The sequence below is a fragment of the Haliaeetus leucocephalus genome, unplaced genomic scaffold (genome assembly GCF_000737465.1).
Source record: "Haliaeetus leucocephalus isolate CR32 unplaced genomic scaffold, Haliaeetus_leucocephalus-4.0 Scaffold417, whole genome shotgun sequence".
NCBI lineage: Eukaryota > Metazoa > Chordata > Aves > Accipitriformes > Accipitridae > Haliaeetus > Haliaeetus leucocephalus.
In genome coordinates, this window is record NW_010972853.1 from 7,578,501 (window position 1) to 7,650,589 (window position 72,089).

The window sequence follows — 72,089 nt, forward strand, 5'->3', positions numbered from 1 at the left end:
TCTCTCCCCCATCCCACTGTGAGGGAGGTGAGTGAGCAGCTGCCTGGTGCTTGGCTGCTGGCTGGGGTTAAACCACAACAGTTTTCTGCTCAGATCACAGCTGAACTGTGGAGGTGCCTGCATGCCACCATGAGCCACATGGAACTACTGTGTGTGAGATTAGCATCCAAAGCTTACACAGCATAAGGAATTTGATCCCTGGTGTCCAAAATGCTAACTGGTCTTCTAAAGTGAAGGATTGTCAGAGGTAGAGCTGTCCTTATTGCCTAAAAGAATATCAGTGTGCGAGAGAGAAAGAAAGACTAGCTCTGCTCTTCAAGGCACTTGTCAGGGATATGAAATACAGGGATTCATGGAGAGTCTAATCCCAGGAAATTTGGGATAGTTATGCAGAAGTGATACAGTTTTCAGTGGAGTCACTGGAAAAAACATAACTCAGGATGCCCCATGATATCTGGGTTTTGCACATACACAGGGAAAAGAAATTCAAGTTTTGGCTCCAAATCTCTTCCATGTGACAAGTAAATATTGTTCCTTGTGAGTGGTGCGGTTCGGGGTTGCTCTTATTTTTCATGGATAAAGGGAAACTATGAAAATGTCTTAATGTAAGAAAATTCAAACCTTAAGGGGAGGGATCCTTGTGGCAAGCAGGAAGGCACGTACCTCTGCTTAGAACAGAAGTTTAGGAACCTGAGTTGTACTCTTTTTCTTCTGTTTTATACCCAGAACATCTGTGAATCTTTTCACAGCCTCTCAGCTCTTACCATGAGATCTTCTTCTGTCTGAGAAGTTTGGTTTGCCAGATGTCCCCTTAAATTAGGATATGCAGTGCTGATTTTACCCTGCCTTAGTACTTTTTTTAAGAAATAATCCAAGGAAATATAGATATCGTGTCAGATTAACACAGCCTTAGGTACTGTATATCAGAAGGACCACTACTCCTCTAGTGCTCAGGAGGAGTGCAAATGTAATGTAGTAAAACATATAGCTAGGTTGGAAAGTAAAGAAGCATAAGCAGTGTTCTGCACCTGGTTTTGACCAAAAGGTACTCTTGGGAATTGTTACCATGGCTCAGCTGATACACAATAATTAAACTGTGAGAATGTCATTGCATGCAAATCCTTAAAATGCTTTCTAAATCTCTCAGAAAGATCGTAGAAGAACAGCATCTGTCAATACCTCCGTACTGCTTTCCTGCCTCCTCAATACTTTCACAATTATAACCAGATTTCTTCCTCAGTTCAGTACTGGCCTTATCACTTTTATTCTCCTCCACAGCTACAAGACATGATCTGGATTCTCCTCCTATTGTGAAACACATCAGAGTATGTGCCTGTCTGATTAACAATATCAGACTCATGTCTTATCTTTCTGCAATTGGACATACTCGGTTGTGAGGATGTAAGGGAATTGAGTTAGAGATGTCCTGTATAACCCTGTGAAGATTAATGTACTCTACTGAATCTCTGACTACAGGAGTTCCCACTGGACGACAGGATGGGAAGAGTAGGATATTTTGTTATCTATGGCCATGACATTATGTCCTGGTTTCACACCACGATACAAAGCAGTCGTTTTACTCTGAGAGAAGTTACTTACAGGGATGATGTAAATGGAATATCAGAAAGGTAAAAATGATTTGATCAGAATGAGGCATCCCAAGCTTCTTCCTAAGAAAGGCTGTAGTTTGGCAATTACATTATACAGCTTCATGGAGACTAGCACCTTGCAGATATGTGCTAACCTGCACAGTTCTGAATGTCAGGTGTTTTTAGTAGTTCTCACTTCCACCTAGTTTCCAGTCCTTCTATAAAATTCTCAACATGGTTATGCAATGTATTTCTGCTGTGATTCCTGACATTTTTCATGATCAGACATAGACACGGATTAAAAAGCAGTAAATACAATGCTTATTTTTATTCTTTCTCTTAGATGTCAGACTGTCTCCTTCACATCCTTTTAACTCCCCTGTTCTGCTCCTTTTCTTTCCGTGGTGAAAGACCTTCAGAGTGGCTCTACTTTGCTGTTGGTCTTTACTGCCATAGGGGTTTTTAACATGTGGTCTAAGGCTCTCACTTCTATATGTAGAGCTGGCAGAGGAGGTTTCAACCTGAAGTTACTTTAATGATAAAGCAATATCTTCTCAGCAAATGAAGGGCAGCTTGGGAAGGCAATGGAAATTAAAAAAAATGGCCTGTTGCACAGGCTGTGTTGGATTTTAGGTCCACTCCTGCTAGCTTTCACCCTGTCATATATTGGAGGAAGGGTGTTTTAATTTGGTTCTAAGTGGAATTTTAGTGTTATAGGATAAAAACATTTTCTGTGGTAAGAAAGATTTGTGAAACTAATGCATGAGAGAGAGCACGAGATTAATAAAGAGGATTTTGTTTCCACAAAAGCCCTAAAAAGACGATTTTTATGTGGTTGCACATTGAAAAAAAGCCTCAGATGCAGTGCAGGTAGCTCCAGAGTCTCTATCACACTACCTATACTGAGCTGTCAGAAAGCTGCTCTAATTTTGTTCCTTTTTTCTTTCTGTAACACTTTTTAGCCTCCTGCAAAAAGGGATTAAAGGGGAAGCAGCTCCGGCTAGCCTTGGAAAAGCTATTTACCTTGTGTATTGTGGAAATGTCTTCCCTAGCTAGTTACTGCCGTTTTATAACACTGCAGCATATTGGATCAAAGACTAGAACTGCCACCTCCTGTTTACAATGGGCTGGAGCAGTCACAGAAGTGTCAGGGCTGCTTTCTGCCTCGGTGTGATTGGGAATAAGACTGACAACGCTATGTTGCTACCGACAGGTTAATTTCTTTTTTTTTTTGTCTTTTACTTGCAATGTCAATGCAAGTATAGCTAAAATTTTGAACCCAGAAGAGAAAGTGTGTTTTTGCATCCTTTCAAATATCCTTGAAAATACCTTGAAATACCAGTCACAAAGATGCATGCAATACTATTGTTTCAGAGATAATTTCAAAAGCAAAAATATGGAGAGACAGGAAAAGAAAACGTAAAAATAATCCTTAAATAGTGTTCTAGATTTTTAATGTATGTTATGCTGAGACAAGAACTGCTGTTAGACTGCAGAAACACTATGTCCTGGGGCTTAACACTTGGAGAGGATACTTTTATAGCTCTGCCAGTACCGAATTTGTGTGAGAGCAGTCAGTGGTTTTCATTTTGCTGTGACAATACAGTGTTTAAAAATATCAATGGACTGATAAGAATACTTCCTTTTAAAGGTGAAGTTACATTCAAAGTATCCAAACAAAGGGTGTAATTTGGGGGTTCTGGTAGGATAATCGGCATTTGGCAGCCCAATTTCTAGTTTACACTTCTGATTTCCCTTTCCAGCTTTGAGAAAGTGTTTTTGTTGATTATATTAATCAAATAAAGAAGCAGAGCAGAGAGACAACACACTGCAATTTTCTCACTGGACTCAAATTCTAACTTTAAGATTGCCTTCACTGACTCTGTCTGTTAATGCAGGTACCTTATCAGGAAGATGTGCATGCACCTTTAAAGGTGGCTTTTCAAGAGAAGAAAGAAACACAAGAAAGAAACATGGGCACTCATTGTGTTCTGATAACAGCAGCTAAGGTGGGAGACCTGTGCCTTTCTTCTGTCTAACTTCCGTATATACCTGAAACAACTGATGTCATTTGTTTTCCTGTATGTGCCTTGTGCAAGAGCTAGGAATTACATCATTGCCCACATTTAGTGCTTCTAGTTGGTTATCCAAGGGATGCACACTGTGACATGTGAAAAGTAGTAGGATAAAGATGAAGCTGACCTGCTGCTTACTTTCTTGCAGTGGCCTTGGAGGTATGCCGAGATGAGAGACAAAGATGCAGGCTGCATCATAGGACCAAGGGTCTTGTGAGGATATTAGGCATCTATCTGCTTGTGGCTTAAAGCACTCTGAAAGGTCCAAACCTTTTGCTTACTTATTTTCTGATATTTTTTTTTTTTAAAGACTGACTTGTATGTGCAAGCATCAGTTTGTGGGCTCAGTGACAACTTAAGGATCTGCCTGGAGACGTCTAAGGTTTTTGCAGTCTGTACAAATGCCCTTTTTCCTTCATGGTCTTCTACCTCCAACTAGAACTGCTTATATTTTTAGTTCTGGAAGTTTCTGATTCAGTGATAATGGTGATTGTGCATGCATTTCCACCCTAGGGCCTGCATACTGGGCTTAAACTTTGATAAGACTGTTTCCTTAGGGGTCACAACACTGTATGTAAAATAAAGGAATGTGAGCTATTCGATACTTGTACAGTTTGGTACATTGAAAAAGAAATTATTTTCAATGCACTGATAAGTACAGGTTTTGGAGAAATTTTACAGAGTGCATAAGAAGAAGCTTTTCCTTCTTTAAAGTGAGGCCCTGGGCCATAAAAGCAGTACAACTTCTGCATTTTTTAGCAATTAGATATTAGCAACTAATTCATATGAAGGCAAAATTTAATGTATAAGCTTAAAAACTATGCTGGATCAAAAGTTGCATTTGACTTTCCCTTCTTTATTTTCTGTGCTTTTATGTAAGAAAACATGCCTTATATTTCTGTAAAATATTTGAGACTGAAAAGTATACATATTTTTTAACATTTTTCTCTTACTGATCTCTCAATGCAGAAAGTTACTGAAATCTTTTCAGTATTCTTTGTAAATTCTTCAAAGATGAAGAAACACAAGATTTTACATTTTAAGTCTCTTAATGCAATCAAGAAATGATGTCAGTAGAGAAATGCAATCAAGAAGTGATGTCAGTAGAGACTAACTCAAGAAAAAATCTGGTACTTGACAGCTCAAAACACGAATGGGACTTTGAAACGTAGCTCGCACTGAAGTCTTAGAGTTTCCAGCCTGGTTCAGTTAAACTATCATAACCAAATAGAGTGATTATAATAACTACTACGCAGTTGTAAGTGTATCTTCTAATTAATTACCTTTTCTCACAGACATCTGGGCTTACACATTTATGTATTAAAATTCAGGCAGTGTTTTTTAATCTTCTTCTTCAAACCTTGGTGTTCTTGTGAGTATTTGCTCAAAAGAGAAGCCAAGAGGAACCATTTACTTTCTCTATATTTACCAAAAGTTGTTATTAAGTCAGTGGTACAAAGAACAGTTGCTTCAAATCTTGCATATCAGACCTACTTCAAACAATATTCTAGTACCTTTCTTGCTGCTACTTCTTGGCTTGTATATTGATTTTAGATATCTTCATCTATTTCTTCTCTATGTGTAACTGTTTAAAAGGGTGCCATATAGAAAGCAAAATACTCTGATGGTTACAGGAGCCCTGCAGAACAGCTTTCTCTGCCTCAGGTCCCCATTTGGAAAAATTATTTATCTTGGTAGTGACTCATCTTTCATTAAATTTTGAGAGCATTTCACCATGGAACTGAAAAGAACTATTTTCCAAGGAAAGCAAGTGTGTGTGTGTTCTTGCCATGTAGTGCATAGGTGATTACACTCTGCCTTTTCTTTGCCCTTTTCTTCTAGCTGTAATCTGCAAGCCCTATTTTAATAATGCTATCACGGGGGGGGGGGGGAAATTCCACCAAAATGTTTGTTATATGAAAAGCACTCTTTTTTAAAAAACAATAATTAATTTAAATTCTGTTCCTTAGGCAACAGTCAGAGAGTCAACATAGGTTATCACTGAGTAAGAAGGAAAATGGCTCCAGGTACATGTAAATCTTGTTTATGTCCTTTCTTTACATTTTTGGAAAGTAACCAGTTAATCTCAAACCAGCTGGTCAGGCGTGCTCTTGGTTTTGCACCTAACTACTCAGTTTCACATCTGGTACAGGTGAAAAAAAAAAGAAAAAAAGAATTTCTAGCTGGGTTGCTTTCCCTCTTCATAAATATGAGTAGAAGAGTTAGGCATTCCTTAACTGTTTCACCTGTGATTTGGATTTCATTTTTCATCTCAGAGAACAGAGTTGTGGGGATGTTGACTTTAAAATCCCTTCCCTTTGTTGATATTTATAAGCCACAGAGGGTGGAGGTTAAGCTCTGACCCTGTTTTCAAAGGCTTTTCTCATCAACCAAGGGCAGGAGCTGAGCTCCTGAGGGACCTTGGGTTCATAGTTGTATTACCAATGAGCAATGCCTTGAAACTGCATCTAGTCCTGCTGCACTTCAAATGTTTATGTGGTGCTAGTTTTAGTATCTTGATTAAAACTTAGTAGTTAACATAAAGTAACTCCTTGTCACTATATATTTTCACTTTTTTACTATTTTCTCACCACTCCTCTTTATGATCAGAGTAATAAATGCACCTCTATAGGCTTTTCCCTGCCATTTTATGCTTCTGACTCCATCAATAAAATCTGCTGCAGCAATGCTAAAGCAATGTTTCAGGCAGTTAAATAAGCTGAATGACCTTATTAAATAGACATTTTGCAATATTTAAAAGTAAGAGATATATTTTAGACAAAACATGCAATTGACCAGTTTTGTGGTTTGCACTCTTTTTTTCTTTTTTTTTTTTTTTTTTTTTTTAATTCAGAAAAAGATGATCAAGAATTGCTCATTCCTTCACCTGCAGATAAATGTGGAATGAAGCAGCCTGGGCAAATTTACTCTCAACAGAACATAATTAGGATCATAATTACACATAGATTTATTTAAGATTACCCCTATTCATTCTTGGCATTTTCTTAAAGATTTGTAGACCTGTTAGTTTTTCCCCTTCCCTCTTTTTTTTCCCCATAGTGTAAAGTGATGATCAGGTTCAGTGTCTAATGAGGCAGCCATTCTGAACACGTAGAGACAAAGAAGAGGTTTCCCTGGCAACGAGGACCATGCCAAAGCTCTCAGAACAGTTTTTTCCCCTGTATTCGGGTTCCTTTTCTGTTTAGGATGCCTATTAGTGTGAGTTCACAGGCAATGCCTGGCAAGCTTTTCAGAGATTACAGCTCCTTAATATACATAATAAAATGCAGCCAAGGCTGTGTTTTATGAGTAAACTGAAAAGTGGTGAGCTGACATATATTTTTTCTGTTTTATATTTTTCTTTATGGAAGCTTAAAACAATGTTTACTACAAGATCATTACATATGTCTAAGGCTATTAAATATACTACCTATATCTCTTTAGAACTTAACTGGTCTCAGCAAAATTTGTGGGAGTTCACTGAATTCTGAGCCATATTTCTGCTGTCACTAGAATTAAGTACTGATCTAGGTTTTAGTCTTGAAAAACACATGAATTTAAGCACATATAGATGTGACTAAGGATTTAGAACCATATATAATATAACTTGGGTTTAAATCTCAGTTTAAATGCGGAGAAAGATTACAGCAATAAAGTATTGAAATATTAGACAATTTTTACTATTTGAAAATAAAAAGTAATTACAATAACATTAAGTGTTTTAATTTAAATCTTTTCTTGCTATGAACAAACTGAAATCTATGAACTTTCTATGATAAAGAGTTGTAAAGTCAGATGAAGAGATGAGCTCTTCCACATCCTTACAATTTCTTGAGAGAACTCAGCAGGTTAGTACATCACCCAGCCCTAAGCTTGGTCAGTATCCTGAAATTGTTCATGCAACTGTCCAACTCAGCTGAGAGATTTGATTTGGAAAGTGTTCTCAAAGTGCACCTGCTCACACACATTAAACATATAGGTGCAGTTTCCACTCCCTGTGGAACAGAAGCGTGAATCTCATGTCCAAGATATTCCCTGGAGATGTAGAATAGTTCCAGTTGGAAGGGACCTACAAAGATCACCTAGTCCAACTGCAAAAAAAAACCATGTTTAATTCCATCTTCTTCAAGAGAGAATTCAAATCAACTACCTGTCTCTCTTTCTTTCTCCCTTCCTCCCTCCCCCCTTCCTTCCTTCCTCCCTTCTGTCCTCCTGCCCTGAAAACACAACCCTGTGACTGCAGCATTGTATGAAGGGATGGACAGCAAGCGTATGAATATTTTGAGGCAGTAACAAGGATTGTTTCTAGACAAAAGTACTGTGACCAGTAGACTTTTACTGCAGTCATCATTTCATCTGTCAGTAGCTGAACTTTTAAATCATTAATCTGGCTCATTTTTTTGAAAGAAAGATCCTGAGCACTTTAAAGCTCTTCAAGTGAAAATTCATGCATTAGGATCCCAAGAGGACAAAACCTCCCTACAGCCTTGAGTAAAGAATCTAAAAGGCAGAATTTAATATCTCTCTCTTCATTATTCACTATTGATGATCTGTAGGAAGCTACATAAAGTGTGTCTATGCATACTGAGTAGAGTCCTGCATATTTAGAGAGGACCCTAGGCGGGTGATTCCACTGGGGTCTTAAACAGATGGCTACTAACTCCCGCTGTGTGTTCAGTAGGAAGCAAAGTTTTCTGATTGCCCTGGAATGATTAGAAACCTAAAAAACAGGCTCTGCAAAGTTCATTGGATCTGGTTGTTGTATACTAACTAAATCACTTGTCACAAGTTCATCCGGGATTGACAGGGCTGGGAAGATATTGCTTGGCTCTCCTTTATATCCTATCTCAAAACCAATTCCACTGCTATATGTAAAGTCAAGCTAGTTGCAAAAATAGTAAGAAACTAAGGAAGCAAAATAAAAATGAGAAATAGGAGTAAAAATAAATTAATAAGTGGAATCTTGCTTTGAACTAGTAAGGATGATATTCTCATTTTTTTCTCCTGTGAAGACTGCAAAGGAAACTCATTTCAACTTTGTAAGACCACAATGATTGCTTCAGACACAAAATGAATCAGGACTCTTGTTGGATTATGTGGGTGGTATTTCCACTCTTCCCTAGTGTGATAATTCACAGCCTGCAGCTGTGGCATGCAAACTCAAATATATTTCTCTTTCTGTTTGGCTTTAAAGGAAGGACCTGCATTCATTTGCTGTTTTTAAGAAAAAGGGGGGAAAAAAAAGTTGAAGGCCCATTAGAGATTAGTAGTTTGAAACAGAGCAGTCATAAAACAAAACAGAATAAACAAAGAGTGAATTAATTTATCTAGACAACAGCATTTTTTAGTGCAGTTATAGTCTAGTATTGGAAAATTAACAATAAGATATGTACTTGCTCAGGTGTATAAATAATAAGACAAATAAGATAATGGTGTAAAAAAACCCTTTTGCAATGTTAAGAGTTATAAAAATGACTTTTTATCTAATATTTACTTACCTGCTCTTAAAGAATTAAATTTTCTCTTTATACAGCAACATTTTTGATGTTATTAATACCTATTAAAACACATCTCTTGGATTCTGTGTGTAATTCGACCAAATCAGATAAAACATAAACTTGCTATTCTGTCATTAAAATAATTTTGCAGATTCCCAGCTGAACTTCACTTCCAAGTACACTTTTATTAGTCTAGGAATCTCTTCTCCCAGGGGGGTGGGGGGGGCGGGAAGTAAAACTTGAATTCAATGTTTCTTTGCTTGCTACTACAACATAAAGTTGATCTTCCATGGCATGTTTCTTAAAAGCTTCTCTAAAGTTTTTCCATACCCTGTAAATTATTTTCTTTCCCTAATGGCTTGTTGTATTGTTTGCCAGTACAATGACTAGGAAAGCACTATTAACACTTAAGCTAATTAAGGTTTTCAGAAAACATTGGTTACGTTGTTCTCATTAACCGACTTTAAAAAAAAATGCTATTCAGATGTATGAAAAAGAAGATTGCTTTTAAATCTCAAGAAATGAATGTAAGTGTTCATATTCTGGTACATTAACAGTTTGTTCCAGTACATTGATATTTTATGTGGAAATCCTACTCTGCAATTAATATGCCTGATGCAAATTGAAAAACCCATAATCCATCCTTCTCTGTTGGAATGTAAGAGCATATTATTATTGAGAAGCTACAGGATACCAGAACCATTTTTTAAAGTTGAATGCTCATTACCTTAAATCTGCATATAAAATGGTTTGCTTTCAGACTAGGTAATATATTACTGAATATATCATGATACACATGAAAATGTAACAAATAACAATAATAACAATAATAATAATAAATCCAGTATTTTTCACCTCCACAGAGATATTTATGTCTTCTAACATTAGAAATTAAAACTAGCTAAAAAATAAACACAAAACGGTAATGAAATACCTGACTGTTCTAGCTAACAAGAGATACCTGGGTGGTTACTTCTGTTAAACTTGGAAATCAGGTGGTCATTATTACCTTGCTAGGAATTTCCCAGATCTACTGAAGAGAAAAAAAAATATAATTTTGTACATATAATATCAATTAATAATTGTGTAAATGTAAATAAAATATGTCACTGCCACTTACTGCCTCCTGGAGACATTTTTAACTGAGGTGATTGCATGGGTGGGCATTGATAATGAGATTCCCTTTCCTGATGAGACATGCAATGTTTATTATGAAGGAGCAGGGGACTATGACTGTTCAGTACACAACTCTTCTATGAGTAACAGCAAGCAAGATTTGTACGTTTTAGTGGTTTGTCATTGTATTGATCTTCTGAGTTGAGTCCTCTCAGAGGCCTTATCTGAGCCAAAATAGATAGATATCATTGGAGATGTCATTTCCTGACCCAGTTTTCAGAAGACTTTGTCTTTCATGCTGACAAAGTGAAGAAAAATATTCTCAGGAGGCTTTTTAACATTGGACACAGATCTTAACGTAAAATTCCTCTGATTCAGGTAAAAAGAAAGTGTCACTAAAAAGTGCAGGTTCTATCTGAAATTGATGGTGGCAGGTTCTGGAAGACTACAGAAATCATTCCTTGTTTCCAAAACAAAAACCACCAAGTAGTCTTTTCTATTATTGGGCTTTTTTTCTTCCCTTCTCTTTTTTCTTCCTGTAGAAGAATGCATGCACCTGGTAGTCTATGACTTTTTTTCCTGAGGGTCTGGGGAACACTCCTCAACCAGAATATTTTCTACAGCCATGACATAATTTCACAATAGGATGAGACCCAGGTGTATACCCTCAATTTCTGGAGACATTTTGGTTTCTATGGAAAGAAAAGGATGGTATGTTGGCTAGAAGGGATGCAAAGTGTTCTACAGCAAGTCCTCAGTTTGGATGTCATGAGACCAGAACCATGAAATGTGCTAAAACTGCCCCACAGAAGAGTCATAGTCTATGTTAACCTTTATCTGAAGATCTCAAAGCACTTTGCAAACCGGAACAATCTTGGCTGGAAATGTGTTTGTGGGAATAACTTTTATAAATTTGAGTAATAATTCGGCTAGGAACAAGAATCTCTTAAAAATGTTCACAGATGCTTGTTTGGAAACATATCTGGGCTTGGGATATATTCAAGGCCTCCAAGTTCCTCATATTTACCAGAAAAACTCTAGCAAACTGTTGAAATGATGACCACCAATGGCTAAGTTTTTTCACAACCTCTGTCCCACATGGTAGGAACTCTCATTCACCTTTTAAGTGTACCATCTTTTTTCTTTTTTGTGTCACAGTTTCAGTATACACATAAGAAGGATATAATGCAAGAGTCAAACTGTCATATTTGGCCATAGCACCGAGTAGCATGATGTGCAGAGTCTCAATGTATTCTAATAAACTCTAGGGAGTTTAGAAAGGCACTTTGCCTTTATAACACACAATCTTTCCTTATGAGGTCTGCAAATTCCTTTGGAAAAGTGCATTTATGGGAGATGTATTAACTGCAGACTAATGGCATTCTGCTCTGACACCAACCTAGTCTTCCCACTCACAATTATTTGTTCTCTGAGCAAGGAATGGGTTGCTACTCTAGCAATTTTCTCATTAACAATGATGACAACATCTCATTGTAACTCTTTCAGAGTATTAGTACTTCATCTAGGTTATCACAAGCTAAACTCAGAATGAATAAACCCAGCAAACAGATTCTGCAAAGATTACAGCAAGATTGATTTCAAAAGAGTGATTAAAAACCTAGCTGTGTTCTTGCTTATGGATGTATTTTTTTCCTAACATTCAATGGGGGGTGGAATCAACCCCCAAAACCCCAAACCAAAAAGAAAAGTCCAAATGTGTGTCTTATGGCTTTATTGGTATGGTATTACAGTTTAAAATCTTGTTTTTAAACAGAAGGTCTCCAAAGCTTTCTTGGTTTCACAAAGCATGTTATCTTGATTCTTTGTCAGGAAATAAAAATGCCATTGAATTTTATACCCAAGAAGAAACAAATCCACAGCTAAGTATCCACTTTTCTCACGCAGCAATGCTAGTTCACAACTAGAGTCAACTTTTTTATTCAGGTTTTCATCTCTTTAGTATTTACTTTCTCTCTTATGAAACTGAATGTTGCTGATGAATTTGAATTAATCCCTAAACTTTCATCTTTCCTTTCTTTTATGGGTTCATTAAATATTCTCTTCTGTCAAGAAAAAAGTAAAGTTATATTAAAAGAAACACTTCCTCCTGTTAAAGTTAGGCAGGAGTTAATGGTTTGTAGTTTACTTGTAATACGTGCAAAAACAAGAAAAGGAAAAAAACCCATAGAACATCCCATTTACTTAATCCCATTAACTTTTATAGGAAAATATTCTAACAAGAAAACAGATTTTTTATTTTCCTAATTATTGTAGTGTCATCAAACTACCACTCCTTGACATCTTCTGCTCTCTGTAGCAGCAACAATAGCATAAATTACCTCTGCTGCTTTTCCCCTTGCACGTTTCCTCTTTCCTTGTTCAAGCTGCTAGAGTATTCACTGCTGAGGCAAAGGAAGGGAAAAAGCTTTATGGACATAGGGCATGGTCTAATGATTGACATCAGTGCTCATTGCATATGTATTTCTATGCAATACGCACTGCAGCAGAATGAGAGAATATACTCCTGCTGCTTTTTCCTTGATATTGCAACAGCAAGTTTACATGGTATATTAAATGAAAAATCTCCATCAGCCCACTGCACAGAAAACAGACCACATTTTGAAAATGTTTATCCTATCACCACTTCAAACTCAGTTTCAAGAGAATATCTCAAGTAATGCACCTTTCTAGAAAGATCCCGAAGACTATGACGTAATTTAAACTGTTATCAAGCAGATAGAGGATGTTACAAACTTTTGTGAATCCTCATAGTTCAGTCAATGTCTATGATACCCTGATGCATTCCTAAAAGCTTCTGGCTAGAAGCCCTCAATAGAAGATGCCACTGCAATAGTAACATTTTGTGTAACCAAAACCTAACCATATCATCTCAGTGGACAAACAGCACACCAACTTCCTGCAGCTGCTCAATTTTGTATTGGAGTGCTGGATACTGCACTGCTAGTACTGTGATTTTAGGTATTGCCACAGCTGTGGGAAATTAACACCTCATGTATCACATACAATGAAAATATCTTTAAAGCCAGATGAAAGTTTAGTACAAGAAAATAAATAACTTGTAGCAATGCATCTATTCAATTTAGAGGCACCATCTTTCTGCCTGTGCTTTAGATCTCCAAGAGATTTTGCTTTCTGATCCATGCAGCAAAAGCAGTTGGGATACTGCACAAGCTCATGAAATCAAAGCCCCCCTTCAGAGGATTGCTCTCTGAACAGTATTCCTTTTCACGGGATACATGCAGCTTTTGAAACGTTCCTGAGACCATGTTAAGACTTCACTCCATCCTTCTTCAGGAGGCAGCTTTTAATCTTCTTCTTTTTACAGAAGTGTGGAATGCCTGACTTAAAAGTACTACTGTCATTTGGATATTACAGAGCTATCTTGAGCCTGGTCTGCATACAGAATATGCAAACCATTGCTCCAGTGCTTACCTATAAACAAATAGTTCATCCTTCCATGCTTGATTTCTTCATACCCTGAAATCAACATTTCTTATAAACATATGCAATAATAATGTTATCTTACAGAGGCAATTGAAAATAATGAATCTTGTTGATGCCTAGCTCTCAGTGAAAATGAGACAAGAACAAAACAACTTTGAGGTGGTAATGACTGGGAGGTGAAGTTGAAGGCTTTGAAGGATACTGTTGCAGTAACCAAGTAGGAGGTTCTAACATTCTACATAAATTGTCAAATACCATAACTTTTTAAGAAAATACTTTAAAACTCACAATGTTGACTTCTATAGCAATTAGTTTCTTATTCTGTGAGAGGTGGAATCACATCCAGCTGTATGTATGTATGGAGATGGTCCATTATAACCTATTCTTGTATTTCAAGCTATGTAGCTGTATAAGCACTAATAGCTAATGCCAATCTAAACCCAAGTTTCCCTTTACTCTGACTGCCACTTCCTGCTGCTGTCCATCTAGAAATACTACTTTGTGATTCCTCCTGGCATATGTGTCCTTTTGGAAAGTATTTCCATCCTGAGCTTACAACAGAAAATTTCAACGCCAGTGTCCTCATGACTGAGCAATGTCTAACAGGCACAACTTTCCCCTTGATTTGGTTTAAATTTAGGAAGATATAAATCAAATTGGGAAGAAATTTTAGGTTTTAAGTTCTTTATTCCCATCCCCTGAATGAATTTATTGAATAGCACATTCTTGTAGTGCTCTATAATTTGATGTAGCATAGAGTACTATCTCTGCTTACTATCAAGCAACAACTGCAGTCCCCCGGAGAGATATCAGCCTGTCATGGACAGAGCAGCTGGAGAAACAAAGTGATCTGCACACTGTAAGGCAGACAGCCACATACTTATGGCTGAATATCCACTCTGGTGGCAACAGGCTGGTAATGTTCAGAGTGGCTGTGACAGCTGACAGAATGGCACCAATGAAATTTTCTTCACACTAAATAAATTCACAAAGAATGAGCCTGAAAACTAGCAGTACTCAAAGAAAAATGAGGACAAAATTTGTAAAACTGAGATATAATTTTAAATTAGATTTTTATATGTCGAGTAGTTTCCTTTGAAAATAACTGCCTTCTACTTGCAATTAGATATAGATATATATATATGGACTCTTCCTTTTAGCAACTTTTCTTCTCTCCTCTTCGCTTCCTACCAGCTGCTGATTCTCTCTCTCTCCCCCTCTCTCTCTCTCTGTCTGGTTTTTTTTTTTTAAGTCCTTCACTCTCTCACTGCACTTGTTCCACTTTGTTCCTCTTTCACGATCACACTTCAAAGACTTCCAGGAGTCAGACAAAGTTCTTTCAACAAGTTAGCACTTTCCTTCACAGAAGGGCAAAATTTTTCTCTATATAAGACAGGAGCAGTCTAGGTATTCTTACAATCTTTTTTTTTTTTTCTTTAATATATCCTATACCCATTACTGCTGGAAATGTCTGAGACAAATGCAGCGAACTACAGTTGTTAAGGGAGACCACATGATTTATTCTCCCCACATCACAAAGGGACTCTCAGTCCCAGACTGAAATAGAATTCAGATCTGTTTATCTATTATAGGTTTTTATATCAATGTTCCCAAGCAAAATCCTCTACTTTAATGCAAAGAAAATCCCTTGCTTGAGAAAGTAATTTTTCAGATGATTTATTTTAATAATTCATTATTTTTAAAACCCTGTATAACTCCAGACTATTTTTGGGGGGAGCGACTTGAAGTATTTTTATTTAACTGTGCAGAGAAAGCTGTCTTAGAGCCTCTGACTTCTGAATTTATATGGTATTTTTTTAATGATTGAATTTGAGTACTTAGTTACACTGAAGTTCTTTGTGGTTTTTTTCATATATCTAGGTTCTGAGATCTACAAAAATTAGTAAAAGACAGGACGTGATGCCACGTATTTCATTTCAGCTGTACAGTGCTTAACTGTCTGTGAGGATGTCATGATGCAAAAATGATCATGAAGACTGACTCAGAGCCAAACCATGGAAACCACTGATGTTTTCTGGTTTATCTTACAGCTTTCAAAAACTTACCAAGCTATTAACATGTAGTTACTGAGGAAACTTGGACCACCTACTGGGCTGAGTATCTTTTATTTGTAAAAAGACAATGTCATTAACAATCGGTTTTATATTTTTTTATTTCAGTACATGTTACATTTTTACAAACTTAGATAAAGCTAGTAAATTACATAATAAATAGTTCTGCACATACTCGCTTTGAAGAGTTAAAAAAAAATTACGTCACACTGTCAGTAGGAAATTGCAATTATGGCATATAGTAAAAAGATTTTACAGATACAGTGTTTTTTTCAATAAAGGAAATTAAATGTTTACATTATAGCTATCATTGGTAGGATGTTTTAAAGACTGGGAGGATAACTGTGAGTTTTAAAAAAATCTGATTCCAAGAGAAATATAAATACTGCTTGTCTAAAACAAGAACTACTGCACAGATACCCACAGACTTCCAATAGGTAAATGTTAGTTTCTCCAGTCTTTCTGACTGCACACATTTTCTCTTCCCTTCAAATTAATTTTACAGCAGACTACAATGCCTAAAAACTCCCCGAGGACTTGAGCTAACTGAAAAAGGAGAGCTGTTGAAGCACTGTATACAAGATGAATACTTTTCACTACTCAGCTACAAGCATCTCAGAGACACTTCCCAATCATTTCAGTTATTGCTATGTGTTCTCTATCTTGGAGAATAGTCTGAACTACACTTTAACCCAAACACTCTTTAAACTGGTGCTGTGCAAAATCTACTGCTAAACCAAACTCTGGTTTTTGATCATTAGCTTCACCTTTAACTTCTGTGTGTTTGCAAATGGATTATCTCTGTTGGCCAAAGTGTCCTTATATTTCTTATCTGAACAATTTAGACCATTGTAATGTAATCCCACTAATCTAAAATATTTTTTTATGCTGCTCCTTGTGGATTCTTTCTGAGTTTTTTAGCTAGCATGTTTAAGGAGTTTCTGTTAGTTTGCTTTACCTGTGAGACCATCACGATCCTCCTCACATTGCGCAGTCTTCCACAGGTGATACATAAAGGGATTACGATTGCGAAAACTTTACTGGACCAGAATAAGCATAGTCCTCTGACCAAACAAAGCTGAAGGGAGATAACTTCCCAGGCACTTGCTAGAATCTGGGATTCTTATAACAGTAAGTCCAGACGAACTTTGAGGTACAGACTCACTTAATGTATTGGAAGGCCAATTGGACAAGGTTATTCCTCCAGCTATTTTTTCATGCTACCATGCTCCTGACAACTAGCAGCCTTTCTATTTTATGTGGATTAAGTGTGTGCCAGCTGCTGGTTTTTCTCAGATCTCCATTACATAAACTCTGCTTTATTAACTAGATCGTATTACTCACAGTAGTTAAAAAAAAAGCAAAAAATATTCTGTTGTATAGTTAATTATGATTGTTTGCATATTGATGACATCAAATCTGTATTTACCCTGATTTTACACAATTCTGAATGTTTGTTTGCTAACAGCATGATAATTATCAATGAACAGGGAAAGATAAAGCAACATACATATACAGCCTCTTATTTCTGTTTGACTTATTTACATCAAACACACAGCAAGCACACTTCATAATTCACAGAAAGCTAAGCCAAAGTCATCAATATGGGTGAACGAATCCATGTTTTGAAGCTTATGCTCTGACTGATACTCTAAGGTGGATATGCAGAAGATCATTACGTATTCTTCACCACAGGTCAGTTGCTTAGCTACCAGAGAAGTAGAGAACTACTAATTGAAAGTATTCAGTATTGCTGGCAACATTTGCTGCAGGACACTGGTCTTGGAAACAGTCAGATATAAATGTTGCAGGAGGAAGGATGAAAGAAAAATCTGCAAAACATCATCTTGCTGAAAATAACAAATGTCTGTCTTCAGTACCATGATGTACAGATTCTCATCAGTTAAATGGTATTGATCCTGATAATCAGTCATCAAATGATCCTGTGATGAATTTAGTAGTTGTAGAGATTAGTTATTCCCAGCAAGTTAATATACTGTCGTTATATTTTAAATGTAATTATTGTTGCAACTACTGGAGTAATTTCCTATTTATATAGCTCCAACATATTTCCAAGTGTTTAATTACCTTCAGGGATCTCTAGTTAACAGGTACAGTTATTAAAAGAAAAGGAAAAAAAAATGGACAACTGACCATAATATTATCCTCTCATGAGATCCCTAATTGCTAAAACTCTTGCATTCGGTTCACATGTAAACCTGAAACTCTGTAGTGAAAACAAACACTCCTTTTTTTTTTTTTTTAGATCAGAGAAGAATTAGATGATACATTATCAGCTTTTCTTTTCACAGTATTCTCCAGCAGTCAATGTTGTCCTTTGCAGTCAATGTTTTATAACTTCATTTTCTACCAGTGTTAATGAATATAAAAATTAAGGCCATCTTGTTGGGATAAATGAGAGGCTGTCTTTAATTTATTGTCCTCCTATCAGACTTTTCAAATGAGACATTTTCAACCTTTACCTTTCATTTGCCAGGTTAAAAAAAATAAACTTGGTCTGGAATTCTATTCTACTGCAGTCTTTGCTTATAAAGCATTAAGAAAACATTCCTTGAAACAAAGTCTCAGAACTTTTATTGAGAAACTTCAGTTAATTTCTTTCACGGAGAAGTGTCTCCCAGATAACTTCACATACATTCAGTAAATCTATATTTCCATAGATACATAGTTTTTAAAGTTAGGATGGCTCATAATGATGACTTTGTTTATATACCAATTCGTAGATTTGGCAGAATATAAGTGAATGAAAGATACAAGTTTGCCATATTTATCTGATTTCCAGAGAATTTAAAATCAAAGACGAACTTTCAGAGTTTCTGGACCTATTTAAAATATATTATTTAGTTATTATAGAGCAGCTAATGCTTTTATAATAATAAAAAAAAAAAGCATAATGCACTGCCTCACATAGTCCCTTGTCCGAGGATTATCTGTTCACATACTGAGAATTCAAATTCACATACCAGGATTTCAAATACCCTTAACTGAGAAGAGAGTCCCAAATCTGAGTAAATAAAATAGATTTAACTGACAGAGTGCCCCTTGTTAATTTAGCACATTTTTACCTATCCATTCTTTCATATCCTAGCTGCATTAATCAATCAAGTGTGACATTGCAGAGCTCCAGCTATATAACTTGCAACTCAGTAAATCCTTTTTTCTAATTTCATCATTCATTCTGAATCTGAAAAGAACCCACCCTAATTTTGCTTATGTTTTACAGTTGTCCATTGCAGTACTGTCCCTTTGATGCCTTTGTAAAATGTCCCTAAACTGAGTTACCAGAGAAAGTAACAAGTGCAGCTTGTTGGAGACAACTTCGACTCACACAATTGCATGTTCTAAATAAGACATCCTGCTGAGCATCCATATATTTATGACTGCATCACCTTGCAGCCAGGAAAAAGTCAGCAAGGCCGCTTACATTGTCCTTCATAGAACTAGTACGTGATCCACAGGGAACACTGCACAACATACCACCTGAAGCACAGAGACATGTTTAATATACCAGAGGGTCCTTAATTCTAACCTATGAATTCAACCCAAATTTCAATCTCCTTAACCAAGTGAATTTTTTTCCTTTCGTAAAACAGTTACAGTTCTACAGTAGTCTCAGCTAACATCTGACATCCCAAAGCCTAGGGAACACTGGCAATGTCATTGCTTCCTTGCCATCCCTTGGGACTTTCACAGATAATTCTACTGTATTTAAGCTCTACACTGCTCTTGGTTTTCCTTTGTGCAACTTTCCCTTTCAACTCTAAATTTTCTGTTATGTGGAGAAAGTAGATTTAACTTCATAGATTTAACTGGAAATGTTAACACTGTGTCCTGGTTTCAGCTGGGATAGAGTTAAATGTCTTCGTAGTAGCTGGTACAGTGCTGGTTTTGAGTTAGATATGAGAAGAATGTTGATAACACTGATGTTTTCAGTTGTTGCTAAGTAGTGTTTAGCCTAAAGTCAAGGATTTTTCAGCTTCTCATGCCCAGCCAGCAAGAAGACTGGAGGGGCACAAGCAGCTGACCCCAACTGGCCAAAGGGTATTCCATACCATGTGACGTCATGCCCAGTATATAAACTGGGGGAGTTGTCCTGGGGGGTGTGGCATCCATAACAGGGGGATCACCGCTTGGGGACTGACTGGGTGTCAATCAGCAGGTGGTGAGCATCGCTTTGTACATCACTTTTTTTGTATATTCCAATCCTTTTATTATTACTGTTGTCATTTTATTAGTGTTATTGTTATCATTATTATTTTCTTCTGTTCTGTTCTATTAAACTATTCTTAACTCAACCGACGAGTTTTACTTCTTTTCCTGATTCTCTCCCCCATCCTGCTGGGTGTGGGGGGGAAGTGAGTAAGTGGCTGCATGGTGCTTAGCTGCTGGCTGGGGTTAAACCACGACACACTGTAATTCTTATTGTAGGAAAATGTTATTGCATGTTCCATCTAACTTACACTTAGTACATGTTCAGAAATCCTTGGCTGGCCTGTAGGACTCAGCTCCCTCTAGAACAGAAAGTGGATTAGAAAGTGTTGGTTTGTCCCTGTACTCTTGCCTGCCTCCTGCCACTTTCCTGCTAGCTACTGTACTGCAATGGCCACTGCAGCTTGGTAGCCTCCATCCCACAAAGGAGGGAGGAGAGGGAATTGTCATTGTCACTATCCACAGTCAAGAAACTGCCTTGAAGACTAGAATAATTTGCTACACCAGACAGAAAATGAAGAGAAGGCAGCAGTTATTAATACAGCCTCATCTAAGATCAAATCTACCACCTCTCTAAACTGACTTTTCAGGCTAATTTCCCAAATTCCCTAACAATAGCAAAATTTACTTATGGGTATGTTATGCCCTTCCATGCACCTTTGGGATAAAATGTATGCTCTTTCCTCTGACAAGCACTTTTCTTCCCTTGTCATCTTTTTGGAATGCACTGAAATCCATATTGACAATTCAGGGGTCAGTGAATATTTGGTCCCTTCTTAAGTATTCCTATTTGATGTAAATAATAAAACTTCTAACATAGAAGACTTAAGTGTTTTGGCAAATACTGTTCTAAGTTTGGGAAATAAGCAGGTGGTGATTGAAGGGAAAATACTTTCCATCCCAGCAGATATTAAGCAGGTTTTAAACCACAGCCAATAATGTTGCACATTTCAATTTGCAAGTTGCAAGTTCAAGTTGCAAATACCAAACAAGAATTTGAAAAGGCTCAGCTGATGAAGTCTCTGGACCATTAATATTCAATTTCAACAACTCTGGAGGTTCCAGAAGACTGAGGTTCCAAAAAACTGCCACTGTGCTTGTGGTTTAATAGGGTAAAAACAATGGCCCAAATAACTATAGATTTTTCAGTCTGACCATTTTCACAGATTAAATAGCAGAAATACTGATGCAAGATTCAATAGAGAGATTTAAAGAAAGCTAAATTAATTAATGACAATTAAGAACTTAGAGCAAATAGAGCTGTCTTTGGACTTATGAACAAGGGTACACTGAATGGGATAGGGGACATTATATAGTATCTGTGTATGGCACTGAACTACTGTGTCTTCTTCTGTATTTCACAATTCAAGCCAACCAATGACAAATTTGAAGACAAAACCAAACAAACAAACACACAACAACTGATAGAACTCAGTTGGTAAGGTTCTAGATGGGTGAGAAGGAGATGGATCAGTGAGGCGGAAAAATGTAATAGTACAGTGTCCAAATGATGGTTGTGGAATTTAGAAATTTGAAGAAGAAATAAAGCATACGTTTTAAATATCAGTACTTTGATGTATTTCACTGACTTTAAAATCAAGAACGAGATCAGACTACTTGATCGGGACCTAGATTTACATACTACAAAACTAAGTCTGCCCCTTTGATTCTCACAAATTAATCTGCAACAAGAGCCAGCAATGCACCCTTACAGCTAAGGCGGCCAACAGCATCCTGGGCTGCATTAGGAAGAGCACCACCAGCAAGCAGATCTACGTAGTTGATCTTTCCCCCCTACTCAGCACTGTTGAGACACACCTGGAGTGCTAGGCTCCATAGTACAAGAGGCATGAATGTATTGGAGAGAGTCCAGTGAAGGACCAGAAAGACAATTCAAGACTTGGAATATCTGCTGAACTAAGAGAGACTGAGAGAGCTGGGACTTTTTGCCTGGCGAAGAGAAGGAACAGGGGGGCATTTATCAATGTGTATCAATATTTGATGGGAGGCAATAAAGATGTAGGAGCCAGACTCTTCTTAGTGGTACCTAACGAAAAGACAAGAGGCAGCAGACACAAATTGAAATACAGAAAATTCCATTTAAACACAAGAAAAGGTGTAATTGCTGTAGAATCATAGAATGGTTTGGATTGGAAGGCACCTCTTAAAGATCATCTAGTCAAACTCCCCTGCCTTGGGCAGGGACATCTTTTACTAAATCAGGTTGCTCAAAACTGTAAGGTGATTGAACACTGAACCAGGTTGCCTAGAGAGGCTGTGGAGTCTCCACCCTTGGAGACAGTCAAAGCCCAACTGGACACTTTCCTGAGCAATCTGCCGTAGTTGATCTTGCTTTGAGCAGTGGGATTGGACAAGATTGGACCTCTGGAGGTGCCTTCCAACCTTAATGATTCTGTGATTCTATGATGGAAAAGAAAAAAGGACACTGTTGCATTACTGATGTATACTAACAAAACTGTGAGCAGATGTTTGAAATGGAGCTTCCCCAAAAAACTTGTTATTAGATACTGAAATAGTTCAGATGTTAAAATTTACCTATGAATTGTTAAAAGAAGATATGGACACTTGCCTTATGAACTTCCCCTTTCTTTCTCTTACTCCTTGGTACACAGATGCACACAAATACATTTTACTTTCTCTCTTTATACAACCAGGCCTATCATACAATCATTGAAAATTATGAGGCGCTCTTAAAGTTACTGTGAGTTTTAGTAATCTTTTCTGGTTTTGGTTCTCAAGAACCCCTGTTTTTGACAAATAGACATAACTGTGAGATGCCTAAATGGCATGCACTAAACCAAAGGCCCCAAGATTTCAGTTTCCTATATGTATACCAATGTATGAGAGCTGGGAGGCATTCCTCCAAATAAGAATTTGAAGTTTTCCAACAAAAAAATTCTAGCTTTGTAAAATAAATTCTTTTCAGTATTTTCCTTTTGAAGAATTTTCTGACTTTCTACTTTTATTCTGTTCCTTCTTCCACCAATTTTCAGACTTTTCTGAAGAACATAAAATTCTCACCAGGTCTATTATCAAATATTTCCTTTGTATTGTTTTTATATTGGGAAATTAAACCAAAAGCAAACACTTTTACCACAACTGTTTAACTGTTTCCTGTAAGTGTTTTCCTACTAAATGTCTGGAAAAAAAATCAGAAAAGCAGTGTTAAGAATAATGAAAAGTTCACTGGGAGTCCCAATACTGCCTGCTTCTTAACCCAGCATCTAATTTCCTCTTCAATCATATATCACTAACTCCGACATACAGAAATATACAGTACTGTCCTATTAAATTTGTGGCTTATAGAAAAGAATGGTTTCCCCCTCATTTTCTCACTCTAAGCTAGTCTTTGAAAATGTCATTTCTGGATAATTAGCTCCCATCAAAAAAAAAAAATCAATATTTGTTTATGCCCAAGTTTATGCATCACTTTTATTGCCTGTGCAGAAACTGGGTGCTTAGACTGAGCTTGCAATAACAAGTCAAGCATGCCACTTTCTGAAAATTATTGTTATGAGGTTGCTTTTGACTGCTGATGTAGTTTCAAAATCTGCAAACTGATTCAGTCTACACAGTCTCACTGACAGCAGTGGTTGGAGTTAAGTCAGCTGCAGAGTCACCATTGTTCTGGAGATGATAATAAGTACTTCCCACCTTGTCCTCATGACTGCTCTTTGAAGCTAGTTAAAATTGTCTCCGTTAAGAACAGTACTACAACAATCTATTAAAATCCATCAGTTAATCTTCTGTTAAACAGTCAACTCCCCTGTCACATGTCTTTAGAATCCTGGAAATCTGGAAAAGAGAGGGAGCATCCTCAAACTTTCCCTTCATACTCACAGTGAAGCCATAATCAAATCTCATCATTTCTATTGCAGATATATATCTTTGTAATGCAGCCAATAAGACATGAGTGAGCAATTTGGTCACTAGAATGAACAAAAAGCAAAAATATCTTTTATTTGAGTACAGCGGATGCTCACCTTACTTATTCCACCCATACTGATTTTATTTCCTGTTGTTTCATTCCTAATACTCTCACTGTGTTTGCCTTATTTTTCTTTCGGTTATTAACTTATGTTTTAGTTACTTTGAGAATGGTGAGGATTTTAAAATCTGACACCACGCTAGGAGCCTCTGCCACTCCTTTTTATGTCCTCCACTCCAAATTATAAATGCACTCTTCCTCCTTGAACCCAGTAGACACACTGATCATCAAAAGCTAACAAAGTTCCTTTTATCCCGCCCTGCCCAAACATGCTTTCTAGACCACCCTACTTAAAATTCTCTGTCCCTTCGGATTTGATTCATAGGCTGAAGTAAGGGAGGAGCTTTGCTAACTGGTGGGTTTATGTCCAGTAAGGTTTTAAGGCAATAGAATAATAGATATAGAAACCCAGGAAAATAATGATCGTCTAAATTCCTACCTGTACTAATGTTATTTTAAGTCACACAAGATGCCAGCTTTTTGAATTTTGACTTAAATTTAAGTGCATGTTCTTTTGTTCAAAAATATAAGAAGTGTTCTTTTTCTTTTCCATATGGATTCAGCTTATGCTCAATTTGTATGCAAAGCAAATAATTTGCTCATACTTGTAAAGGATATGCATTATCAGAACACAACACCTGCAGGACAAAAGAGAGGTTAATTTCATTGTTGCTATGAAGCAAAGGAGATCATTATAGAGCCTGCAGTAACCAAGCTCTGTGAAATAGCTGCATTAGTCATTAACTTTCCAGCACTAAATTTCATATCAGACTCAATTAACTACTACATAGCTTTTAATGACAATATTTTTCAGATGCAGCTCTTGTTTACTAATAAGATTTCCCATCACAACCATCTTTGCCATTACTTTGGTGCTGTTAAAATTCAAGTCTTGAGTTTCTCCAAAGAAAATGGGACAATGAAAATCACATTTGCTGAAAGCACTCCATGGATGATGCCTTTAAATTTTAAAGTATTTAAGTTGCACTTTTGCAGTAAAAGGCAATAAGAGTGTAGAAGATGAATGTCATCTCTGCATTATATCCATAGAACAGACTGAAGTTATCACAGAACTTCCATATATTTGACCAGAACATTTCTGTTGTGTTGGTGACTTTCATGATCAAAGCCCTTTAAATTAGAAATGTCCTTTAAGTTTGTTATTTTCTTATCATACTGAAAGTCAAAGCTCAGAATAAAAGAAGTCACAAAGTTAATATAACCATGAAATAATTTACATAGGTAATTAGCACAACATGCACATATTAACAGCAGCTGGATTAAGAGATAAGATCACCCACAGCCTACAGCAAAAATATTTTTGTCTTTAGCCTTTCTGGTGTTCACCCACAATTTTTGCCCTTTTTGGAGAGGTGGGAGAGATCCTTAGATTCAGATAAAACCGTCTATACCTTTACCTATTTGTTTATCTGGTTTGATGCCTTTGTGCCACTTGTATTATTGTTAGTTGTTGGGGGTTTTTTTTTGTCTGTGCTATGGGAGAAATGGAAATGCAAATGGTTAACTTTTAAATTGGAGTTAGATTTTGGCTTTGAAAAATATCCAGGCACACACAGGTTACCTGTGAGAAAACCTAGGTTTGAAAATGCTTGTGAAAGCACTGCTTTCTAATTTCGAAAGAGTAGCAAATTATACACTTATCATCTATAGTCATTGTTGGGTTGTGTTTGTTTGCACAACTCTAGAAAGCTTGAATAACAAGGCTGTGGTATAAAGAAATAACTATAAAACGTCAGAAAGACATGTGGACAGAGTGTGCAAAAATAGCTAATGGAGATACCCAGTCAAAAGAAGACTTGTCAAAATGAATGGTAAATAGTTTTAAAAGTTGATTAAGAAAGCCTATGCTTATTCTAATGCAAAAAAACCAAACCCCAGCTGTTAATGTTCTAGCCCTGTATGTTTTTTTCCTGTTTCTCTGACTTTTTCTTCTCCAGTTTTCTCACCTCTTTGATTTTTTGCATGTTTCTATCATCTGCTATGTTTTACTGTTCTCTTTTGGATATGTGACTGGGACTACAGGATAAAATCATCAGTGAGTGAGTTTTATGCTGTTTTCACTTTAATTTTTTTAAGAACAAAGTTGTGTAACCTAGGGAAAGCCATCAGAAAAAAAAAAAAAAAAGAAAAAGAAAAAGAAAAAACTCTATCACTTAACTATCTAAGACATATCAATCACGAGGCATTAATAATGACCACCATCAGCAGGTTTTGTACTATTTATAGTGACCATAGTGAGAAATCCGGAGTAGGATCTGTTCATGACATCTCACAGATCATGCATAGGGCAATCCCTCCCGTTGTCCTTGTTCTGGGGCCAGCTGGGATTACTACCTTATTTGCACCATTGAGTGTCCTCTTCAGGCAGTACTCACAGCCTGCTGTCATCTCATCCTGTCCTTGAATAGAAAACCTAAAGGAGCAATATCTAAACAGTACGGAAAGCCAAAAGAAGGACCTATGTTTAGTGAAAGTCTCCAATAAGGAGTTGGATTGCTGCCCAGAGCAATATTTATCTGAAGGAGCATATCTATGAGCTCCACTGCAGTTCCTTTTAGTAATATGATGTGACATAGAGATGATGCATTGCATCTCATGGTAAATCCTCACGTTATAAAAACATCATGAGGGAGCCCTAGCCACTTGCTTCCTGGAAGCAAAAGCTATTCTAGCATACGGCTACTCTCAGTCACCCACATGCAAGGTTGTAGAAGAGAGAGAATAACACAGGACACAGTGAACAAGCACAATTGAATGAGAAAACAGATTACAGTTCCTCTGCAAAATGCAGAATGGTGCACATGTTTGTGTGTATGTTTATTTTTTTTAGTCTAAATCTCCCACTTTAGATAAAGAAATATGGTTTTCAGATAGATCACTGTGAAGAAAAAATATGTTGTTAAAGGGAAATGATCCATTCTGTCAGATAAACTATCTCAGAGAAATGCTGTGCATTTGAAAACTATTTTGATGAAAACTGTGAACACTTTTGCTTCCTCATCTCTTCGTATGCACCTAAAAGAATCCTACTAAACGAGAGCAGAAACTCACTTCATCTCTCTTCCCAATGGTGTAGTAGAATAAGACTTCTCAGGCAGACTTAACTAATGAAACAGAGATCCTGTTCCCACCCTCTACCCTGCTTTCCCAGTATTCTTTGCAGTATAACGGTATGGGGCATTTCTCACATTTCTATTGGGAGAATCCTTTATTCACTATAGTGAACAACCTGTACTAATAAGGAAAAAAGGTCTCGTGTGAAAGCTTTGTTGTCTTGTCTAAACATTTTGCAAGCTTGTTGAGCTCATAGAGGGAGATCTCCAAGGTTATACAATTTTAATACAAATTCAGAACTTAATTTGATATTGGTTACTTCTCAAAGCTTACACAGTTTTAATTTGAAGTGTGGCCTCAGGGGTGAAAGGCCATTAAATAACCTAGTGATCCATGAAGACAATTTCAAAATGTACAGTAGGTAAAATAATATGAGATTGTTTCTGTATTTGCATGTTTAATTTGTTGCTGCTAAAGAGCATTATTAAAGATCTTCCTCTTTGATATAAGGTTCTTTCTAATAAACTAGTTGAAGTTTTTAGTACAACAATCACAGATTCACCTTGAGCCCTGTCCTCATCCTAAGCAAGTGTGTGATGAGCAGCTCTCTGGATGCTTCTGTGTTGCCTTCTGTCTTGCACACATATCCTATAAGATAGTTGGATCTAAAAGTAAGAAGGAGCTAGCTTCCAGCTTTTCCCTCGAGAAAAACGTAGGCAATCATACACTGTTTATGTGGGCACCTGTAGTAAAAAAAAAATCACTTCCTTCTGAGTATCTCACCTAGCTTTTCTTTCAGAGAAATTACTGATGGTAAATTAACTGAAAACTTCTCACTAATAAGGCAATGCAATATCCTAAGAAGAAGTGATAAACTTATTTGTACATGACAGCAGTTAAACATCCTAAAGGATGTTCTTGACCCTTTACACCATTAAGTGGATGACTGACTACTGCAGAAGTTAAGTGCAAATGAAAAACAAGTATATTTACCGGGAAGACACTACCCTTTTAGATTTTTATTTTAATATTTTCAGAAGGAAAAGCTGTTACTATTTTTTAAATGATAGAGTTGCTGAAAAATCTAGACTAAAAGGGACCTCCAGAAGATCATCTGGTCCAATCTGGGTTTGAAAGCAGGGCCTCTGATAAGGTTCTCTGGGTCGTTGTCAAGCTGAGTCTTGAATATTTCCAGTGAGGGGGATTCCACCACTTCTACGGGGAATCTATTCCAATACTAAAAGTTATTCATACAGTAAATAATTTTTGCTACAAGAGTCCACTGCTGACTCATGTTCTGCTTGCTGTCCACCAAGACCTCCAGGTCCTTCTCAGCAGAGCTACAGGACAAGTCAGACCTCAGGCTGAGTTGTTACTTGGGATTATTTTGTCCCATTTGAATAATTTCACGTCATCTGCTCTCAAGTGATGAATGGAATACTGTTGTCTGGAAGATTAGCAAATTTTTTTGTTTGCCTTGTATTAGTACTAAAAGGTTCTAAATTATTTATTGATGGAATCTGATAAACTATAGAAAGGATTAGACAACAAAATGGCAGAGCCACTGGTGTTAGATATTACAACATTTTTTATGTCTTCCTCATATGTTTGAGTATAAACTGACTACAAAATTTGGAAATTGGAAAGAATTTTGCTTAGATCAAATTGCCAGAGACTACTGAGATCTCTGAAATGAGGTGTTGACCAACATTTGGAATGATCTGAGAAATACTCTGTCTTAAAAAGACAAAACAACCCTATGACTCTGTCTCCAGTCTAGTATTACAAGGATCTAAGGCTTTGGTGATATCATTGTTCTTTTTTTAGTATTGTCCTGAGGTACATTGTATTTTTCAGTGTTGGTAGTGACTTTAATATAGCTCATTGGGAACTGATCTGTAACATGGATTTATATGGTAGTATAAAGCAGGGTATAAAATAGTGCAGTGTACAGAGGTGTGCAGAATATCTCTTCATGCTTTCTTGTGATCCTGAGGGATGGACTAAGTGACTCTAAGGTATATAATTCATATGCATCAGATCCCAAAGCAGTTCTAAAATGAATATTTGCATATGTCAGCATTCAAAATGTCTCCCATTACAAGTGTGAACTGTTTGAGTTTTCAGAAATAATAAGCAATTGGGTCATCTTTATTGTTCTCTCAGCTTCAATTTTGAGCTATTATATGAATTTCATCACCTTAAGTTGTTCCTCTCTCTTTCTTTGGTGTGAACATGATTCGCACTAATTTTAACTGTCTTTCAATTTTGCAAAGGAAAAGTTTTCAGCCTAAAAATTACTTATGTTGCTTTTAGGTATGTTGTAAGGGTTTTTTTACTGAGGTTAAACAAATCATAGCCCCTCTTCCATTGGTGTTTTAACCACACATATGCAAATAGGCTTATATATATGAAAAAAATTCCGTTGAATAATTGTGGGACCATAAAGCTGCTTACAGAAATGATAAATGAAAGAGTTGTTGATGTGATCCCATAGAAACTCCACTCCAATTTCACACAAATGTCTGCAAACATCAGCATCAGAAAATTTTCCTGGCTGCTGGCTGAATGGAAGATGACTATTAGAGCATTGCAGAGGACCACACTGCTGCAGTGGAAATAGCCAAACAGCAGGTGGAATATAGCAGGTGAAGAATAATATCAAGAAGTAAAAAAAGCTACAGCTAAGAGACGGGGACTGAAAAGATATGGAAAGATGAATGCAAAATGATATTCTTTTAGAAATAAGAAACACTGATTCATATCAGTATAGCACATTCTGTTATTAACCATGGACCAGAGATAAATTTGCAGAAAAGCAAAACAAAAATTAAACTTTTCTACCCCAAAATTAAGAAATCACAATAGGTAACAAGTAAAATTATTTTTCACACTAATTTTCCAAATTAGTGTTTTCTTTTATTTAAATCAACCTGGTGATTCAATTTATACATAGTCAAAAATAAGTCTACCATTGGGAGTTAAAATAGTTTGGATGTTTTTCAGGATGTAGGTCACACTGTAGAACAGTTAGAGCAACAGCAATTTTATTTTGTTTCTAACAAATAATATTCAATTCAATGTTACAATTTAGGTGATTTAGCAAAGAAACAGTTTATTTGTTTACTTCTAGGCCTAAAAAATCTTACTATAATATATTGATTACATTTAAACATTAAATTAGATTGAATAAGGTAAAACCCAGAGAAACACCATGGAAGTTTTATGCAAGACACAACAGCTGTAATTTGACAATTTCACTGATCTTTAAAATTCTCCAAGGAAAATGACAGTCAGGCTTTTCTGTACAAATAGTTGGAGTGGTTTTGTGAGCATAACCAGTACACACTAAGGCAAAAAGTGAGAGCACTAAACCAGTTTAATTGTGCTTTAAGTTGGTGATGGGCTGTGATCAAATCCACATCCCTAGTTGTAAGTATCTGCAATGCTGACCCCTGATTGGTTTCACAACCCATTAAAAACAAACAAAACAGAAAACAGTGAAACTGTCAAAAACATATTGTCCTCTCCTAAAATATTTTTACTAAAAAATTAAGGTTTTTACTTCATATAAGTGGGTCTACAAAAATCAGACAAAGAACTGAAGAATATCACACTTCATTTGTACCAGAAAGGCATACTAGGACTCTGTATTTGTAGATACTGGGCATGGTGCTGAAACCAGTTATGATGTTTCCATCACATATTTTTCATTTTGTGATCACAAATTTTCTGTCTCCATTTTTGATGTCCATGTGATCCCCATTTCACCTGCTGCCTCCTTCACATTAGCACAATAATTTATTCTTTCCCTAACTTTCACCTATGTCATCATTCATAGCTTCCCAATATTTGTAAACATCTACAGCTTCATGACTCTTGTGTATTTTTATAGAGCCACTGCATTCTTATCTTCCCCTTTCTTTTATTCTAATGTCATCAGTCCTATATAATCTTATTTTACATGCTAGCCCTCTGGAAACAACACTATTTATTTACAGATATATTACTGTAACATATATATTACTGTTCTCATATACTTATATATGTATGTATGTATATATTTAGACACTGAGATGCTCAACAGCTATGTCTAACATGCTTTTGGTAATTCAGACCTGGATTTGCTCTTATCAAATTCAGGATACTTGTTTAGAGATTAAAAGGTCTGTTTGAGAGATTGATTAGTGTCCTTGGCCTAAAAAGGAAGATCAAACCATAGTTATTTTTGTCTCAGCACTATATTCAAACAGGTAAAACTCATTATCAGCTGTTGCCAGTTAAGTAGCTAGGATGCAGACTGAATTTGGAAACTTTATGATTTTAGGGGGACAGACATAATATTTTATGAATTTTTTTTAATTATTGCTTTCCATTATTATTACATATCAGAAATCAATAGTCAGTTTGTATTTATCAACTTCATAAGCCACAGCTTTGTAAAGGTTAGAGGGTCCAGACAAGGTTGTGAAGACTTTATTAACCTCTCAATCAGGAGGATCTTCATTTATATTAATGGAATTACACTGAATGGGAGGGGTAGAAAGGCTTTTTATGCAGAAAGAAGAGCTGAATATTTTTTAATAGTTAAAGATAACTTTTCATGTGGTATGCATACTCCTATTTTTTTATAACATCTGCTGTGGTATGTCATGGCATAAATTATTTTATGATGACTTTATGATGACAGACATCACCTAGTACCTCCCTTTTCTCCAATATCTATGCTATCTCTATGTCATTCTTGACAAAACTCTTCTCTAGAGAGTTCTTTAAAAAACTTTCAGGCCTTTAATCACTGCAGTTTCTCTTCCTAAACACCCCAGTGATTCAAATCTTGCTCAATGTACAAGGATAAAAAATGGATTCAGAATTCAACTGAGACAAACATATCAATGCTAAGCCATGTGGTAGGATTGCCTTTTATATCTCACAATTGTATTTACATGTAAACATATTAGTATGAAGGTTACCTTTTTAAAAATGATATCTTTTCATTTTGTCACATGCTACAGACTTTTGAAAAAAACCTAAGTTTGGTAGGTCTTTGAAGTGGAAGAACTTTTCCTTCCAGTAAAAAGACAGTCTTTTAAAAATAAAAAAGCAAATAAAAAATAGTGGTTTATTAGAGGTGAACTTACCAACTACAGAAAATTTTAAGTAGCTAGACCAAAGAAAACAAAAAAATAAAGTATATGTAAAGCAATACTCTCCTAGCCATTGAGTCTTTGCAAGGCAGATTTGTGTTTCAGATCCTGCAGTCTCTGGAGCCCTCCAGGGTGCTCAGCTGACCCACAGGGAGAGAAAAAGCTTCAGTGCTTTACAGAGAGATTCTTCCAGTGCAATTAGTCTCCTAAAAGGACCATAACTTACACCTAAGACCACAAAAATTGAACGAATACTATCCATGGAAAAATCAGCCAGACAAAGCAAGAAGAAAAGGATGTTCATGGGCAAAGGGGTCTTTGCAGTAACTCTTACTTTGTATTATCTTATTAATAATTTTTTTAAAATTCTTTTTATTTTAAAATGGACTCAAAACTCATATTTTTATATGTTTCATCCAAAAGATCAGAAAGTTCCTGAAGTTAAGAAGAATGTCTATGAAATCAACCCAATAAACCTAGTAACATCAACAGTGGCCTTTTATCTTTACTTTTTAAAGGTAAAAACTGAAAATCATGCCCATTTAAAGCAAAATGAAGAAAAAGATCTATTTCCTGTATTTTGTAGAACAATGACAGAAGAGAGTGCAGCTTTAGCTATTACTAGTCATACTATTGCACCTGAAAATAGTTGTTGTGTATTCTTACAGTAGAACAAAGGAAGCTAAATCTTACCATTTGCTTTCGAAATTCCTTTCCCTGCTCTATTACCTTGTTTGTCTTCAGCACACTTAAAGCTGCATTCCATTTTATATACCTTGTAATTTGTGGCCATGTCATCTGAGCTTCTCATTTCAAAACCAATCAGCTCCCTATTCATTCACCTGCTCCTGGGTTTTGAAATACTCACTATGCACTTATCATCTCTCCAGTGTTGTTTTAGATCCTTTTCTAGTTTCTGCTGGTTTTGCTCTTTTGAATTTTGTATAGAAATAAGCAAGATTTCTGTTATAAACAAATATGTCATGTTGTCCTCTTTTTCATTTGCATTCATCAACAGTTTCTCAAGTAATTCTTCAGTGACTTCTGAATACTCTGCTGCATTACTCTAGTAAAGCAGGAAATTCCCAAGTCTGCTTTTGCACCCTGAAAGAGTGCTTAATTTATTAGTAGACAACATGAAAACAGTTATGTTCCAGGTTGCATTCAAAGCTGAAGAGATCCTTTCTCCTAATTCCAGCATTCAGATTAAGCTACAAACCAAAAGCACACTTATCACTTTAATTACCTCTCCTTTGGGCAAGGAAATCAGACAGTTAGGAGAATAAAAATCTATATTAGCATTTATTTTGTTTTTAATCTTATAATAGCATGCACTTACAAATAGGACTTAAAGAATCCTTTTATAGGTGAGCTTAGAGGTCAACATTACCCCAAAAAAGGTGCTCACAATATGCAGAAAAGAACTGATAGTGGGATGACTGCTTATTGTCTTACTTTTTGATACATGAGAGGCTAAGTTTTGAAGCAATAAGCCTAAATATTTGCCTTCAGAGCTTTTAAAGAATTTTGAAGTCTTCCTTTTTTTGAAAGAAAATTTAAATATGCTAAATCAGGCTGGCAGAGGGGTTACAGTTACATATTTTTTAATTATAAATTTAAAAAAAAAGAATTTTTCACCTCCCCAGTGTATTTGGTCAGCCTTAACTGTCTGAAATACTATACCTACAAAGCTTAACCTGCCCAGACAAGCTTTGCAGCTATATTCCTGTCCTAATAGAAAAGGGTTTGAAAATGGCTATGAGTTTACTCTTCCAGTAGTGAATATTTGCAAAACATTTCATGCTTCCAGAATGATCTTGTACTTTTATGCCTGCTTAATAATATTTCTTATGAACAAGGGATCCAGTGTGGATGAAGAGCCTGTGTAAGACGTATGTCTTCTATAAGTCCACATCTTGGTCTCTGCACAGTCACCAGACATTGAAACAATTGAAGCAATATAATTAGTATTGGCCTTAGACTCTAGTTTTCCACTGATACAACCATACAGGTCATAACAATCTTTCAAGTGGTGAAAACCTCTTAATAATATCTCATCTATATTGACTCAGGGATGTCATTATTATATAAATTCCAGAGTTCAGAAACCATTTTTTTTCAGTCAACCATGCTGTTACAAATGGATATCTGAAGACTCACACAAACCTTAGAGGATATCCTGAAATCAACTCATACAGTTCACCATATTAGTATCAATAAATATGAGGAAAACACTTTAAACCGAGGTAACTGGGAAGAAGTCTCATACTGTCTTGCCACAAAGATGTTCCTACAGACGAACCTGAGTAAACTTGAAGACTACAAAAAGGAACAGAAGCTCAAAGAGAAGCTGTGACACATTCCACTTATTGAAAAGACACATTGATAATGGGTGAGCATACCTCTTCTTCAGAATGGTCATTTTAAAGATTATGAAAAGTAAAAATGCACTGAGAAACACTGAAGAATAGCAGCATCTACAAACAGGACTCTTAACTCATCTGAATTTTAACCTCCCTTGAGTTTTCAAAAAGGTACCTCATTTACATCATCAGTCTGTAGTCATCCTCTAACAATTCATTTGAGAAGACCCTGCCTTCTGCTTCCTTCAGGCAACAGTGTTAGACCATAGCTCCTTACAACAAACCCACTGTGATCACTTAATGGTCAGTTGCTGAACTTACAGAGTGACAGTGACAGGCTTACCCATTGACCATCTATGACTGAAAAAGCAAAGTGCTACTTAGCTGGAGTAGGACCAGTTGAAATACAAGCTTTTTCTTTTAAAAAGACACTTACATGGATGCTGAATCTACCAGATGGTCATGCAAAATTGTTAATATGAGACCAGCTAATCATATGCATCCGCAAATCTTTTGACTTAGTCATTTTGAACCAGATCAAACCTGTCAGTATTTCCTGCTCAAACGTTGAAATATCAAAATATATTTCCATCAGATTTGCATTGGTTTTCTTATCTCCGTCTTTTATAAAGTTGATATTAGATTCAATATCTGGTCTATGGTCTCCCTCATACTCTCTCTGATAAGAACGAAAGTTCTTATAGTTACCTAACTTTGTACCTACCTCACTTTTGACTTATTAAGACAACAGCTTTAGGGTGTAAGGAGGCGAATCCCCAAAACTGATATGGGAAAGAGAAGTCCATTCGGGCATTGAAATATTCATGTGTCCAGCTTTTCTCACTATTCATATAAAAGAAGTCAAATTTTCCTTGCTATTTCAGTGGACAGCAGCCTCTTCTGAACATGTGTCACATATTACAATTTACAATTGGTTTTTTAAAAATGGGACAATTAAGAAGTATTGAAAACAAAAGGATACTTAAGTTGAATGATCCCAATTAAAGTTCATAATGAAAAAAATTAAAACTCATTGTGATGTTTTACCCCCAGCCAGCAACTAAGCACCACGCAGCCGCTCACTTGCTTCCCCACCACCCAGTGGGATGGGAGAGAGAATTGGGAAAAAGAAGTAAAACTCATGGGCTGAGATAAGAACAGTTTAATGGAACAGAAAAGAAGAAACTAATAATGATAATAACAATAATAAAATGACAATAATAATAATAATAAAAGAATTGGACTATACAAAACAAGTGATGCACAATGCAATTGCTCACCACTTGCCGACCGACGCCCAGTTAGTCCCTGAGGGGCAACTCCCCCCAGCCCCACTCCCACCAGTTTATATACTAGACATGACGTCACATGGTATGGAATACCCCATTGGCCAGTTGGGGTCAGCTGCCCTGGCTGTGTCCCCTCCCAACTTCTTGTGCCCCTCCAGCCTTCTCGCTGGCTGGGCATGAGAAGCTGAAAAATCCTTGACTTAGTCTAAACACTACTTAGCAACAACTGAAAACATCAGTGTGTTATCAACATTCTTCTCATACTGAACCCAAAACATAGCACTATAACAGCTACTAGGAAGAAAATTAGCTCCATCCCAGATGAAACCAGGACACTCACTAAGGCAGAACAGTCTTAATACCTTTCTCTTGAAAAAACTTCAATGCCACTATTTCACTGTAGTTCAGGTTTCACAGATCCAAAAGAAATCAATGTTACCTTCTTAAGTGACCTTTTGCAATCAAAATACATTACATTCCCTGTGCATGCAATTTTCAGTTTTACTGTGAACTTTTACCAATATTTACAAATAAGAAGTTCAGATCAATAAGATTTATAAAGCATTTTGCACTATAATTAATATGTAAAATATATTCTAGATATAAAATATTATAATACAAATTAATCTTTCTTAGAAAAAAACATGTCAATCAGCTAATATGAAAAAATAAGGCAGAACTAATTAAAATAATGAGATGACCCTGGGGGCTAAAGAAGAATTGTTTGTATATTTTCAAATACATATTCTATATCACACATTTAGTAACCACTCTCCTCAGTTCTAATTTCTCTGAAGTTTACCATCATTTTGCTACTTACTTGCCTATTCAAGTGTTTCTTCAAACTTGAAAGAATTGAGTCCCAAGTCCTTTCAAACTCTGCTAGCCTAGACTGGACAGAAAAGGTTATTTCCTTTTGTTCTGACTATAAGCACTTTCTTTGCAGAACTGAGACCTTATAGACATGTTCCAACAGAGATTGCTGAAAGCTATCTGGAAGATGTGTGAACAACATTACCATTTCTTTTTCTACCTAATATGAAGGGCATTGACAATTAGCTTTTGCTTAAGAGCTAAGCTCTGTCTTATCTGTGATGATAGGAGTTGATATATTAGTGTGTGTTTCAACTCTGTTCTCATCCTCTAAATTGAAGAGTGTTTTACTGGGTTTGGATTACTCTCCAGTCCATTCAGACTATGAGGGCTCTATTTATCAGAATATATATGTTTATTAGTCCCTGAGAAGTCAATAACATCTTTTTCTTACCTGTTTAGCTGATTAGCAGTAGCACTAATCTCATACTTTTAAAAGTCAAGCTTTTTTGGTAGTTAAGAATACACCCTGGCTGATGTAAGTACTTTAGAAATTGAATGCATGGGGTTCTTTTATTTTTAGAATATGCATTCCTATATAAATGAAAGTGGGTTTAGTAGTAATATCAAATTTTCAAAAATTAAAAAGGACCCCTCTATGAAGTCAGATGTTTATTTCTGACGTTTATTAAAAAAAACCTCATGAGTTCACTGCAAAAACTCTTCACATTCTCTTCACCAGGGGTGTTAATTTTAATCCTCATTTGTAGGACATGCACTCATTGCTCAAGCTGCAAGATTTATTAACACTTTCATAAAGCTATTATCAAGTATTTCACTGCATATTGATAAAAATGGACAGAAAAAAAGCTAATCACCTCATCCCCTACATATTCCTAGCTGAAGGTTCCACCCAGGCAAGCCAAGGGCAATGGCTTTGGATCATAGCTTTATCATCAACAGTTTGTCTCAGTGAGGTACCATGAAAATGTTGTAACCCAGACATGAACTGAGAGACATATATTCTTTCTAGAACAAACAAATGACCACAACAAAAGAACAAAATTCTATTGCACTTCTTGAAAATAAAATAAAATCTCCAGGGTAGTCTTGTCACCAGCCTTTGAGGACATAAAATCCAGGAATATTAATCAGAAACATTCCAAAAGTCTCAAATATTTTGTTCATTAAAATCTTTTCATTACTGAGTTTGTATCCAGGTGTTCATGAAACACCTTTCAAACAAACTACAAATTTCAAGCCAAATTAAAAATTATATTGACTTTATCAAACTCAAGGTGAAATTTCACTATGGTGTAGTTGGATTGCTCTTATAAAAGTGCTTATTCTAAGGAAAGAATATAAATGTACTCTTCTCCCAGTTAGAAGTGCTGGATGACAGACATAATGTTCCTAACATCTGCTGGTCATTAGTCCCTGTTGTATTAATTTGTTGTTAGGACCTTCACTCTCATTTCCACTACTTAAATTATACTGAAAATAGGAATGGACCACAGGCAGCACTTTAAATATGAACTATTTGAACCTCTGAGTTTCATATTAAAAGTATTTGAGATATGTTCAAATTCAATACTTTCAACTGAAATTCAAAGCAAATTCCTGTGGTGGTGTTGTTCTGGGTTTTGGGGTTTGTGTTTGCGGATTTGGTTTTTTTCTTGTCTTACAAAGGCAGCTCTTTTTATGAAATTTGTTTCCCAGAGAACATACATTCTTCAAGAATAGATGAAATATGAGAGTTACTTTATTTTTTTACCCAAGATCATTTACAAGTGCCTTGGAAAAAATCAGAATTTGAAAATCAGTTCCAGTCTGTTCTTAAATTAAAAATTCAACTTATAGTTTAATCATAATTAGATCCTAATAGTACCTCTGACAAACAGAAGACTTGTACATTTTCAACTCTAAATAAGATAGTTTTTTGTAGAATGAACAATAGCGTATTAAATACTGCAAGACCAATTCAAGATTGAATTTTTGTTCATTTTCACCAAAGTGCTGCAAATATAGTTCCAGCTATTACTATTACTACCTATGGTGCGTTAACCTTTGCTGGCTGCCAAGTGCCTACCAAGCTGCTCTCTCACTCCCCCTCCTCAGCACGCCAGGGGAGAAAATAAGATGAAAAAAGTTCATGGATCAAGATAAGGACAGGGAGATCACTCACCAGTTCCCATCATGGGCAAAACAGACTTAACTTGGGGAAGCTTAATTTAATTTATTGCCAATTAAAAGCAGAATAGGATGGTGAAAAACAACAACAAAACTAAAAACATCTTCTGCCCCCCACTTCTTCCTAAGCTCAACTTCACTCCTTCATTCCTGACTCTTCTACCTCTTCCCCCCCGCAAGCAGCACAGGAGGGATGGGAAATAGGGGTTGTGGTCAGTTTAGAACACTTCATCCCTGCTCCTCCTTCCTCCTCACACTTTTCCCCTGCTCCAGCATGGGTCCTCTCCATGGGGTTCTAACAGGGATCCCCCATGGGCCACAGTTCCTGCCAGAAAACCTGCTCCTGCATGGACTCCTTTCCATGTGCTGCAGCTTCCTTCAGGCATATCCACCTGCTCCAGCATGGGGTCCTCCCCAGGCTGCAGGTGGATATCTGCTCCACCGTGGACCTCCATGGACTGCAGGGGGACAGCCTGCCTCACCGTGGTCTCTTCTGTGGGCTGCAAGAGAATCTCTGCTCTGGCACCTGGAGTACCACCTCCCCCTCCTCCCTCACTGACTTTGGTGTCTGCGGGGTTGTTTCCCTCATATTCTTCTTGTTCCTCTCTCTCATAGCTGCTACACAGCACTTTTTACCCTGTCCTAAATACGTTATCACAGAGGTACCACCAGCGTTGCTGATTGGGCTCAGCTTTGGCCAACATTGGGTCCACTTTGTAGACAGCTGGAACTGGCTGTGCCCGACATGGGGGACAGTCCCTAGTCTCTTCTCACAGAGGCCACCCCCGCATACCCCCTGCTACCAAAACCTTGCCACATAAGCCAAATACAAGACCATAATTTGAAACAATTTTACGCTGCTTAACATTCTCAAAGTATACTGATATTTCAGCTTTACATGCTTCCTAGTGTTTTCTGTAAGACAATGTTAGTGATTTCTGCAAAGGTCTGGGTTCAAATCCAGCTATAACACTCTTTTTTAATGCATAGAATAATTTTAGGCAGAGAGATAGAAGAAGGCTTCCATCAGAGCAGAGAGGTTCTCTAGCAAAGCTGCAATAAGAGCTGAGATTAAAAAAAAGTTTTTAAAATAGAGCTTATTAAGTTTCTGAAAGGAAGTTTATAAAGTACTTGCTGATGTAATGAGACTGAACAGCTTTTCTCTGTGTGCTATACTATATCTTTACTGTGAATCATACAGTTTACGCGCATACCTGTTGAGTAGAGATGGCGTGGAGAGCTGGGGAGATTCACTGGTTATTCTGGAAAAAAAAAACCAAACCCTTAGCTAATCAAAAGTTAAATCAAGGAATTGGGCTTGAACAGAAGGTTTCAAATCTCTGTGTACATGAACAGCAAGAATGAGGCAAATTCCTGATGATTCTGGAACCACAGTTTAAGATAATACTTACGCTACGTGAATTGGCATTTCACCCTTCCTTTCCCACAGGCCACCAGAATTTTCCTGCTCGTGCAATCCTGTGGTGAACCAAATTGAGAAAGTGATCTGAGCTAAAATTAATCTGGAAAAAAAAAAGGCAGTTTTACCTCTGATTGGTTCCCTGATCTAGTTCAATGAGCAGCAGTGCAAACATTTCTGCTAGCCCAAGGGAGGAAGCAAAGCGGGGTGAGAATAAGCTGTCAGGTAGAGAAGGAGGTCAGGACTGCTGCTTAAGGCAGCAGTGCTAGCTGACAGTGTACTTGAAACTGCAGCTTGAGGTGTTTCATATTTGCATTTTTTTCATCAAAACCAAATCTTCATGTTCTGCTCTTGATTAATTCTGATGTTCCCTGAGAAAGGACTGCTGTATGAATCTTTACTTATGAATACTTAAAAAGTATTAGCCAGATGTTCTGCTTTCTTGAAATGAACAACAAGGTTTATTAATGAAAACAAAGGTGGGGTCAGTATTGACAACAGTGAGGCAATAAAAAAAGAGCCAGACCAATAAAAAAACCCTTATATAAAAGGATAGTACTCCATCAGTTCAGACCAACAATCTTTACAGCATAGTTTCTAGCTTTTAGCAGCTCCTGTCATTGAATGTTGTGGAAAATTAGCTCTCATGAAGTGCCTTATTTTTAAAGGTATTAATTTGATATTTGAATAGTTTTGCAGGCCACTGCATATGTGTAGCTGTTAGGCATGAAAACTAGCTGAGGAGTGAATCAGTTTTTTGATCTGCAGTGGTTATAACTTTTAAAGCAGTGATGTTTCCTCGTAAGACTAAGATTCGATTTATGTAGCTATAAACAGGGAAGACTCACACAAACCAGCCTTCTGTTGGAAAACCAGTCAGTTGAATGTACAGCCTTGGATTCATAGAATGACTGCTGCTCTGCAGATTATATTAATTTAGAGCTGAAAATCAGTAAATACACAGCAACTATTGCATTACATCTGTACAATGCTGTGAAACAGCAGTTGAAATGAGGTAAGGATGCAGCAACATGTCATCTAGCAGTATTTGCTACCCTGTGACAAAAGATCACTTACATGGCAAAGAAATCACCTACTTTTTCACACATTCATGGATCATAGACTCCAATTAAATACAAATAGCTTCGAATATTTGGCAGGTAAGCAGACTTCATAGGTATTGCTTAAGAAAGCAAATTGAGGAAATCAGTTCCAGGTGACCAACTGATTCTTCTGATCGTTTTGATGGCAATATCTAAAAGAAATAGTATTTGCTCAACTATGCAGCAACAGAGAGCATTTCAGTATCCCAGGCTCACAAGGCAGAAAGATGTGATGCTTTGTTATAGCTGTCAACAATTTGCTGCATTGCAGGCTAATAGTAGTGGTTTAGGACAGCAGTGTAAACACTAATGTTCAAAGACTCAGCCGTTAACCAGCACACTCAGGTTCTAAAATAAGATATTAATTGAGCACATGGGAGTGTTAAAATGCAAAAAATATTGTCTGTTAATTTTGAACATTAGTAGATTTCTGCTAGATCTTTACCTCTGCTATTACAGCAACATAACAAAATCAGAAGCAGACTTTTCGTGCAGCAACCTTCTCAGAGAATTGCTTATACAGTTGGACAAATGAATGCAACAAAGAAATGGTAGATACCTATTTCTGCTCTCTCTTTTACACATGCATACAGAAACACTCATGCAAAAGCACACATATACATTTTGTTTAATAAACCCAAATATCCCTGGTGCCTGATACATATTTGTAGCTTGCTTTTCAATATTTCACATCTGCTTCATTAGAATATATTAGAAAAAATCCATACATAATAATAAAAAAGAATAGATGCTGCAAAATTCCATAAAAAGTTATAAATAATCAATAATAATTGTTGCCTGACTGAAAAAATCAACTATTTGATTCTCCCAAACATTGTTATTCAGCAAGACATTGTCTCCTTCCCACATCTAATTTTTGGTAGCTATCCAGCAGTGAATAAAGATTTCAAGAACAAACACACACTGGCACAGAAAATCACAGCATAACTTTATATGATTAAGGTTGAAAAGAATTCTTCTGCTTAAAAGGCATGTCCCCTGTATTCCTTATTTCCATGTGGATTTCCCTGAAACTGTTTTTTGTCACTGGGATTTTAGGTGAACCAAAATTAGTCTTTGGAGCCAGAGGTTCCCAAAATTGTACCAAAATTTCCATAAACCCAACAAGTCCTTTTAAAAATTGTAGTGTTATAGGAGCCCAAACTGTGTTCTAATGGTCCCATCACTAAACCTAATTACTTAATTTTCCACAGCTAGTGTGCAATGCCTATTACCTTCAGGTCACAAGCTTGAAAATGTCATTCATATAAGGTTTTTTGTCTCTAGAACACTACATGTACATTCAATAAAGTAATGGGAAGGTTTATGTACAGAAAGGGTGAAAAAAAAGCTTTGAAGGCAGTCAGTTGCTAAATAACTTGTTGGCTTAAAGGGACATACTGTGACCACTGAACCAAAGGTACAATCCTGTACCATTAAATTGAACCCTTCCTATCAGAGGTCCCACCTAACTTGTAGGCATGTTGCTAGCATCTGTTTTTGTCAGAGGTGAATGTTATATGGGAGAAAATGAGCCTTGCCAATTTGCACACCCAACTTAAAAGAATTAGTCATGTATAGGTCATTGCAGAGTATGATACTATTTTTCTACCTAGGTGATTAAACTGGAAGATAACATTAATCAGTCAGCATTGATTAACTGAAAGGGTGATGAAAAACATTTTTTTTTTTTAAGTCCTGAAATCAAGGTCAAGAGATTTCAGTACAACATTATCTGTGATATTTGGGTATTTTGTTTCTTGGACTGCTTTGGTAGGAAGTGGAGTTTGGAAGTGAAGGGACTGCAACAGGGATTGGTGGAAGAGCCTGGAGGCTCTGATGCTGAGATGATGGCTTATCTGCAAAGGATAGACTATGGATGGGAGGTTGTAGTACTAAAGGGACTCTTTAATGCTAGAGGGCATGAAGTATTAGAGACGAGAGGTACATCTTTACTTTTTTTTTCATATTGAAACTTTCTATACCATCAGAGATCCCAGGTGTTTGCAATGGATGTGAGCTAGCACCCAGGAAAACCTCAACTTTCAAATATAAGTGGTTTTGATTTGCTTTTCCAAACTGGTTAAAAGAAATAGCATTAGGGAAGATTCCTTTTTTTCACCTCACCTGGGGGCCTGAGCATCTCTCCCTAAACTTTTGAGCAAACCAGAAAAAGAGAAGGGGATCTTTAGAGGATTTAAACACTTTTCTTCCCATACATTAGCTAAAACCAAGGGTAGGGTCCACACTTGTGAAGCAGGCAATGTCTTCTCCCCACCTGTTCTTTGACCCAGGATTTGGAAATAGCCTGTGCTAGATCCTCTTACTCCAAATTGTGCCAGAATTGAGTAACAGATGGGGCCTTTTGAAAGTCTTTTTCTGAGCCAACATTTCAGGAATCCCTGATTCTCTAACAGAGATCATAATCTCTGAATCACAAGTTACTGATGAGGTTTTAAAAAGGGCAAAAAAAAAAAAAAAAGCTAAAATGCTGATGCCTAAACCATGTCTGTGATTTCTTTTCTTGAGCTTCCAACTCCACAGCAATGCCACCTCTAAACATTCAAAGCATAATTATTACCCCCATCATCACAACCTAGCAAATAATAAAGTACAGCTATGAATCATACAGCATCCTTTCTGTTAGCCATACCTTTGTTACAAATCTATGTGAAAACTCCAACTATCAAAACAGACATCAAATTCTAGAAGTAGCACTTCTGTATCTCTTTGCAAAAGGAGGGTTGCAACAATAAAGAAAAAAATGAAGGAAACTTCTGAGTACTTAAGTAAAAAGCATGGCAAGGCAGTTAAACCTTCACTCTAGGTCTTCAAACAATGACTAAGCACATCTCAGATATTACATACTCACCCTTTATCTTTGTAGATAACATAACATTCAGAGAAAAAGACAAACTTAGTGGAACAGAGACTATTTCGCACTTTCTCCAAGGAGAGCAGTCAGTCCAATGAACAATTTACTTGTGGATTAGTCAGGAAGTCTGCTCCAAATTCTAGTATTTGCACTGTTATTCCTCTGCTAAAGTTGAATCAAGTCAACATTCTCACAGGTGAATCAGCTCAATAACACAGGTTAGACATGAAAAGAGGAAAAAAAAAGATGGAATCTTTCTTTCAAGGTCATTTTCCATGGTCAAGTATTGCTTTCAGGGTTACTCAAGGGTCCAAAGAAGGAAACTGATACTGAATCATGAATCTTAGGCTTTTTACTTACTGTACACTATATTCTGGGCTGCTTCTTTTGGGAGAAGCAACACAACATAGGGATGATCTTCATAATATTTTGCTCATATAAGAAAAAATACCAACTGATTATAGTCCCATGCTTATTGCACGCCCTCTCCCATGTTTGAGTTGTTAGGGGGGGGTTCATGTTAAACAAGAAAAGATTAACATTAACGTATTTGACAAGCTCATAACCATGGGCACCAAAGGGGATGGCTCAGAAAAGCAACAAGAAAGTTACTGCTGCTTAGATTATTGTATATTTACTCACATATATATAGAAATAGCTCCTTGGGAAAAATACACTGGAGGGATTTTATAGTTAGTGTCTATTCAACTCTTAAGGTGATTGCATAGAGTAAATCCCAAACAGAAACCCAGCGACACAACTTCTGAGGTGAGTCATAAATCACCACTACTAGATTCTTCAAGGCACACTGTAAAGAATCAAACTTCAGAACCTACAAAGGCTATCACCACCATTTGCCACTTGTTGCCTTGCACACATATTTTCTTTCTAAATGTGATTTTTTTTTTCCCCAGGCCCTGCTCTCTTTTGGAACTTTATGATAGTGTTTGGTGGAGAATATGACATTCGGTTTTTTTCAGGCAATTTTCAGATTAAATCTCATCTACAATGTAATATTTTGATGCTTGTATTCCCAAATTACTTATCCAAAGTGGGAAAAAAAATCAAAAAGATAACTCCAAATCAGCATACATATTTTAATTCAAAATTCATGCCATTAGTGCAGATACAGGTTTTCAATACAAACTTTACCCTGAAGGTATTCTTAGGCCTTCTACCCTCCACTGAAGCAAAAGGAAAGCATATATATGACAAAAGGCACCAGTGCCTTCTGCCATCTGTGGGTGAGCATGCAGTAAACATCTGAACCCCGGTCTTTCGCTATTTTGTAAGAAAGTCATTATATAGAAAGATGTTGAAAATAAAACAGATGCACTGTTTTCTCTCATTACTAGGCCTCATCCTTTTGTTAAATTCCTCTTGAGCTATGGCCTTAGGGATACTGCTGTAACATAATTCCATAAGCCTTCTCTAGTCCACATTTCAGATTTTTAAACCTCAATGTCATTGCAGTAGTTGGCGCATACTGGAAGAACAGATGCTAAATGTTAGGAGGTGGGTTTCTCAATCAGGCCTGGATCCTGACATGGCCAATTTACATCTCTGACTGTAAGAGCTCAAAGAGAAAAGGAAAGCTTTCATCATGCTTTTGATAAACTGCAGAGTGCAACCCCATGTCTTTAGCTGATTATGATATTGCTGTCATCTGAAAAAAGCCTATGGAAATCTGTTTCTTGTGAGGTTACAGCTTCACCTTTTTGAGCTGAGTCAAAAAGCCACAAACTTTGAATTTGCTTAAATAAACTCAGCATCATAAATATGCGTGAGTAAAATACTATCAAAATGATACTGTCAATTCAGGGTAGCCATTTCACAAAGTAAAACAAAGGAAGAAGTTATGTTCGTGTCAGTAATAAATATGAATATTTGAATATTGGTATCAGAAGCCCTAATTCAAAAGCCCTCAATTAGCTTGTACTATTTATAATAAGACTAAAAATAAGACACACAGAAAGAAATTTAAATTGGGGGGGAAAGAATCAACTGTAATTTGATCAAATAGCTGATTTCTCTTTTGCTTTAAACATGTAAAATCTAGGAAAGTGTTAATTATTATGTAACTTTCTATTTCATTTGAGCATTCTACAGCCAACTTTAGAAAGGGCATAGGGACTTAATTTGTCCAGTAAGGAACTATCTTCTCTCAGCAGAGAGGAGTAAAGGTTCAGGGACACATTTCCTGGCTCAGTTAGTCCAGCTCAGTTGGTGTCAAGGGAACAAAAATCTCCCACAATTGCTTGAAGTCATATGGATATTCAAATTAGTTCCTCTACCTCTCTTTTCATAACCTCAGTATAGGGGACATTTCAAGGATGGGGGAGATTATGAGTAGAGGAAACACCAGATGACATGCTTCAGTGATACTTCAATGGTGTATGTTCCCTAGTGAGCTGAAATGATTCAAATGAAAGTTTGTTTGAATTTGTTAAAAATTGACCTTAGAAACTGAAACAAATTACAGAACATTTCCCTTTAGACTTACTTCTTGGACTTCTTATTTTTAATTATCATGCATTTCAATAGAATTGAGAGTCTCCATTCATTGCTCATGACCCTGCTATATAAAGGAAAATGTTTTTCCTCTTACTGTAGCCAGTGTGCATGTAAATTCTGCTAGTTCATGCCCATGAACTTCAGTGTGGTGACAATGGTGAAGTTCAGGAGAATTTGACCCAGAATTATTAGGGGACTGCATTTTGTTGCCCCAAAATAAACAGGTTATACTTAAGTTAACAGAAACTCATGTGAATGTGAAAAAGAAGCAAATAAGAATTAATACCTTACTCTCTTGTTCCAAACACAAGTTGTTTTGTTTAAGTTGCTATTTAAAATTATTTTTTCTTAATTACATACATGTTAATTGTGAAAACAGAAGGTATTGCATATTTATGTGCAAACAAGATCTGTTTAGTGATCAGCTGGATTTGGTCTCAGGTAAGCAATTTAAAATGTATTGCAGTCTTAAAACCCATTCAAGTTGTTCCTTTTATGTGATTAGATTGTGATCTGATCTTTGGTGGATAAATCTAGATTTCTTGAAAAAAAGTCTAGTGTACACTGTTTACCATCACAAACTTAATTCAGAATTAAAAATCTTCATGTCACCCACCAGATATAAAACTACAGAGTGGCTACTTGTGACAGCTAAGAAAAGAAGAGATATTCCCAATTTTAAAATACTGGAGACCCTCACATAACAATGTTTTTTTCCCCTACCTTATACAAAAGTTAAAGTTCAGGCTTTGGGGGTTTTTTTTAAACACTTTTGAAATCAAGCACAAACATTGTTTGTGGAAAGGAAACTAGTATGAAAAATAAAAGGAGCTTATTTTATTTTCAGGGTAGGACATCCATATTGTTCTCAAACTGTGTATGTATTTTGGAAGTATAACATGTAGACATAAGCCCCCCCAAAACCTTACAGTAATAGTAACAGTATCAACAAAATAAAAAAACATGCTAGTGTCCTAGCCTTTTCTGAAGTTTCAAAAATCTTGATTCAGTCATTGTATCTTTGGAGATAAAAGCTGCAACATTTGCAATGTGGTCACATAGGATACATTCAAAAGGTATCAGGTGTCTTCAAAAAAAACGTGGGTAGCCAGGCTTATTCAATTTGGTCAAAAGTACAGTACAGAGGCTGGCGTCACATACCAGTTAGGAACCTGGTATAACAGGGTGTGTGAATGCTAGGAACTAGAGGTGTCAAGACACTGTACCCAGAAACAACATCAGAGCCTGAACAGATGGTTGAGAAGAGAGGAGACAGTATGCATCAAGTCCAGGAGGTGAAACGAAGCCTTGACCAGGCATTGCAGTCAAATCAAAAAGACAAGGAATTTATTTATTGAGGTTTGGGATAACAGGTAGTTGAAAGATTCAATGGGAAGAGGAACCACAGAGAAAGTATGATAAGGAAACAAAGACAAGATAAGCACTATGTCTAATGCCAAAGGAAGTAACAGAGCTTCTGGTAGATGACAAAGTGTCAGGAATATTTTTTCACAGGCACTCTGCTGGCCTGCAATCAAGCTTTGCTTGGGAAAGTCATTACCTGTGCTCTCTGAGACATCTGACTGCTTATGGAATGATTCAATTCTACACAGATTTTTTTATATAAGAGCTCTAATGTTAAATAAAGTGCAAAGGTGAACAAATAGGAAAATATAAAATTTTCCTCTTCCCAGATGTCGTGGTTTAAACCCAGCCAGCAACTAAGCACCACGCAGCCGCTCACTCACTCCCCCCCCATCCAGTGGGATGGGGGAGAAAATTGGGAAAAGAAGTAAAACTCCTGGGTTGAGATAAGAACGGTTTAGTAGAACAGAAAAGAGGAAACTAATAATGATAATGATAACACTAATGAAATGACAACAGTAGTAATAAAAGGATTGGAATGTACAAATGATGCGCAGGGCAATTGCTCACCACCCGCCAACCGACCCCCAGCCAGTCCCCGAGCAGTGATTCCCTGCCCCCCCACTTCCCAGTTCCTAAACTAGATGGGACGTCCCATGGTATGGAATACCCTGTTGGCCAGTTTGGGTCAGGTGCCCTGGCTGGGCATGAGAAGCTGAAAAATCCTTGACTATAGTCTAAACACTACTGAGCAACAACTGAAAACATCAGTGTTATCAACATTCTTCACATACTGAACTCAAAACACAGCACTGTACCAGCTACTAGGAAGACAGTTAACTCTATCCCAGCTGAAACCAGGACACCAGACAAGATATATATGTGTGTATATCTAGACAAGAGAGTGAACTGTTTAGGAATCTGCTTTGAGTGAACAAAGATAACCAAGATACTTGATGCATTATCAAGAAAAACTCATGCAGAATCTCATTCTCCGTTTATGGGAATTGGGAACAGTCATGGATAGAACCCACACCAAGAAATTTTCAGGAACAGAACGGGACACTGCTACTATATATGATACGTAGATAGACCGGGGGATATTTCTCTTTTCAGCAGCCCCTTCACCTTCATATAAGCAGAGAGCAGTAAGTCTCCAAACACCCTGTTAAAAATCCAGAGGGTGTGGAGTTTGAGTATGGTGGGGTTTGCCCTCCAGAAAGTGGGAATAATTTAGATGACCTGCATAGTTCCCAGATGACTTAATAAAGATGCAGTCTAATTAAATCATAGTCATTGGGTCTTGTCTTTCCTTTCATGTCCAGAACAAAACCCAGTTCTTGTACATTTTGTACACTCCCCTGAAGAGAAAGAGTTCCATTACTTTTTAATGGCTACTTTCTTCAAACTTTGCCTTTGAGTCTTTGTAAATCTATGTCATTCCTCTTTTACTGAGCCAGTCAAAAGATATGTACCTTGTAATGAAAGATGTGCCCTTTGAGTGATTTCACAAGAACACCATCCTTTATCATGATGTTGTGTTAGGGCGCAATTGTGGGCAAGATGGAGCATAGTCATACTGATTCCAGTGTCCTTGCTACCCAGGGGTTGCTTTCAGAGTGCTAAAGAGATGAAAGAGGCAATCAAGAAAGAGATTCCATTTCACTCTCTAGTGAAGGAACATTCAGCTTGTTTTTCTGCAGTGTGTTTCTGACGACTGCTGACACATGAATAAGAGAGACCTTAAGGCAAGTCCACATCCTCTCATAAGATGCAACAAAGGCCACAAGGCTGGCTCACTTTTTTCTTACCATCTGACTTCATTCCACTGGCATTCTAAGTAAAGCACCTCATAAGAACAAAATTTGTTACAAGAAAAAAGTAGAACTAAGCCAGGAGGGAAAACTCTTCATAAAAGAGGAGGTACAGGAACTTGGCAGGGATATAGACAGCTGCATTTTTGTCCTGCTTGCTTAATAGTGTAAACAACTTTTGTTGGTTAGCTTTGTATGTGACCATTCAGGAAACCCTCTATAAAGACAATGTATCTTGTCAACCATTTCCTGTGTGTGTAAAATGTAATTCGTCACCCTGCGCTGCCTTGGCAGCAGCCTTGTAAAGAACACACTGAATTAATGAATATTTCATAAAGATGTGATTTATTAGCATTCCTCTGCCTTTGCTTTGAAAAAGATCCATCCTTCAAAAGCTGAGTGCACAAAAGCTATCTGCAGGTATGGAAAGTAGACTGAACCCCCTGAAGACAAAACCAGGATTTCTTAATAACCTCTGGGCCATATAGACTTTAGAAGAGATATTTAGTCAATCTCATATTAATATTTTAGATGGTAAAGAAATGCAGTACTAAGCTATTATACTGAATTTGGCTGTCAGAACCATGAGCTATCACAAAAAAAATTATTACCGACTCAGAATTTTTCAGTTTCATATATTTTGATGAACATGTAACAAAATAGGTCACAGCATAGTACAAATACCTCTGGGCCTGCTGAGCTACCCACATTTCCATACTGCTATAGAGCACTTTTCCTTCCCAGAATTCACCAGTAACTCTACCATATGCACAAATTATGAAGTTGTACATACCTGTGCTTTTATCCCAACCACTGATGCCCTTGGGTACTCTCTAATACAACAACTGCTGTAACAACAAGTGTTCTTTTCCTATGATTACAAATATTTGTTGTGTTCAATCAATATGCATAGTCCTGCATCCTACACAAAGATGTTCCTTTTCTGAGAATTTGCAGACTCTGACATGTGTTGCAATACAGACCCAAAATAAAACAGAAAATCAGGTGTGGTTTTGGTATCTCAGGCACCTGATGCTTTCTATTGATGGTAAAAAAATATATTTTAACTGCATTTAATGAATCGCGCTGTTTCAAAAGTATTTGCATTTTTTTCTCAACAGACATCTCTTATTTGCAGTGCTAGTGCAATCCCAGTATTACTTGTCCGCTGTGCATTTGATGCACAACACAGCTGGATTATTAAGCCCTTATCTTTAACTGTAGGAATTCATGCTTTCAATTCAGGAATCCTCTTATTCTGTGAAGATGGAAAATGCTGTATAATGTCAGACCATTAAAAAACAACACAGAAGTACTTCACAACAAGAATCATCCATTATGGTTGTGTTTAAATCTCCTAAACTAAAACTTTCTTGTGTCTCTTTCTCCAATGACTGGAAGATGCATAGCTCCTATGCATAGCTTTGGGATGTGAGATCAAAGGAGAAAGATGCATGTACATGGCAAGTTATAAAGACAGGTTGATAGATGATACTTTTGTAGTGATTCTTTTTTTAAATCTGTTTTAATTAGTTAATTAAATAATTTTCAGTGGAAGTAGTACCCACTGTGTGTCTTTAGACTTCAGGGAGACAAATATGTACGGGAGGGGAAAGAGGCTTATGTTACAGGGCTAACATTACAAACAGGAAAAAGAGAACTAAAGAACTCCTCAGGCATGCTCAAGCATAATATGATAAGCATGAGACAAGGAACCAGCAGGACTGGATGAACCTAACATCTGTATGGACAAAATTCCTGCAGAGTTTGTCTCAGAACCTGGAAAAGATTTCTCACTTACCAAGCTATGAATCTAAGCCCAAAATGTTAAGGGAAAATATGGAGATATTCTTCCTAGAAGTTGGCTCTTGTGCAGAGGCATTCATCTAGGAAAAATATACCTATAATGCATTAAGAGGGTGTACCAGGTATCGTGCATAGCTCAGATAAAGCTTATGAAATGCACAATCAAATATTGGTATGATGTGCATAGAGAAATGAAAAACTATTGCATATTATCAGAAGATGACATTGTCAGACATGTCAGGAGAAAAGCTGCCTTCACTCCCTTTTAAGACTCATTCCCTGGAGTCTTGATGGATATTGTTGGTTTATTCTATGATCACCACAAAAGCGGAAAAACTGTGGTTGTGCCCATGTGACATTATTTTCTCTGTAGACGCAATCCTTTTCCTATTGCAGAAGTTGAAACTGTGTCAGGAGTTAGATTTCACTGACTACTAAGGGAGGATGAACATACGGTCAGACAAGGGAAAAATTTATTTACTCTAGTTTTTAAGGATTTGTGGAACTAAATGAGGTAAAACAAATAGGCTGAGAGATTCAAAGGGACACTTAAGTGCAGGTTACTAATATATTGAAACAGCAAGTGATTAAGTTAAAATTTTGCTATATTTACCCTCCCCAGATAACCTGGCATACAATCTGACTTAATTACCTATCTAAATGAAAAATTGGAATTTTTTGGATGTTGTTAGAGATTTTGGGGAGGGTAGCACTGAACAAGAGGCTGAAGCAGTCATTGTATGTACTCAGTGGGTCATTAATAACTTACATTACATGAGGGATTTGCAGAGCAGTATCTTGTCAAGGAATTCCAAAGATAAGTTACAGTAAAAACTTACGTAAACACTTACTTAGGGCTTGAAGCTCATCTTCTTAATTCTTGTTAAATATCATCAGATGCAGAACTGTTGGGAAAAGTCTTTTGAAGTCTTGGAAAAGGTTAATAACTTTACTAATAAAGTAAATAAAAAACCCTTTTCCAACAAGGTCACATCAACAACTGTGTATGTCAGTAGGTTAAAAACCTATCACAGCTGGGAGGTGGTTGTTAACTTCAGATGCGGCAGGAATAAGGGAATTCAAAGTGAGCACAAGATAAAAAAGTAAAGTTTGACAAATCAATTCTAATTGATTTTGTGATTTTTGGCATCATCACTAAAGAATGGTACAGAGTCAAACATGGAGGTTTTATAGTCATTTGTGAAGCACATACACAAGAAGTAGGAAAAAAGTCAGAGTAGGGGTTTATAACTAAATCTTTATAACTGAATTCTCAGATACAATTCAGATGCAGAACTGGATCTGAGAATACTGTGAGGAAATAGTAAGATAAGCTTGCACGCAAATCACTGGAGAGTCAACGTGTCACTGTGACTGATGCATTTCTTTTTTGGATAGCCCACCAGATGACGTAGAGAAAAGAATGCCAGCACACTGAATTTAACTGGAAAGCCATCTTTCCACAGAGGGAAAATAAAACCTGTTCTCATCACTGATGTGACACAAGATTATGTTAAAAGGCTGACTGGTCCTTAAAACTGTATATTGAGGCAGGTCAGCTAAATGCTGGCTGGATTACACAGTCATAACAAACTCGCATTGATGACATTATCACCTTCTGAAATTGGAAATAAACCAAAGAAAAATGGAATTATTTGGAGAAAGCTACCTACAGAGTTCACACTATTCAAAGGGAAAATCAGTCTAATGTAGTTCAAAAATAACTTGGGAGATAAAGGAATCCCAACCCCTTAGATGTGAAGGCCATTATAGATTGACCCAAATGTCTAAACTCAGTCTTTCACAGGACTTTCATGATATTACAGAAGCTTTGTGGAAAATTTCAATGACATTGTTGCTCCTATTACTGCACTGTGTAAAAAATAGAAGGCTAACAAAATAATTCTGGCCGAAGCTTTTCAGAGAGGCTTTAAGTGGGTAAAGCCATTCTTGTCTAAATCTTTCTTGTCCCATCTTTGCTGTCCCAAAGTTTGAGAAAATATTTGAGAACATCTCCAATATTTGAGTTGTGTTTATGAAATTTGGGACAGAGAAGGAAAAAAAAGCCACCTTCTTAATTTTCTTAAGGAAAAAAAAAAGTGAGCAAAAGTTTTCTATTATAGAGAAAGTATACTTTCAAGCAGCAGAACCATTATCTGATCGATTGCAAATGTAGGCATCTCTCATACTAGTCCTCTTTAATCTGGTTTGACAGAATGAAAGGAACATATTCTAAATTGCTATAATAGAGCCTTCTGCTTCAGGAATTTAATATGAGAGTTGTTCATATCAAAGGTAAAATGTGCATATCAAAGTAGTAGATGATTTTTTCTGGCACTTTTCAAAATAGTAAATGGGATGTTTACATTTAAATTATGCAAATATTTTTTTTCTTTTCTTTCTGCCTTAACCTTTGGCTTGTGTCAAGAGAGACTTGGCAAACATCAAAGCACTGTAGTCCCTACCTGTGTCATCTTTAAAATAAATGTATTAGGCCATTTAACAATGTTCAATTTCCTGTACAGGTCTCAAGATCACAGAAAAGCCAGGGAGAATAGGAGGGGAAATCCTTTAGAAACCTGCAGAGGTTTCTATAAACATTGTTAATGTAGTACATTAATATGATAGAAGCATTTCTTAGTGTCTCACACTAGCCACAGAATTCCTGATAAGTGACAGAAGAGAGGGAAGACTGTTTGAACTTCAGGGGTGTCTACCAACTCATTATAAATATACAATATATTTGTATTTAAAAATTAATACATTATTTTTACATTACTAAGTAATACTAAAAAGAACCAATTGTCTCAATTAGTAACATAAAGGTTAATGCCAGTCAAACATATCACAAAGATATCAGATAGTACTGCCTAGACAGAGGATGAATTTTTCTTTCTGATTTCTTTTTCCACTCTGCAGTTACCAATATGTAAGTTTTATTGCCACATTATGACTAACGACACAGATACTAACATTTTTTCTGTGATTTCATGAGTCCATCAAAGTACAAATGTGTATAATCTAGCACATTGATTTTTCTAAAAAAAAAAAAAAGCTTTTTCTTACATAGCTTAAAATTTGTGGCTTTTCATATCGCTAAAACTCAGGGATTTCAGTCAAAGCATTTTGGAGACCTAGGTCTGGTGCTTTATGATGCTACTGCTCTGCTGTCTGCACTGTTTCTCCTCTGGAGGGTTATCTACATATTGCCTGGACAGCTGGCCCCGTGTTCAAGAGTCTTCAGCACCCCAGACTTTGGTCAGCTGTATTATGTCAACTGCTTTCATCAGCATTTGCCCTGAGACACTAGTCTGTAAAATATGGGTGAACATGTCGTGGAAGAGTCATATCTTAAACTGCCTTTACTGAGTTTACCACATCTTGCTTCTCAGTTTAATTGCGTATGCAACATGAACGCAGGAGGAAAAGAGGAAACACAGTCAAAGCATAATCGTAGTGGTTGTTGTTTGTGGGTTTGGGGTTTTGTTTTGTGGGTTTTTTTAAAATGATTTCAGTATTCATATGGTTTGCAGTATTTTCCTTGTCTAATTCAAGTGAATGAAAACTCATACCTCTGTGTTTTGAGCTTCTTAGGTCAACTGCAAAACCTAAGCACAGCAGGCTCACTGAAGAATGGCAATTTAGGCTTAATGCCCAGCTTTCTGTGTTTCAGTGATTTAAAACAAATCTTATTTATATGGCTTTTCAAGACTGTTATTATGGACTCAACCAACATGAATATAGACTTTAATATTTGAATAAAAATATTCCCATGGACTGCTAAAAATTTACCTTTGTATGTTATCTTAATGTTTTCTTTTTGTATGTGTTGAGAACATGGCATTAAGTAATGAATATAAATAGCCACACTTGGTGAAGAATACAGATTTCTTTAGCAAGCAGTCTGAAAATGTTCATATGTTGTCATCTTAAAACTGTATTGCAAAAAAAGAGAATAAGCACAAGCATAATGCACATGTTTGTGAGTACATAAAACTTCTTAAATGACAATTGCTGTTTTATGATGTGTCTTGCTATACACTTCATAATGTGTATGTTATATCTAAATTCTCTTTAAAAATGTATGTCATGGTGAATATGCATGTAGGAGAAATTCAAAGAATTTTTAACTATTCTGAACTGCATAATAATGTATCTATTTATCTTCACTCATTCAGTAATATATTTATTAAGTTTTAATATACAGGTCTCCAACCTGCAAAAAATTCCACAGGGCTCCAGGTAGGAATATGCCTCTGAAAATTATTATAACTATCTTTACTGTGTAAATTAAATGTATTCAAGAAGTCTGATTTGAAGGCCGTGCTGAACATCTTTTTTTTTCTTTTTTTTACAAATAAATAAAAGCAATGCCTGTGAAAGGGGTGGATAAGTAATTCTGGACATTGGTACTCTGTTGAGTTATATAATAAGAAAAGCATAGAAAATTACAGGTAATATCACAGGCAAAATGTCCACAAAAGTTAAAACTAGTGAACCATCAAAAAGCCCTCAACCGTGCCTTCCTTTATATTGCAGGTGTGATCATCACAATTCATTTTGGTTCATGTTGTACATCTGAAATCTGGTTCTCTACAGCTGAAGAACCACTATAAATGCCTTTTGTAGTAAATTAAGATAAATATGCATTTTTTTAGGAAATCAGTCATCTAACTTTTTTACAAGATACTTCAGGATGACATAAACCTTTCCTATAAGTATTTTATTTCTCCATGTTCCCTATGAAGGCTGCCTGGGGTAATTAACAGGAAGAAGCAGAGTTCACAAAAGCCTGGTCAAGAATCTTACTCTCTTTACACATTTTTGTTGTTGTTTGAATATATTAGAAATCAGAAAATGAAAAGAGTGTTACGAAACTGAGACCTTAAAATACATATTGCATTTATGAGGCAAAATTCCCCAACTGATCATAGCATTATAGGTCCAGGTCAACTTTAGAAGCAATTACAGAGCAATATTTGCCCCCAAAATTCTATTGTTATTTATCCCATGTTAGTGCACTAGATTGTAAACACATTTCTAAAATTTGGCCATTATGTTAAAAAGTTTGGCTGACACAGAAAGAAAAGACACTATAAATAGTACCAGAATAGATACTCTGGAACACAATGAGCACAGAAAAAGAAAATACAGATCATAATTAGAAAGGAATTTTCAGAGACGTGCCCAGTTACTGAGAGTAAATGCTTCCATGGAAATGCAGAACAGCCCAAGTGGCAATTATTAAGCTATTATCAAATTATTACAAGTTTCAGTAGAACTTTTTGACCTTCCAGAAGACTGGAATACAATCTTGCACAACACATGGCTAAGAGACATCATCCTTGTAGGAGAAGTAGTTCCCACCCAGTTAGAGTGAGCTAATGAGTTAACAACTACAAAATAAACAGTCAAACCATTCTTGGAGTCCACAGATATAGGAAATCAGAGGAGTCAGAACACAAGTAATAGTGGCCAGTTAATATTACCAGAATTGAGCACTTACTTAGAGAGTTTTGTGGTCCCAAATACCCAGACTATCAGGAAAGAATAGATGCAACCAGATGCAAAAACTATTCTCTGCATCCTGTGGAGCACAAAATTCATTTCTCACTCCAATTTCATTGAATGCTAAGAGCAAGAAAGGAAAGCAAAACATATGTATAGTAATTTAAATGAAAAATTGGAAGGACAAAGTGAGCCAAGTGCTCAAATAGGTACCGCTTGAGTAAAATGTATCCCCATTCTTATTTTAGCCATATTTTATACAATCTCTGACACAAATGTTCTTTAATTTTTTTGTCCATCCAAACCTATTCTTTTCAATAGAATTATAGAACTTCTTAAAATTTGCTTTAGAATTCTAAGAATGCATTTCCAGTCTTTGCAACACCAATTTAAATCTGGATTGACTACCTGTGAAACCATAGCGCACTTCTGGAGTCAACTTACGTATGAGATTTGCATCAGACTGGAACTGTATCATACAAATATAACTTTGTCTGTTATGTACATATTTTGACATAGAAATTTTGCCATTTAATCTGGAATTGCTTTTGTTATATTCAAAAAAATCACTGATTTTGAGTTCTGAGTAGACCTAAACAGGTATCAGCTTTGATCAGATCTCTTTTCTCTACCAATTTTAATTTGAAAAAATGCCAGTTTTGATGTTGTTACCAAAGGAAGTATCTTGTTAGCTGGTTTTACTAAATCTTATTTACACTGAGAAATATATTACTCCATTAGTGTATTGCTTTGCAAATAGACATATGCATTCATATAAGGAAAGTGACAGCTGTTCTTGATAATTTACCAATTTGCAGAATATTCCTTAACTCACCAAATTGTATCTCATAGCTGAATGAAATGTTGCAAAATATTTTTTCAGACTTGACCTCCAGGGATGAAGGTTTTCTTTGTATGACTTGTTAACTATTATAGATTATAAGAGAGAGACAATATAAAAATAACTTTTTTTTTCTTTCTCTTTTCTTTCTTTTCCTCATGAAATGTCACTAAAAAATGTAGGCCCTAGGGATCCAGAACCTAAAGTAAACATTTTAGTTAAAGTACCACAAGCAAGTCAAAGATTCCCAGACTATGAGAATGCAGTACACAGTGGAAAAGTTACTTATTTTAAAAAAGGTTTCAAAAATGCTGAGAATTGGACTATGCTGAGACAATAGGCAAGCAAGAATAACGGTCAACTTATTGCCGTGGTACAATACAAATTCAATATTAACCACAACAGAGATCTGCGTTATAATATTAATGTTTTAGCTGATAGGAATTTTTGGATCAAAGTGTTGTTGTATGAAGATTAAAGGCTTGTCTCCCACTAACTTTAGTGAGACCAGTTCTCTCAACTTGCCACATCTGACAAATTCATTTTGAACACATAACATTCACAGGCTAAAAAATGAAATTAAATGGATGCAAAATTTGAATGAATCATAGGTATTGTCTTTCAGAAAGTAATCATTCTTTCAGAATGGCAAACGTATGAGTGATCGACATAGGAACAGAATTTGATTCTGCACTGACTTCCTATTTCAAGGTGACGTGCTTCTTTAAAACTGTATAGAGTGCAGTCCTGGGCCAGTGAGTTTACCTAATGTATTTTAAAAACAGTTAATGCTGGAAAGAAACGTTTTAGTGGAGAAAATTTCCTATCAAAATCAGGACACAAAAGTCAAGTATTTTTCTATTTAACCAAAATGACAAAATGTGTCCTTATTAAGAATAATAATTAATAGTAATATTCTACATTTGTATATAGAGATATTTTATTTCAGGATCTGTTGTGCTATGGAATGGTGAGTAATTATTCTATTTTATAGTTGGGAAAGTTAGGAACAGAAACAATTTCCTTATTGTTCCTATCGTATTGGCTGCAAAAGGCATAGGGGAAGAAAGAAAAGTAGGACAAATGAGAAAGATGTAACTTTGTGATCTGGCTACTCTATACCATTATAATAGTTCCGAACGTAGCATTTATACAGTATGTAATTTAAAACATAAATTTTGGAACTTATTTCACCAAGAAACATGTAGACCTCCAGCTAACTTTGAAATATGGGATGTGCAGAGGTAAATCTTAATTTTATCTCTATTCTTGCAGTTGGTAGAAGAATGCAATAAAGCAAAGTAACAGCTTCTGTGTTTCATTGACAAAGCTTGTGTCCATCATGATGTTTCACTGATCACCTTTGTGAATGTGTCTTATTTTACTACTGATGCTGGTTTATTTTCTGTATGGGCCAAGTCACTATACCTTAGTGCCTCATCTCCCAGTTCTTTAATAGCTTTGAAGTCTTATAAAATGAAATAATAAAAGAAATGTACAGAATAAAACCTTTGTAATGCATTTGCATTCATTTTTGCTAAAGAGTGTTCTCATTCTAGAGAGCCTTTTTGCTTTAAGAGAAAGTAATATGAGTGCATTGCTATGGAAACCTTTTCATCTTCATATTTTTTTCCTAGTGGAAAAATTTCATCACCAATTATGTTGCATTTTCTGTGGCTTGGAACTTCACAAGCATGCCTTGCTTTTACCTTTACTTCTGATTTTGACTTTGTTAATATTGTAATACATTTCTCCTAAAATAATAATTTTCTTGCTCTGTAAAATTTGTTATTTTTGCACCTAAATAAATTCAAAGCAGAAAAAAATGAACATATCATATTTTTAATCTTCATAAGTCCTTTCAAATGTTATGTAACTTACTTTCAATGTAAGAAGAAGAATGATTAAATGTAATTATTGTTCCACTGGCAAAAAAATACAATAAAGTAATATTTTCCATTTTACTTACATTTTCTAAGGACTGAAAAGTCTTACCAGCAAGCCCCCTTTCAAGCTTTGTTCTTTCCCCAGGCTTGCAGTGAATATAAATAACTGTCATAAATTGTGCCAACAAACCGCTGAAGGAATTCAAACTGCAAGAGTAAGGACGCCTTGCTGTGCTGCTGTGCCCATTACTTCACATACAGCACAAGCTCTCACGGTCTCATAGTTTGTGCGTGTGCACATGCGCATGTCTGTAATGGTCTCAGCTGCACTATAAAGTATCTTTGGTTACTGTAGATGATGGGGCACGTACAAATTCTGATTCTTCTTCAAATAAATATATATCTCAGTGAATTAAGGTTCAGAAGGAGGCAATAGAAAAGGAGAAATTACACAGGGAGTTGATCAGCCTAATCATAATAGCAGTAGGTTTAAGATTGTCTCAGATTAAACACAAATTTGTGAGGGATTTTTTCCTATAATAACATAAACTATTTAAAATACACATATATGTGTTTAGATGAGTATTTATTAATTATGCAGATATTGATGTATACATAGTTATGCTTAAAATATTCTTCTAATATATAAAGGTATATAAAAATGCAAATAGAATATGAATTGTCAGATAAATATCTATTACACATATAAAAGCTATTCTATCAAAGCTAGCTGAAAATTCAAATTAAATTCTGCACTGTATTTATTACTGAAATATACAACAAGTATTTCAGAAACCTCTGTGTCATTCAAGATTCTACTAGCTTTCCAGCCTCTAAAGTGTTATGCAGTGGTGTGCAGAAATAATTGAAGCAGTTCATGCAGTAGAAACAGTATAGCTGGGCTAATGCTGGCCTCTGCCTCGTGTAAGCGTTCCTGCCAAAATATAAAATGGGAAAGTCTGAAACATTACCATTACAAGAAGTTCATCGGTACCCTTCTGGCATTTGTTCACATCCTGCCAATGAAATGCTCACTAGTCCTACTTTAGATAAAATACAATGAATCATCTCAAACCTTCAGTTTAAACTAACCTTGCTTAAATCGATCTTGTTGGACCAGATCAAGGAACAGTCAGATGAACCAGTACCAGCAGAGCTTTTGGGATGGCAACACAAAAGAGAAGCAGAGACCAACAGATTTTTGGTAGTAGCATCCTCAAAAGCTAGTTGTCTGCTAAGTGAATACCTTTCCATAGCTGTTAATCTTTTCTGATGAGGCAACTTTGATTTTAATACCTGAGATAGCAGAACGTCAAGTACATGCCTGAGTTGGTTTTGAGAACGTTATCTCATTTAATGGTTTTAGAGCTGTCCTGAACTGCCTATTTAATGGCAGGGTCCATGGCTGTGTTAGCCAAACAGCAGCTCCTGAAACCATCTGACTGTTCTCCCTCCTCTTGTTGAATACCCCTCTTGCCTTTGCCTTTAACTTACTTGTGTCCTGATAGACTCTTTTTGTGGGCACTCTGTTGTTTTTCCACATGTAGCTGGATTTTGTCTTTTTATCTTAATGAAGTAGCACTGCTACTCAGTGTCAAAAATGCTCTGAACATAACATTGTGATCAGATCACGGTATCACAAAAAAACCACCAATTTTTCCCATGTAATTTGAGAAATAATTTTTTTAAACCCTCTTAAGCCTTCGCTTAACCTATGACTCTGAGGAGGTATTTTGCTGTAGAGCAGATTCAGCACGAAAGTGATTCTGCAAATGTTGACACTCAGAAGATTAAGCACCAAGGTTTATGTAACTGTAGGTTTGAGTAGCAGCTGAAAAGCAGCCTTGGAGATTTTGGGAAAGTAAAAAGAGAAGTGCCTACATATCTTTTGAGACCTGGATCAGAGACTTTAAAATGCCATGCTGAGAAAATACTTTAAAAAAATGGTGTTTACAAACATGAAACTTGTAATTATGGAATTAGTTCACCTATGGACCAGTCCAAGTGAAAGAGTTGGCCAGATTAAAAAACATAAGTGTAAGGGTAAATAAGTTGTCTCTATCAGTAGAATAGAATTCTGCCAATATTAGGAGAAACTGTTCAGGAAGTAGAATTTCAATAAAATGTATTAATTTTTAATTCATAAATAAGTTTTCATTTTAATACCTAAATTTTTAGAAGTTCAGTGAAACAATAACTTTTTTACAATCTGACTTTTTCTTTCATGATAAATTTCTAGATACAAAATTTGTATTTGAAAATGAAATCTGAAATGTTCTTTTTTTGAAATGTTGAAATATTTTAACATTTGATCTCTTAATTTCATTGTTTTCTAAAAAATCAAAGTCAGCAAGTTTCAAAAGAAAATTTTCATTCCTACAACAAGATTATACAATAAAATGATAGGTTCTGTTTATTCCGAATAGATTTTTAGAGCACTTGGGTAATTATTACAAAGCAGAAAACAGGTGGCATTACTGAACATGTACTTTGTACCCATGGGTACTTTTTCATAACATTGTAACATTGTACCTTTGATAATGACGTTATGTTGCTCAGAATGTTAAGATAAGAAGAAATTTTTTGAACATAAATCTAGCAGGCTCATTTTAGAGCTCTGAAATCATTACCTTTATTGCTGCCTAAAGACATAATGCATCACTTGCAATGGAAGGCAGCAGTGGCATTTCTCTTCCATCACTTCCAGGCTTGGCTTCAGTTTTTATACTAATGTATGTGCTACATGTCTTGGAACTAAAAAAGACTGATGCATAATGGCAAAAAGATGCAGCACATGCTACAAAATGGCATACTTTTAGGGTAGATATTCTATGTTTCAGTATAAGAAATGCAATACTTCATATTGTTGTTTTCATCACAGAGCAGTAGGTGGAATCTGGGACATCACATTCTTATATTGCTTTATTTTCACTGTTTCATATATGATAATGACCAGTAGAAATTAATGGGATCTTTTAAGTGACGTGAGATCACCCTCCACAGGAAATACGGTAGAATGCAGAATTCCTTGATATCCTGCAAGTTCCAGTAATATCTCCATGCACTGCTATACTTTTCCAAATATTGCACAGCATTCTTCACCTCTTATACATCCTGTTCAGTCACTCTATGTTTACCAATCTTGTGAAAACCAACAACCCTTTCAAAACAATGAAATATACTTAGCCTTTCTATTCCCATATCTCTCAAAAGACATGCTTTTAAAAATAGAGAATTATCACATAGGATTTTTCCATCCCTAACGATTTTTGCAAGGTCATTGGTCACAGCCTTCATCATTTCACTCTCCCCTGATATAAGTCTTGTAGAGGATAAACTTGTTTGGAAAATCAGTTACTGCTCTGTTCCCTTTTCTTTTTTTAAATATATATCCACATGCTTTGCCTTTAAATTATTTAATTTAAAGGTGCAATAATACATATTTTCTAAATTCATAGCAGGAGTGATCCACAATATAATGTCTTTTCTCTTATGTAAGCTTAGATAGAAGGTAATTAAAAAACATATATTACCATTCCTAGATAAAAGTCCCAGGGATGAGGAATCTACGCCTGTGTTAATTTCAGAAAGAAACACATTTAGTCTGGGTACTACTGAAGCTATTTATTCTCACCCAATCCTAGGTGTTTGGCCTCCCCATGGAAAAAAATATATATATGTATGACACAGTCTGGTGATGCCATAAGAGCCTTTGGGTTTGGTAAGATATGAAGGATTGGTAAAAGTAGAAATTAAAGGCAAAACGATCAAAGAAAATGCATATGTCCTTGTAGATTAATGGCTGTAATCAGGAATCTGTGAGTTATAGCAGAGAGGTAAGCAAAAATTCTCTAACAGGTGTCTGTCCTCCACAGAGGAGAGGTTAATCCCCAGCAAATGAATTTACAAGGTGTAGTTATTACCAGTTTGGTTTAGTGATTTGGCAACATCTCCTTTTCTCCATTCTTTGCCCCTGCTCAGCCCATCACTGTGCAGGACTCTGTTCACTGTTCTCTAACCTAACCTTTCTTTTTCCTTCCCTTGCTCCACCACTCTTCCTAAAAGTGACCCAGAGCACTCTAGTCCCTTTTTAATGTTATTTCTCCCTTTCATTCTTTCTGTCCCACTTGAGAATCCTTCTCAAGTTACTGTCCTCTTAGAAGGCTGTCCCATACACCTGGAAAGCCATGACAAGCACTGGCTCTTCTTCCAGTTCGTTTCTGGAGCTCTCCCTCTGGACAACGGCTGCTTGCAGTGACCCTGCCATGATTAAACCACTGCAGCATCTTTCTGAGGGGAGTAACACTCCGGTATTTCAAACTATTCTGTTCCAGGCAGACGATGATGTTTAGAACCAGCTCCCTGCCAGCCCAGTTCCTGTTCTTAAACAGGACCCATGAAGAGCTTTCAGTGACTGCTTGGTAAAGACGGTGTTATCACCACGTATGAATGATTTCCAGTGTTTTTCTCTGTTCTGTACCCTGCAGGGACAGTGAGCAGGAGACCCTCATCCTTACAGAAATACACAGCACAAACACCGGAGCAGTGATTCTCAAACCCGCTTTGTTCAGATAGCAGGATCCTGCAGACACGGACGTCGTACGCAGGAGATGGGAGGCGGCAGCCGGCGGCTTTGCACCAGGTCCTGAGCCAGAGCGGAGGGAGGCAGGGGGCCAAGCCCACCTTCCCCTCTCTCCTGGAGGCTGTGCAAGGTCCCTGCTGCCTCCAGAGCTCCTCTTGCTCCTCAGCAGGCAGAGGAGCAGCAGCTCTCCACGGCTTCCGAAGACAAGACAATGAGACGGATATTTGGCAGGTGTGAGAGGGGCAGCTATTACTGCTTTTTGACATGCCTCTTGGCACTACCAGTGTACACAGCGTGCTTGGAGACCCCTTCTGATATGCATTGGAATGAATATAATTTATTGCTGTTAACATTCTCTTCTTTTCTCTGAACTATCAGACCATTGATCATCTCACGATTCAATCCTATAGTTTATGCCTAGTAAACTAGTGTTACTCTTTTTTTCTGAATTTCAGAGGTATGCATTCTGGAGGGGAAAAAGTATGTGTGTCATCTAGAACAAAATAAATGCCTTTTTTTAACCTTCAAACAGTGTTCATAATTTATATTAAATGAAACATCTTTTAGAACAATTTATTCATTTTTATCTTTTGAACATCATAAGTATATTCAAAAGCTTTGGATTGCTGTCCCACCTTAACATAAGAAAACCTTCCAAACTAAAACTATAAGCAAAAGAAACCTTAAAAACAATCAATAAATTTTATTAACATCAAAGATGACTTGTTACAGTTATTATAACTGTATATATTATTTTATATTTGGGGTTTCTATCCTTAACATTTTGTCTTTGGTAAGGAGAAAAAAAATCACAAAAACTTTAAGAAAACACTGAAATTCAAAATTATGTATAGGATGACTTATAAAGAACAAAACGAAGGCTAGAGATAGCTGACAACTTGTAGATGAAATTTATTTAACCTGTCAATTCAGGCAAGCCTTGCATTGTTGAATTTTACTGACATACCAAATGACAAGAGAATAGGAGAAGGCAATAAATAAATTGGAAGTTAGTTGACTAGATGATGCACTAATACCTACCTAGGATCTTGAGAAAAATTACTGTCAACCTGGTGTTGACACTGCAAGTACAAGCAGAAACATTCTTTTCAGTAATAGTAAAACAACCTCAAAAGATTCCACAGTCATGAGAAACAAATTATTGTTATCTACCAAAACTAATCTGGTTATTTACATTTTGGAATTTGGTTTTTCTATCTTTATTTCCAACTGTGTTTTTTCTTTTCATATCTCTAAAATGATCCTTCCCCTTTCAAAGATGGATGATACTGAGAAACGATTGATTTCTTCCTTTCCCTTGTACCCAAACTTGCATTCTCTTTGATAATTTCCAGCCAAAATGCACTCCAATATGCATTACAACATTTCAGTAGAAAGGCTGTTAGAAACTTGGAAAGAAACAAACTTTCTGGAATAAAAGAAGACTGCTTATTTATCCTGCTCTTTTTAAAAGCAGTTTAAATGCTATCCAGGGAACAGCTGACAGATAGCTTATTTTGCAAACCGTGAGATGATATTTGCGCTATCTGGGTTTCCAGTCTAAAATTAAACTCCCTAATCAGTAAATTAAATTCACCCTATTTATATTTTTGTGGTCTGGTGATGTAATTATAGCTGAAGCGTGGAAGAGTCTTTGTTTTCAGCCCAAGAATGAATTTCACTGTATCTGAACCTTTCAAATCAAACTATTCATACAGAGCTTTACAAAAAGATTGAAAACAACTAGCATATGTCTATGAGCTGTCTTCCTTTCTGAGGTTAGATACATGCATAACAATAACAACGGAAAACTTGATTCTCTAGAAGTCTAGCTGAAACTGCTTTAAAGCTGCTTTTCAGTGTTTACCTCCTACTCCCTGAAGATAATAAGACTGCTTTCTAAAAGATTTTCATCAGGGTCCTGTGTGATTCTTTTTCATCTCATCTCTACTGCTCCATGTTTAATATAGCAATGAATTGTCAAGCAAGTCTGAAATCTTGTAAATCCAGAAACCGAGAAGATAATCCAAATAATTCCTTCTTCACTTTTATGATTTTTATATCTATAATAACTTCAATAGTATTTGTGTCATGTCCAATGACTATACTAACTATAAAGTAAAAAGAGAAAATGATACTGCATTAATAAAATATGGGTACATATTTTAAAACTGATGGGGCCAATTTATCTACAATATAACATCAAGGGCAAATATACCACAAGTCATATGCATGACTCAACTTTGACATGAAACTGAAAAACTGTATTAATGCATGCTCCTTTATGGAAGTTCACTCCTACAAAATGTAGTGATGATTTGTAGTAAAGTAGCAGTGATCTTCTGAAATGAAAAGTGCATCGATGATGATTCAAACTCTGGTTACAACTTCAGCTAACAACAGCAAGAAAACACTTAAATGGGATTTTTCTGTTTCTCTAAGGACAAACTTTTTATCTTAGTAAAAGATTTCTATTTCTGTCTCACTCTTAGAGAAAAGATAGTCTGCTGGAGTATGTTTCCATTATGCTTCTTTCCACTCATTCCCAACATAACAATTTTAACTGCCTGCCTTCATGTCAGAGACCTGAGCTGCAGATTCTACATAACAACCTGAGGATGACAGGAAGGGTTTCACGCTCAGTTCCAGACAGCAATAAGGCAGACTCTCTAGGATGGGGATGTCAGGAAGACTGTTCACTTAGCTCCAAATAAGACAAATGCTTCAGATTGCTACTTCTGGGGTTTTTCAAGTTGCATCAGCCCCTATCCGTGTAGAGTTCACATTCATGAAGCAGCTTGAAAAGCTGCAAAGTGTGCCCTGATGCAGAGCATGACCTTGGTTTATTTATAAGCTCAGAGAGAGCAACCTTATTAAAGTTTGGGCCCATGACTGAAACATTCTCCTGTATCTTGCAGTTAGTAAAAACTAACAGAGCTCTGGATAGTAGCTGTGCAAATAAAAGATAAAAAAAAGACAAATAATCATATCATCACCATAATTATGCAACAGAATAAATCATTTGGGATGCAAATTTCCAACCTGAGTGCTCTGGGAACAACTTGGCCTCCATAAGGAGTTACTATCTCCTGTTGTAACCAAATGTATTTACCACCTTAGGGTTCAATTACAGCTATCATCTTGAAATTGGAGTGATCCCTGAAGAAACTTAAAATGATAGATACTGTAGAACATTAGATCGTAAAGGGACTTTGTTGGTCATTGAGACCATTCCCTCGCTAGTGCTAGAGCAGATAACCACATCACATAATCCATTGATCAAGCTCCATTTTGAAAGAAGTTACTTTTATGGTGTTTGTTGTTTCCTCTTCCCTCTCCCCCTCCTGCTGTGACTCATCCTTCTCCTTCCCTATACTGCAAAACCCAAATTCTCCAAAAGGAAATCAATTGTGTTTTGATCATGAACATTTCAAACAGAATTTGCAACAAATCATTGCTTGGTACAGTCTTAGTTTCCTTAAGTAATTGTTTTAATTTGAAAAAAAAAGAAAATTAAAAAAGGAAGTGAGGGAGATAAAATGAGGAAAAATATTTCTGTTTAGTTCTGTCTTCTGTGTCCTATTGTTATAGTCTTCTATCATGGATTTCATGTCTCTTTCCATCTCCTTCTCAGAGCTTTGTTTTTCTTTACTCATTTTCCCTAAGACTCCTATTTTTTGAGAACTTGTTTATCTTTCAGCCATTACTAATTAGCACTGCAAAGTACACTAAAGTTGATTAAAATTAAAAATGAAGGAATTCACCTCATCACATACATCACAGAAGTGGTCCATCCATGGTTTTATCCACTATGTAAAATTATTGCTAACAGCTGGTTGGCTAAGTAAACTTCAGCTAGGTGGTGAAGCTCAGGTTTTCTCAAACGTCTACCTGCATTTCCAACAGTCATTCCTATTGTGAGCATATCTCATCTGGACTGGTTGCCTCTTTGTTTTCAGGTAGATATTTTTCAGGTATGGAAAAATACTATACTGCAGCCTGTTGCAAATGTGGATTTCCCTTTTTGTGTGAAATGCTGAGATTTTAAAATGCCATTCTTTCTTACATTAAGGTAAAATGTCCAACTGGCCCTCAAATGTATATCACATAGGTAGAGATCCTGTTACAAACATACACATACATTATATGTAAGGATAAATAGGGATAAGCATAACAGATATAACAAATATTTGACATTTTCAGCTTTTATATTTTCTTTTAAACATCTCATTATTATAAAGTATAAACCAAGCTTCAGGTTCTTAATATCAGGAATAATAATATAATTTCCTGTGACAACCTAGTTTTACTGAAATCTAATTTTTCTCTAGAAAATTTTTTAGCCAGTTTTAAGCCTGAATTGGGAAATTCGCAAGCACCTGGTGGATGTTTAAGTAGTAAACTGTCTCCACATGCTATGCTACTACTGTTGTAGTTGACAGATGCACGCATATTTAAATCTGCAATATCAATCATGGTTTTAGACCTTAAGAGTTACACCTTTAATATATGCTTGGCATCAATTTTCACAATATATGTGGTAAAAATACTCAAATTTCCTCAAGCAATTCAGGTGCAAGACTTCATAATACAATCACAGTAATATTACATACAAGCTATTTTGGAAATTTATCGCAGGAATGTTTAATATGCAAGGCATATTGCAATATAAAAACATGCAACTTTTCTGTAAGTATTTAAAACCCCAAATATTTATATAATCTGATTGATTAACAGTCCATGGGTATTGCTTTTTCAAGAATAGCAAACTATGAAAACCCAGATAATTTTCCTGCCTGGCTGAATTATATGCCTGTCTCATATGAAACTAAATCTGGCAGAATAATCCAGCAAAAATATCAGCCATTTTCATGGATTAATTCAGATACTTTAGCAGGCTCATTCCACTATTTTAGAGATGGTTAATTTCAAGTGTGCTTCAAGTTAAATTTTTGTGGCACATATGGAGAATTGCAAAGTTCAGCTGATTTTATGAACATTTGTTTTGCAAATGCCAAACTAATTGTGTTTGTTGTTATGGTTTTCTTCCTCTGCTATTGTCTTCTAAATGTCTAAATATAGCATGTAAAAACCGGCTATATTATACTAATCTTCTCGAGAGTGCTGTGAAAAGAAAACCTTCCTTTACAGTGTAACCTATTCTACTTGTAAAACAAGTCTTCTGTAGTCAGCATCTATCCCATAGTTCTATCCATGATCATTATGGGTATATTTTATAGAATTCTAACAAAACTAAAGAAACAAAAGCAATTTCTTTTCTCTTTATGTATTGGGTCTAGCAGAGGTGGAGTTAATTCTCCTCACAGCAGCCCTCCTAGTGCTGTGCTCTGCATCAGTAGCTAGAAAGGTGTCGGTAACACACCAGTGTTTTGGCTACTGCTGAGCAGTGCTGGCACAGCAGCAAGGCTGGCTCTCCAACATTTCCACCCCCACCCCCCACCAGCCGGCAGGGGGTGGGCAAGGTCTTGGGAGGGTACATAGCCAGGAGAGCTGACCCAAACTGATCAAAGGGATATTCCATACCTTGTCACACCAGCTCAGCTATAAAAGCTAAGTAAAGGGAGATAGACGTGGGGGCCATTCATTATTTTACATTTGTCTTCTGGAGCAAGCACTACCCATACTAAAGCCCTGCTTCCCAGGAAGTGGCCAGACATCACCTGCTGATGGGAAGTAGAGAATAACATTATTTGTTTTCCTTTGATTTCGTGCACAACCTTAGCTTTTGCTTTTGCTTTATTAAACTGTCCTTATCTCAACCCACGAGCCTTTTGTTATATTTCCTCTCCCCTGTCCAGCTGAGGAGGGAGAGTGATAGAGCAGCTTTGGTGGGCACCTGGTGTCCAGCCAGGGTCAACCTACCACACTTTATTTCAATGGATGACAAACGGTATCATATATGTGTACCACCCAGACAAATGAGTTATTTTGAATCCAACTACTCACACTTTTCTTTTGACATTTCATGGATGCTCTATGTGGAGAGTTAAGCACCTTTCCCACTGTGGTGCATATCACCTCCAAAAAACAAAAAGGCAAATAGCATAACCACGGACCTCAATATTTTCTAAATATGGAAGACCTGTTGCTTGGAATTGGACTTCTTTCAAATAACCTACCAATACTGCAAAACAAAAATAAAAAAAAACATAAGAATATTTCAGCCATATGCTGTAGTGTAACAGTTTATGCAACAGTTCAAGAAATGGGGAGATAGAAGTAAAAAGGTACATAAATTAAAATAATGGTACAAGCTACCACAGAAATAAATTGTCAGGAAAGGAGAAGGATTCTTATTCTTTTGATATGTCATAGTCAAGATATGAGGCCAAATGTAGGTTGCTGGGTTCAGTACAGAGATTAATTTAATAGACCATAATGCTGTGGTTGTGCTTGTTCTTAATACTAATGAATCTAAGTCTCTCCATTTATTCCCCCACTCAGGTAAGAAGGTCATCTGAGTGATTAAGCTCCCCTATGTATTGATTTGTTTTTTTCAGGTATAGTGGGATAAAACATGAGCATGATCCAGAGTTACATGCTATACCTTTTGTTCTAGGGCACTACAGTATGCTATGAACTTCATCCTAACAGAGAAAAAACATAAATTAATTGTAATTGAAAGAAGAACCTCAGACAGACATATTCCTTTTTGTGTATACTTTAATAAGTCAGCAAAGTAAGTTTGAAATAAATGGATTGGACTGTCAATGGCAATTGACCCTAGAAACAAATGAAGTCACAAAAAAAAAAAAAGCTGTGAGTCAAGTTGAACTCTGAGTGAGACTGAGGAATGAGGTAGAAGGAAAGTATCCACTGCATGTGCTGGGATGCAGTACAAATGAAAAATGTTATTCATCTGTGGCATTTTTAAGCTTAGTTGAAAAGCTGAACAAAAGTAACAGAGAACGTAAGTCTTTGTATAAAGTGTGTGTAAAGAAATCTCAATGAAATCAAGTAAGCTGCCTAATGAAACAAGGACACTTTAATTTATAGGTGTATTTTTTGTTTAAACAATCTTTGTTAAATAAAACCACATCATAGTACTGTTACTTAGTTTATACAGAGTGTATAAATTGTGAAGGATGGATCAAGGAATTTTCTCTTAGATCACATTGAAGGCTAAGACTAACTGCGAGAGTATCCACTGGTCCCCAGGCCACATGGTGCATAAAGGCTAATCTCCATACAGCCAAAGGCTAGACTCCACCAGACTGGGCAGGCTATCACCACATTGTGTAAAACTTTGCCAAGGTCTCTTCCAAACTCCTTGTGGTGACCCTCTGAGCTTAAAACCTAGTTTTCTACTGTACATATGTTTCCAGTAATGTCGTAAGTAATTAATAGGAAGCTATCACTTGAGGAAATGGGGGACACTACTATATTATAATAAGCACAAGACCTCCATGGATGAGCATGAAGG